At 37.0% G+C, this 72089-nt stretch overlaps 2 protein-coding genes across 5 annotated transcripts; one reads left to right on the forward strand and one right to left on the reverse strand.

Moving 5' to 3' along the window:
• Positions 1 to 23714: 23714 nt before the first annotated feature.
• Positions 23715 to 25954, reverse strand: LOC145821757 (uncharacterized). The gene is made up of 6 exons (XM_082918484.1): positions 25673 to 25954; positions 25290 to 25386; positions 24921 to 25199; positions 24809 to 24814; positions 24064 to 24699; positions 23715 to 23968 (listed from the first exon to the last, which is right to left on the reverse strand). Exons 1-6 carry the CDS (start codon positions 25952 to 25954, stop codon positions 23715 to 23717), a joined length of 1554 nt encoding a protein of 517 aa, XP_082774610.1.
• A 3403-nt stretch (positions 25955 to 29357) lies between these two features.
• LOC114264535 (uncharacterized) lies at positions 29358 to 39719 on the forward strand. 4 transcript variants are annotated; one of them, XM_082871272.1, is made up of 8 exons: positions 29358 to 29513; positions 30424 to 30512; positions 31007 to 31039; positions 31232 to 31347; positions 31910 to 31988; positions 35170 to 35199; positions 39069 to 39193; positions 39401 to 39719. In XM_082871272.1, the coding sequence occupies exons 2-7, from the start codon at positions 30488 to 30490 to the stop codon at positions 39086 to 39088; spliced, it is 303 nt and encodes a 100-aa protein (XP_082727398.1). In that variant the 5' UTR covers positions 29358 to 29513; positions 30424 to 30487; the 3' UTR covers positions 39089 to 39193; positions 39401 to 39719. The 4 variants fall into 4 exon arrangements, with proteins under 4 accessions (XP_082727398.1, XP_082727408.1, XP_082727419.1 ...); XM_082871275.1 differs by having other exon boundaries at positions 29448 to 29815; XM_082871282.1 differs by lacking the exon at positions 35170 to 35199 and having other exon boundaries at positions 29373 to 29513; positions 31910 to 31997.
• The last annotated feature ends 32370 nt before the right edge of the window (positions 39720 to 72089 follow it).

Genomic DNA, 72089 nt, shown 5'->3' on the forward strand with positions numbered 1-72089 from the left:
TTTGGGGTTTGTTCCCCTCGCTTTCCTCTTGGTTTCCGTACCATTTCCACATCCCGGCCTTTCCGGCCATAACCTTCTCCGGAGTTGACTTTTCGGTTGACTCTTCGTATTCTAGCCCGATTTTCCTTCCTCCGGCTATTTTCTCATCATTCTTAACATGGCGGACGACATTCCACGCAGCGGGACTCCCCCGAATCGCGAGATGGATCCCGGGGTTGAGCTTCTACCTTTGAGCGAGCGCCCATTCGACCCGGCGACCTACCGGCCGGCGATCCATGTTCTGCCTCCTGACGGACTCCGCCAGTTCCGGAGCTTCGAGAGGCACGTGCCACCCGAGCTATTGCTGCGCGAGCCTACCTCCCACCTGTCCTTCGGCGTTTCCGAGGTAACTCTTTTTCCTCCACTTTACTTTCTGCAATGTTGGGCACAAAAACTGTCGTAGCTTATTTATGCTCTTTAACTGCTTTAGCTGATATGCCGTATACCGTAGTTGATTGTAAACATACACACAACTGATATCTGCTTGAAACTGACACATGCACATACACTGCACTAGCCCTGAATCACCCAAACACACGGCACACACCATATTCCACTGCAAACACTGGCACCCGATATCTGCTTTGAATCTGTTAAACTTGCACACATGCTATACTGTACTGAACCACCCGAACACGCTGACGCATCACACGTATTTCACTGTAAGCACACCGGCACCCGGTATTTGTTTAAATTTGTCAAATTTGCACGCATGCTACATCTGTATGCTTCTTAAAACTGCATTTTGAATGTTGTCTTGCCATTGTTATTTTCTGTTTACAGGAGGATTCCCATACCATCCGCGGGTATGGGAACACTGGCGCTCAGGAGTGGTACGACGAGCTCCCTGACGCGGTCCGTCGCATAGTGGACCAGGCGGGCTTCGGTGCCTTCTGCCGAGGACTCTCCAGGCTTACCACATGCAGGCCTCTCATCGCCGCTCTGGCGGAGAGGTGGTGGGACACCACCGATTCATTTCACTTCTCCATAGCAGGGGACATGACGATGACCCCTTACGATTTCTCGATGCTTACAGGCATCGGGGTAGGGGGTGATCCGATCCCCTTTGATATCGACATGGATGAGTGGACTGCCGCTCAGGTCCATCTGCTGGGTGAGGCGCCGCCTCTTGCTCGTCCAGGCTTTGTCCGGTATTCCTGGTTTGAGGTGCAGTTTAGGGTCCAGCCCACTCTCGTTGATGCAGAGCCGATGACCCCGGAGGCCGTGGAGAGGTACGCTCGCGGCTTCCTCATGTTCTTGTTCGGGACGACCATCTTCGCCGATCGGGCGAACACCGTGCCTCTCTGCCTTCTCAGCACACTGGTGGACGTCCGAGACATCCTGCATTATGATTGGGGTGGCGCCGCTCTGGCCACCCTCTATGGATACATGAGCTCAGCTTCCCGCGGCAACGGCCAGTTGCTCGGAGGCTATTGGCGGGCTTGGGAGGTACATTTCTTCTCCGCTTTTCATTTCTATTTTTCTATCTTTTCTGTACTCTGTACACTGCACACACTGTAGTCTTCTTTATACTTGCTGTATACTGTACACACGGCACACACATACATTCTGCTTTACACTGACTGCACACTGCTCACACTGTACACCATACACAATATACTGCACAACACACGGCTTTGTCATTTCTGCTTTATTCTGTATTTTGCTTTATCTGATAAATGCACTGGTATTTACCTTGCAGTTGTGGGTTTACGCCTACTTTCCTAGGCTCGCTCCCGTACCAGTCACAGAGACTCCTCTGGTCGTCCCCTTTTCGCGCTGCTTTGACGGGAGGTGCACCCGGAGGCCGCGAGAGACTTTCAGCTTCTTCTGCCGATACTTTGACACCATCACCCCCGCGGAGGTATGTTTTACTTGCAGTTTATTTAAGCTTCGCCTTTCCACTGCATATTTCAAAGACAGTAGATAACAAACTATATTGCATTTTCAGATCACCTGGCAGCCTTGGGCTCCTTTGCCAGCCGTGACTCGGGATCGGTTTGCCGGTGCCGATGAGACCTCGCATTTTCGGATCTTATTGGAGGGCCCGGTCTGTCGGGCTTGGTACCTAGGTGAGCGTTTCTTACGCCAGACCCTAGGGTTACCTGAGCAGATAGTCCCGGTTCACCCTCCCGAGGATATGAGGGAGACCGAGAGGCTCACCACCGAGCAGATGGACGATTACACTATCGGTTGGGAGGAGGCCCGCTTCAGAGGCATCGACGACTACCGAGAGTACGTGCAGACGTACCTGATGCGACCACTGAGCGGCGGCCGTCGAGCGGTGGGAGCTAGGCCCGAAGTGCCAGCAGCGAGGGCAGGAGTGGGAGCTGGAGTGGGAGCTTCGAGGAGGGCCCGAGTCCGTGGCAGGGGCGGAGTTCGGGAGGGACGGGGGACCAGTTGGCCTGTTCTGCCCACTTCACTGACTTTCCGAGGGCAGGGTGGGGCGGCCTATCAGATCCCCTTCGCTCATCCACCGGCTGATCATGAGTTAGTCGGTGTCCCCGACTTACCTCCGGTATGTACTACTGCATTTTTGTACAGTCATTTCATTTCAGTTTATTTGATATTCCACAGAATATTGATGCATCTGATATTTTTGCAGGCTTTTTCTGCGTACACCCGGCAGTCATTGGAGATGAATGCCTCCATGATGGGGATGCTCCAGCGGACTTTTGATCTCCTAGCCCTCTACGGCATTCCGGTATGTTCTTCTGACACTGGCCTCAAACCATTCATACACTGCTTCACATAATCTGATGCACGGCACAACACCTGATACACTGATCTCACAGCATCTGTCACACTGCACTCATTGCATTCTGCACTGTACTCTGCATTCTGGACTGATAAACTGCTCACGGCATCCACACACTGTACTCATACACTGCATTCTGCACTTTTAAACTGCCCACGGCATCTACACACTGTACGCATACACTGCATTCTGTACTGACAAACTGCTCACGATATACTGATGCATTTGCCTTTTGTATACTTTTTCAGCCTCCCTTCCAGATTCCCGGGGTAGGAGGTGCTTCAGCTGGACCTTCCGTCCCTGTCCGAGGGAGAGATGAGGAGGGCAGGGCATTCCCCCACACCAAGGCGGGGCGCACTCATGTCGGGAGTAGCTCGCGAGCTCCAGTCCCGGATGATGATGATGACGAGGAGTCAGAGGCGGAGTCCGAGTCATCAGAGGAGGAGACCGGAGGCGGTTCTAGCTCGGGCTCTGACGACGATGCTGATGATGCTCCTGGACCCTCATCCAGGAAGAGGACCAGGACAGACTGATGGCCCTTGGAGTCGCTTGACATAGATTTTTGTTGTTTCTCTTCTTTCTTGTACTTTTCCTTTTTGATAGTCAGGATACTTTGTACTGCCGCAGGCAGATTTTGTTTTCCTCAAAACTTGTGTACTTGAAAAAAAAAGATTATGAAATGAACAAATTTTTTGCTTAAAGTGGTGTTACATTTGCATATCTCATGTATTGCATCGCATCCCATCATGTTACCCTTCAATGTAAATGGAATTGACCAGTAGTCTGAAAATTGAACACTTGCACTGTAATAATCAGATAACTAAACAGCTAACAGCAAAATAGCCCAAGCAACCCACTGCCTGATTCTGGACATACACAGCCTTTACTTTGTTGGGGATTAATCCGCACACAGCCCATAACGCGGCATTCGGTTCATTTTGCACACAGCAAACTTTAAACAAAACAGCCCAAACTGACAAGACGGAGCTCAAAGACGGAACCGGTTTGAAGCATGCTCAAATATAGAGAATGGCACAGCATTCTGAGTATAAACGATTTTGAAATTAAATAAAGGGTTTTTCAAACCGGGGTATCGAGCCTACAGCTGAACACAGCGGGGAGGACTCAAACAAAAAGGTACACGACCTAAACACGGCGAGACATGCTCGGGAAAGACTCAAGAGAGGTTGAGGTAAACAAAAGACACGACATACAGACGCGTTAACGAAGACGGGGAACCTCTGATCACGAGGAGCCAGTTTCTCTGGGTATTGTTTCCCATCCTTTTCTCATTTGTGATTCTCACATCACTTGGGCACTCAAGCTCAGTTTTTCTCTTAAAACCCTTTTCCTCACTTTTCTCTCAACTCTCACCTCTCTATTCTTCATTCTCTCATTTTTCATCCCTCCCCAAGGTGATTAATGAATGAATAGGGAATTGCGAGTTCATGCCCAACACCGTTAGCTCACGGCTATTTCTTCTAGCGGGTAGAGCGCTCTTCTGGCAAGTACGTCGATGACGGGGGAAAGACAGAACGCCTGACTCAACTGTGCCCCTAGTTCATCACTTTAACCATTCTTTGTTTTTGCTTCTACTAAAACAGTTTTGATCAAAATGAGAGTCGGATTAACATACTTGTTCGATTTTTGATTTGAAAACCGTGCAAGTCAGGCTGTAAGCACTGAAAATTTTCCTTTTCGGGTCCAAGACAATGGTCCAGTTTTGGAAAATGAAATAGTTTTCGAGAAAATAGTCAACCTCAGTAAAAAAAAATTTCAAAAACTATTTTGCAAACAGTCAATGCTCAACGAGCATCGAACTTACCCTTTGAGATGCGCAACCTCGGATCGGAGGCAATGAAAAATTGCCCCTGGCTTGAAAGGGGTGGATGGCAACGGAAAGTTGCCCCTAGTTTGAATGACGTCTCGTGACGGCTCATGGCAACGGAAAGTTGCCCCTTGTTTGGATGGTGCCGCAGCAGTCCGCAAACAGTCTTCATTGGCAATGGTCGAGCTCTTGGACACAGAGATGATGAAGACGGTCACAACAAATATATGGACACAGTCGCCTTGGAAGGTGTTGGTGACTGGACTTTCGGGTGAAGTTGAAACCATTGCATGGACTGAGACGCTATGAAAGCGTTGGGGGCTGGACTTCATGATGAAGTTGCCTACGTATCCCAAACATGGGAATCAAGCCTCACGTAGTTCCGGTTAAGGTACACTCGGGTATTTTAACCTTCACTTTTCAGGCTCTAACTTTTGCCAAGGCGCCCAATGCGGGTTTTCGACCTTGTGAGCTTCTTTTTATTTTCTTTTGTTCATTTCTTTTTCTTTCTTTTTCACATTTTTTCTTTCTTTTCTTTTCTTTTCATTGTTGTATTTTTTGCTTCTTTTTTTTGTATTTTCTCTTGCTCTAACTTTTGCCTGGGTCGCCCTTCCGGGTTTTCGGCCCAGCGAGCCTCTCAAAGGGTAAAAGTGTAACAAGTCCATGCCAAATGGTTTTTGAAGTTGAAGCCTCTCTGTGTCTAGGAGAACGGCTGTTGCAATGATTTGTAGGAGAATCTATCATGGCTGCTCCACGAGCTCCTTCTGGTGAGATCTAATCCTTCTGATTCGGCTTTGGTGCCTCTTGCTCGAGGGCTACTTCAGAACTGGCCACGCGGGCCTCTTCCGACAGTCGACCGTTGAATGTTTCGGATGAGTTCATGGTTCAAAACAAACAGGTCGAATCTTGAGGCTGAGAGCGATCCTAGGCTGCACAATCTCAAGAGCGGTTCCACACAGGTCTTCACAGGGCCATGTAAAACATTTGTTGTTGAAAGTTTTTAAGAAAGCGACGAATCGCTCGTGCCGAAGATAGTGTGGAACCAATCTGGATCAAGCCAGGGTCCTTCCCAGTACTCACGCTGACAAGCATGATTTCGTTCATAAAAAGGCTTAGCACGCCTCTCTTTTTCTCAAAATGATCAAAGTTTTGCAAAACCCGAGGAATTCCTTCCTCTTCGTTTTTATCACCGCAGTGTTCAAAAGGGGTTTTTTTTTAAAAAACTTAGGTTAATGCAATGAGCTTGGCGTGCAGGAGAGCAGGCGAGATGTACCGTCAGCCCATTCAAATCCTCTGGCACAACTAACTCACACTGAAAGCAAGCATGAAAGTAGGGTAGTAACAGCTGTTTCATTCAAATTTGTGGGTATAACTGGCCCCTCGGCAGAAACAGACTCAAAAAACAAACAAAACAGATAATTACAAGACAAAACGGTGTTCGGGACAACAACCCCAGAATCACCTGGTATTCTATACATAGGGGATTGACTCGCTACAACAAGACAGACCCTTAAGCAAAAAGACTGACTCGAGACAAAGAGACAGACTCAAAACAAAAGACTGACTCGATACCCAAGCCAGGATTTACACAGCTAGCGTTCACAGCCACTCAAAAATGCGTGCCAGACGCCACATTCAGAATACATCCAGATGCCGCCCGCAGGTGGTTCACCTTCTGGTTACATACTTGCAGTATCTGTGTCCTCAAAATCCAATAACTGGGTGGTAACGGACTTGGCTGAGGTAAGCGGGAGGATAACCTCGTTGTCAATCAAATCTTGCACCTCATGACGGAGGCGGAAGCAATTGTCGGTAGCATGGCCCGTCTGCTGGTGGTATGCGCAGTACTGAGCAGCATCATGCGTAGCAGGGAGATTCTTCGAGAGAGGCCGAGGCTCCAAGGGTTTAAGGGGCCCCCTCTCGGCAAGGATCCGAAGTGCCTTAGACAAAGGCATGTAGAGAGCATGAAAGGTCCTGCGCCCCCGGGGTAGGTACTTTGAAGTCTGAGCGCTCTTACTAGCCGCACAAGCGAAAGGGTCGGCAGGCGCCACCTTGGCTTTCTGATCTTTCCCGGGTGCAGGGGCGAGAATAGGAGGAGTTGTTCTGGCATGACGGGGCCTATCCCAATTTTCTGACTGGCTTGAACTACCCTCAGGTGGAGTGGGGAAAGCATCCTCCACAGTCTTTGCCATAACTGCGGATATCTGTTGCTTGTGCATTCCCCCGGCTTTCAAAGCCTCGACTACCCACAGCAGTTGTTCAATGGGATCGGCATCTGCCTTCATTTTGTTCTTGCCTCTGGCCTCAGCCTGATCGAGGGTTTGGGTTGATGTTGATATGTCATTGCCATAGTTGGAGGCCATCTCCGGTTGGTTAAGTTCAATCACAATCCACCCCAACAACGGGGGCTCCTGGGGTACAAAGCTCCCGGCATATGGTGCGGCTGGAGATGAAGCTGACATTCCGTAGGCGAGATCTACCACAGACCGCTGGAGATCACCTATCATTCCCATTAACTCAAATGTAGTAGGCTCGCGAGCCTGGTATAGCTGGGGGGTCCAGACCGGGTGCGCAACAGGCGATCTGGGTAGATGTGACACATCAATGCTGGCCTCACTTTGCAGAGTGATCCCTTGATCTAACGCGGCTGTCATAACCACGATCTCTTCTGAATTCTGCGTTGCCATAAGTCCTGCCTCAGCAAGGGGGAGCACTAGCTATTCGGTATCAGCTCTCTGAATTCTCTGAACTGAAAGGAAAAATGAGCAGCGTTTCAGCCCAAAATGGATCAAATACGGGTGTAGCCCAACAACTGCACTCTACTACTGATCACCGTTCCCCAGAAGCACTGTTCCCAAAGCTGAACTGATACCCAACGATAACTGGTTCTCAACAGTTCTGATACTGGTGCCCTCGGGCCCGATACTCGAACTTGCAAACTGGTATGTACGTTCCTGCAGAGATACACTTTAAAAGTACATAGCAAGTAAAGAGAGCCAAAACACGCCTATGTTGGGGTAGGGTTTCCCTGTCCTATTTTGTCAGGAGCTAGGGTTTCACTACGCACACAGCAGTTTTCAAACAACCTATAATCGGGTAAGCAACCTGTCCTATCTTGGAATGGTCACTATGGATCCGAATATGCACTAGGTCGAATGGTCAACAAGGGTGCCCCTGTAAAACCGGGGTTTGTGTTCCCATACTGTCAGAGCCCATAACCAGTCAGCCTCATGGTCATGCCTTGACAAGACAAGCCTCCGGCAAACCGTTCAGGAATGGCAGACGGCAAACACTGTGTTCCTAGGCGCACCAATGCACATGCAATGCAAAGAAACACATAAGCGAAATCAAAATAGGATATCACGAGTTCGAGTCAAGCTCTCTAAAATCCCCAGCAGAGTCGCCAGAAACTGTAGACGCGCCTGCGTGGGGCCCTTGCTGCTACAGTTCGGACTCGATTTGGTTGTCGCGGTTCTTAATCTTGAACCAAAGAGTCTAAATCCGGCAAATCGTTTTGAGAAACAGATTTTGTGAAAAGAAGTGCCAAACATGGACTGCTTTGCCAGATACAAAGTCGCCACCTAAATATTTTTTATGGGGGAATTTAGGAAACCCTGACTCGGTGCCGAAGGCCACATGTCCGTCATCACCGGAGTTGTCTCGGCTCGGGAGCTTGGGTACGATCGGGGAAGGTCAGCTATGAGCACCCCCTTTCGCCCGGTCCAAAGACCGGCCTCTACTAACCATGATATCCGATTTTGAAAACGTTATGTGTTCTTATTCCAGTTATTAGCCTAGAATTACTATATTATGCGCACAGTAAACAAGTATAGACTAGATTGTCTAATTTGGAAACAAGCATTGCATATCCGTTTGTTTTGAAAAGCGCTTTGGAATTTGCTACTCGCAAGTAGGCTAAAACACGGATTTCAACGAGTTTTTTCAACTCAAACAATCCAACCTTCACCCACAGGCATTCAAACAATTATATCACGTAAGCATTTAGCCGCATGGCAAGCATACTATCATGACCACATTCACACGCATGTGATATGCTAAAGCAGGAAAATACTTACATAGTACTCCGTGCCAAAATACTACACTAGTTAGCAAACATGCGTGATCCTAGTTCATGTTAGAGTGGCTAATGCAACGCATGCAAAATGCAATTAGAGTAGGCTCGGCTAACCTAAGCATGGCATGTGAAATGCAGTCAGTTGATGCACGTATTCAATTTGGAAATTGAAATACAAATGCAGTTAGCATGATGTACCGAGCCCGGAGCATGCAATACAAATGCATGAATGCACGCATGCATAGCATTAATGTATGCTAATTTAAACGTGCCCTAATCTACCATCATAAGCGGGTAAATAAAAGGGAAGAAAGAAGCGGGGATTGGAAGACATACACACCACTCACCCACACTTATTACAGGTTTGCCTTCGCTCGGAGGGACCGAATAAATAATACAAATTAACTACGCAAGCTAATTAAATATTACAAATTTCCTAATCAGCTAACAGACTAATTAAGCTAGGAAAAACAGTAAACCGCCTCGGGAGGAGGGCTAGATGAAGCACGTGTTCAATCCTGCTCGGAAATACACCGCCATGCATAGGTTGCCTCTGTTTTCCTTCCTTTACTCCTCTGGAGGTTGTCAAAACCTCAGGACTGCTTCCTTGGACATCGGGGAACACCACCGGCTGAATGGGATTGCCACCGGCAGTAGAATGTGGCCACCGGCACAAAATAAATCCATCGGCATGGAAATGATTGCCGGTCGGCACTAGAAATTGCCGGTCGGCAGAGTGTTCCTGCAGAATCTGCAATTGACAGCAACAGAGGGCAAGGCAAAGCATGGCAGCACAATTCAAAGCATATATGCACCAATCATGTCCCTTATCATGGTAATGACTCAAAAGGGCATGTGTCTCGATTCTCGAACCACCAATCACGCATTTCCATGCATGATGGCCCAAGGAGTCAAATATGCAACTTTCATGTCAAATGAAATGCAAACCAAACAAACAAACCAAGGCCCAATTCCTATCACCAAGTCAAGGAACAAGGCATGCATGCAAGATGCAATGCAACCTAGGCATGCAAGCTAAGGATGCAACATGGCATGGCAAGACACTTATGCAAGCATACAAGCATACATGAGGCAATGCAAATGGATGAAAAGATGGACTTATACATTATTTAGGCAACTCTAAATAGGCCCAAAACAGTAGCCATAGTGCTATAATAAGGGACCAAATACACATGCACACATACACATGTTTAAAGACCAACACTTAGGCACAAATGGGACAACTCTCAAACACATTCAAGAGGGTATAAACATGGACATATAGCATGCAACATAAGGATCGAAAATCATGTTAAAATGGTGCCAAACCAAGCAACAAGTCAAGCTAAACATGCGACAAATAGCCCAAGTGCTCAAAGCAAACCAATGGAGTATTGAATTACACTTAGCAAGACCAAACATGGCATGAACTTATTGACCAAAAACAGAGTTTTAGCACATTAAGACAAGGCCTAAAGATCACTTAGATGGCATCTAAGTAGCTCAAAAACAAAAGCATGCATAATCACCAAAACATGGAGCAAACTACACAAGCTTTCAAAGCATCAAAGAGGTAACTAAAGCAAGCATACAAGCATACTATAAGGTCTGAAATGACATGGTGGATGATTCCAAATCACCAAATCAATGCAAAAATGTCATGCTATACATTCATACACTTAAGGCCAATAAGCCGGAATGCAAAGGGGCTATACTAAGCATGCCAAATTCGACCCAAACAACCATGGACAGACCTAAAACATGGCAAAATATGCACAAAAGCTTCACAAGACTAAGCCTAAAACATGCTCTAACAAGGGCTAACAACCTAAGGCACATTAAGGCAATATCATGGCATTACATGGTAGGTATGCTAAGCATGCATGGTGTACCAAAAACAAGTAAAAACAGAGGCATAATATGACATATTAAGCACAAAAAACAACTAAGACATGGTCAACATGAAGCTTAGCTAGGTGCTCCCTCAAGAGGCCAAAAATGGTCATTTTCAAGGACAACAAGGAGAGGGGGTGGCCCTCTCCTTTTGGAGACTTCAAGGCACCATCTCCACCACTGAAATCCCTCAAGATTTCAGTGGTGAAGAGGCCCAAACACCAAAGTCTCGAAACTTGCTCAAAATGGCTCAAAATAGGGCCTTTCAAGGCCTAAGAGGGGTCAAACACCCTCAAACCACAAAACACTCTTAATAAACAATCAAGAGGGCTAAAAAACAGAACTTTTTTGTATTATACACTAAGCACAAAAACGATTTTAAGACAGGAAAAAACAAGATGCAAAAATGGGGTAAAAAGGGGTAAGGTTCTTACCCTTGAAAACCTCATCACAAATGATGCTCCAATAGCCCTCCTTGGCTTGAATCCAGCTCCAAAACACTAAAATCAGTCCCTTAGAACCTCAGTAACCAAAGGAAGGTGAAACACTAGGTGTTTGTGTGCAATAGTATGGACTAAAACACAATTTAACACACACAAGGGTAAAAAGAGAGATAGAAAGTGTATGGTTTTTAACCCTAGAACTCAAAACCCTAAAAATGGCTGTCTAAGCTCTCCAAAATATCTCAAGTCTCTCTAACCCTTAAAGCCAAGAGACAAAGTTTCTCTTTATAGAGCTTCTTGTCTTGTAAAGCTTACAAGACAAGCTTCTAAAGAGAGAAATCCCTCCATACACGTGTATGGAGGGGAGCCAACTACAGGACAACTGTGCCAAAATATATGAAAAAGCAGATGCACAGTAGTCGGCTGGCCAAAAATGCCATTTTGGCAAAAAAGAGTGCTGACCGACAACAAAGAATGCCGACCGGCAACAAATAGTGCCGACCGGCAATATACATTGCCGATGGCAGCAAAAACCAGCCGGTGACCTCTAGCCACTGCCGGTGGTGTGTGGGGATACCTCACAAGGCATTCCCTACCCCTCCAAGGCAAAACACAAGTGTTTGGTGCAAAACCAGACACTAAACAGTCAAGTTCGGAGATCCTGAGGCAGGGCGCGTAGCCGAGACCTCCGGGAACTTTAAACGAATACAAACATGGATAATCACCGAGTGTTCAAACGGTGACGTCCAAGTCTTGAGGATGGTCAAAAATAGGGTGTCTACAATATAATATGCAAGGCACACCTAAAAAAGCTCCATTTTGAAATAACCAATAGCGGCATATCTTTTTACTTTTAGGTTTACAAGCATTTGTCTAACAACTGTTTCAAATTTTTTTTTATTTATTTTTGTTTCTTTCTTTGTAAGTTGAAAATGGAAAAAGTAAGCGGGACCCACAACGCTTGAGTCTAAGTCCCTGAGGTTGGAGAAATTATTCAATATTTGGTTTCAATTTTTTAAATTTAGTTTTTTAAAAATTAAATTTTTTATTTTTTATATTTTTTGTTTTTAGTAAATATTTTTAAAATTTGCAGCACTTTTTTTACTTTTTTAGATTCATCTTACTTAAATGTATTTTAAAAAGTAAAATATTTGTGAAAAAATATTTTAAAAAATTAATAAATACATAAAAATACAAAAAAATAAATTGAATTTTTGTATTTTTATTTATATTTTTGGTAATGAATTTTTTAAAAAAATCACAGAAATTATATTTTTTTAAATTTATTTATGTTAGGTGTGTCTAAAAATTAAAAAAATTATTAAAAACAAAAAAATATGAAAAATACCCAGTTGTTTCATTTTGCTAATAAATTTGACTACATCTATCTCTCTTAAGCTAATCATTAAATTTTATGTGAATTTGCAGGATTACAGTGCTACAATAGAGTTCTAGTGGGTCTAATTTTTGGTGGCGTCTAATTTAGTTGACCCATGTGCAACATATTGAACCAAAAGCATAGAATAGTATACATATTGAACCAAAAGCATAGTGTAGTATAAATTGGAAGGGTATGGAAAATTTCCTGCATGAATAAGAGTTTTGAAGACATGGACAAAAATGGCTAGAGAAGCATAATTTGTTATTAGAAATTATTCAGAATTAGGCTGAGAGTCGGTCTCCCATGACCTCTGCTGCGATGCTGCGTATATTATATTGTATGCACCTTTCGACAACAAAAAAATGATTGCTTTTTATACGCCTTGCAAATTGTGAGAAGCTGGTTTGGTGCTACTCTAACATATTACACTTGCTGCCGCGTTAAGGAAACATGTTTGTACTCTAACATATTACACTTGCTGCCGCATTAAGGAAACATGTTTGTTTTGGGGAGTAAGTTAAAAATTATTATTTTTATTTTTGTTTAAAAAAAAATATGTAAAAAAAAAAATAGAAAGGAGATGTGATCTAAAAAAATCAAAAAGTCAAAAAACTACTTTTAATTATGTTCTCAAAACAAGCAACAACTCTCTTTTGAAAATTAATATTTTAATTTTTTTTAAAATTCTTTATAAAATATATAAAGCGTGTTTTTTTTTTTTTATAACCAAAATTGTAAAAAAAAATTTAAAAAGTGAAAATTATCATAAAACTAATAAAAATATCTTGAAAGTCATACTTATTTTGTCTTTTTTTATATGAAAAATTAGAGAAACATCCTTTTTAGGGATGTAAAATTGGCTCGCGAGCTCAAGGCTTGGCCGAAGCTCATTCAAGTGGGCCTAGCCTGCAACCTCTGGGCTTGGGCAAAGCATTTCTAGGCTCGGTTTGGTCCAAATCTTGGCTCAACAAGCCCGACCTGAGGCCTAGCCTGATTGATACCCAATGTCACTTGCAAGTTATTTTTGGTGAAGAATTTTTTTTTTTTAAAAAAAAAAGAAAAAGAAAGAAAGTGAAATCAGGTCTAGGCAACCCAAGCCTAAAGCCTGTTATCCCTATGCTTAGGCTTGGACTTGGGCCTAAGCCTAGATTTTTGGGAACTGGTCCGGCTCGGGCTAGGCCAATTTTACATTCTTTTTTTTTTTTAATTATTTAAGATTGATTCTAATTTTACATTCTTAATTCCTCTACATATTTTTGTTAGAGGTTTAGAACACTACAAGTTTGCATAGTAATTAAAACTAAGGTCCCTAGGTTTTTAAATCTTGAAAATCTAACGAGAGCTTCTATTTCCACACACCACTTCCCCTCTTTCCACACACTTAATGATATATTTTTTTTATTACATTTTTGTTCTAAAATAAAATGACTAAAATATCTCTTTCTTCTTCAACCAAAACCCAAACCCTAACCCTAACCCTAACCCTAACTATCCTCACCGCTGGCCGCCACCCCCTCCGGTTGTCCCTTTTCTCAACACAGTCCCTCTCTCCGTCGCCTCCCCCTAGCCCCCATCTTCTCGAATCGAAGCCCCACCCTCACCCCGCCATCTGCAACTCTCTCTCTCTCTCTCTCTCTCTCTCTCTCTCTCTCTGTGTGGATCAAGGATCGCGAAGGGGTGGGAGCTGTGACAGCGATGGTGTTGCGTCACGAAGTAGGGGGTTACGGGGGTGGTGTTGTGTCGCCACCACCCCCTCCACCTGAGAAGACAATTGACGCCAACCCCTTTGCTTGAGAAGACATGTAACGCCCTCAAAATAATACATAAAACCCATTACTTTAAACATGCATTGATATAAAAGAAACCAACCATTTCTATTCATCAGAGTAATTCTTACACTGTATTACATGTTAACAACAAAAGCAAATGCCCTATGGGGTTACAGCTTTCCAAGTCAACACCTGGTTACACAAAAGAAGAGTACTAACTCTATACAAAATAAGCCCTTGGCTTGATATACATGTAACACAAACAAAATAAACAAAAAAAAAGAGTCTTCAACTCTCATCATCATCCAAGCTATGCCCTTGGAGGTGGCATACTACCTGTACCTGAAAATAATGTCCCATAAAGGGTGAGCCAACGCCTAGTAGAGATATGCTAAACACAGTATGAGCAATGACTAAGACATTAGCAATTGATAAATGTTCAATTTCCATAAACCAATTCATAACCCATTTCCATTTTCATGACCACCATGTTCATGTTTCATTTCAATTTCCATTTCTTATCAATTTCACAATTTACATCAATGGCTCAGAACCTGGCCAACTACTTATATGAGACAGTGACTCATATTAAACATTTCCCATTTTTTTACAATAGATAAGCATACTAGTTGTATCAACATCTCAACAGATAAGCACACAAGCTGTATCCACATTTCAACAGATATGCATAATAGCTATATCAACACTTCCAAAGATAAGTATATGAGCTATATCAACACTTTATCTGACAAGCATATGAGCTGTATCAGTGGAGTCCATCCCCTATCTCCTCCCAAACAACATCCGGTTTAGAGGTCCATCCCCTATCTTCCCCTAAACCGTGGAGTACATCCCCTATCTCCTCCCACACACACACAACGTATATACACAAAGGTCATATACATAATCAATCAATACATAACGTTAATGTATTCTACCAACCGGCATACTCTATGACATATCCAATTGATTAGTTTTAGTTTGCCTAATCATCATGCATTGTCTACAACAATCAAAACTACCCTCCACCGGTAGCCCAAGCAATTATTTCTAAATAGATAATAAAAGCTCCAACAGATAAAATATCAATGTTTTCGAAAGTGAGCGATTAATAAATCTAACTCTACTATTCAACCATATAATGAACCAATTTCATTATTTCCAACTCAATTCCATATAACCACCATTTTCTCAAATTAATCATACCAATTAATTTGTACAACCAATTAGGGCTTTCTACCCCATTTCCCAATATTGACCCAATGGTCTATATTTCAATAACCAACAACAATATCATTATTTTGAAACTCAAAATACACATTCTTGAAATCAAAATAACAAAACCCTCTTTCAACATTTTGAAACCCTAAGTCCCAAAATTACCCAACTACAACACTTTATCAAAACAACCAAAAATCTATGTCAAAGACCATAAGAGTGAGTAGGAATCCCTACCTCAAATTCGGAGCTCAAGGAAAGAAGGTGAAGAAACTCAACGTGCTCCAAAACTCAATATTCTCGGATCAATGTGTAGCCCTCGACGATCAACCCAACTTTTACAAAGGTCGAAGGAAAAAGAAACACTCTAACTAGATCAAACCCTAGAGAGAAGGGAGTTTCTAGAGAGAGGAACTCTCAAAATGTCTTTTTAGAAAGTAAGAGAGAGAGAGAGAATGTAAAAAGTGATTTTAAAATGCCCAGCTGCCAACTGATATACGACATTCCCGCTCGAGCGGAGAACACAACGCTCGAGCGTCAAGAACAAAAAATTAGGTCCGCTCGAGCGCAATAAGACCCGCTCGAGCGCCAAGACACAAGAATAAAGTACATCCGCTCGAGCGCGAAAACCAGTCCGCTCGAGCGTAGATTTCCCCCTCCCAGAACTTACACCCAAAGGTACTACCCGCTCAAGCGCCACCGCTCGAGCGTAAAAATCACACCTGCAGAAGTTTTACAGGGACACGAAAAACTAGGAGCGTGCAATCTCCGCTCGAGCGCAAGAAGACCCGCTCGAGCGGACCTCCTAAAAACTGGGCAACAAAGAATTGAAACCAAAGCCTAACCAACCTGTAACAACTCTGCCCAATACATCCTAAAACTCAATCAAGTGGAATTAAAGGATGACAACAAGGTATACCACCACCAACATCACGGAACCGAGTCCGGAATACAACAGAACAGTAAAGGGACAACCAGGATCGCTATAAGACGATTGACGGCATCCTATCCGCTCTTCGTTTACCCAGATACTTTGTCACGTTTTTCAAAGACCTCCCAGACTACTCTTATTTTCACGCGTACCCCTATACTATGTGAATTCCTTTCAATTTTACCCCTGCTGTCTATTTGCATCAAGGAAATGGACATAATGGGTGACGTGGTCCCCTATAATTTCATATAGAGGGAAAATTAGGGCTTTCCCCCCAAAACCTAACCTTCCCTTTTGTTCCCTTCAACTTATAAAAACAGAGATGACTGCAAAAATAGAAGAAAAAACAGAGCATTAATGAAATCAGTGGGAGAGAAAAAATGAGGAACAATCGAAGCTCAAGAAATCAAGGTAGATGGAACGCAAGTGGTGTAGACGAGATGTTTTGCAATGTTTGTGGAAGAAGAAGGCTGATACACACAGCATGGACCGACACAAATGCTGACAGGAGATTTCTTAGTTGCCCTAACCGTGGTTGCAATCACTTTACCTGGATAGACCCACCCATGTGCAATTGGGCAGTGCAAATAATTCCTGGGCTGTTAAAGAAGTTGAATAAGATGGAAGCACAACTGAAGAGAAGGACTAGAACAGAGAGGAAACTATGGATTTGCTTGGTTTTGTCATGGTTGGTTGTAGGAATATGGTTTGTATTGTGAAGTTTGAAGTTGTATGATAGTGTAAGAATGAATGGAGTCTGTATCTTGTTTATGAATCATATGTAGTGGGTGAAGTGTTATTAATAGAAAATATGTTTTTGAGATGAAAATTGTGTGCTTGGTGACTTATTAATGTTGTCTTGATTATTTTGTGTTTGGTGACACTGACATAGACAAAGGAAACATACAGAAGTAGGTACACAATCTGTGACCATAATTGTCACTCCAAATTTAATGAACAATGAACATCACCAATGAACAATGAATATCAACAATTGTGAACATCACCAATGAACATCATGACTTGGAAACAGCAGCAGAAATATAGTAAATTATCATTCAAACGTTGATTAGTTGACACACTTGTCACTCATGTTGTGCAAAACATATACTAAGAAAGGGGCAACCAATACAAAAACCAGGCTTCATAACCAAAAACAACAAAAAAAACCCACAAAACAATCACACTATCTACAAGAAAAAGCCCAAGAACTACACCACAGACTACACCCACACAACAAACACCAACCACACCTCCAACTACAAAAAAAAAAAAAAAACAAACAAACAAACAAACAAACAAACAAAAGAAAGCCAACAAAAAAAAAAAAAAGAAGCTCCTCCAACAAAACAAAAAAAAAAAAGCTCCAAGAAAGCCAATCAAGTCCCGAAACACAAACCAAGGCATCAAAAGGAAAAAAAAAAAGGAATAGTCCCTGCAAAGAGAGTCTAATAGTTTGATTATCGTTCCATTCACAATAGCCCAAAAGACAGAGCTGCAAAAAACCCCTTTTTGGGTCATTATAAATGCTCTCTCCTCAACACAACTGAAGGCCTCTTGGCGCAGATGCTACAATTCCATTTGTAGCAGAAATGACAACACTCTACAACAATAACAAAAAAAAGAGAGCATTTATACTTGGTAAAAAGGAAATGAAACTCAGAAACAGTGATGTGAGGCTCATTTTTGGTATCGACTATGGAGAAGACAACATCACCACCAAATCCTATGCTAGGCCAAAGGATTTTGAGCTCGCATTTTACAAATGAAGATGCAAATCAGTGAAGAGACTGGATGCCAAGTCATTGACCAAAATGTTTCAAGAAACAAAAAATGGAAAATCAACAAATGATCGTTAAGATCTTACAAAGGTCATCACCCTTTACTTGTGCCTGAAACTTCTCATGCCTACAACAGGACATACACACAGTTGGAGTTTCCTCAACTATGTTGACAATCTCAATAACATCAAGAAGTACAATTGGGTTGAGGCAATAAAAGACACACTGATAAATTCAATGACAAATGCAAACAAGAACCCAAGGCATGTCACCAGATGTGTCATGTTACTCTTGGTAAACACACTACTTAACTACTTCACACAAAAATATCAAACATCCAACTATCTCAAACTATCTAACATATTTCAAATTTTTTTTTGTGGTACTGGTACTACGAGCACAGTAAACTCCTCCGACCATTCAACAAAGAAGGTTTCCCAAGGTTTATGAAGTGGAACCTTGGTAAAATGTACTCCAAGTAGAAACACATCAGCCTTGCTGACTTTGAAAAGGTATTCAAACTCTTCTATACTCTCAAAGCACAAATCTATTCAACACTCCTTTCGCAGTCATTACATTAACAATCATATTATGAAATTGTAAAATTTTACAATTTCAAAGCACAAACCTACTTAACACTCCTCTCACTCATGTTATGAAACTGCAAAAGTTTGCAATTTCAACGCACAAATTTATTTAACACTCCTTTCTCATTCATTAGAGTAGCAATTATGTTATAAAACTGTAAAAGTTTATAGTTTCAAAGCATAAATCTATACAACACCCGTTCCATAGTAATTACAGTAACAATAATGTTATGAAACAGTAAAATTTTGCAGTTTTAAAGAAAAAATCTATTTAACACTCCTTTAACATTGATCACAGTAACATTATGTTATGAAACTGTAAAAGTTTGTAGTAGTTTCAAACAACATATTTTCAACACTTTACTCATATTACTCACATTACAAATCATGTTATGAAAATGACAAATTTTCTAGTATTACTGATATATGCCACATTGTGCTAATGCAGGTTGACCAAAGTGCTTTAACCCCAACTAAACAAGAAATACAGTTATTGCATATCAATCAAAGCACATCAACAGACTCTTCAACAAAGAAACATGACCACAGAAAGGACAAGAGGCGAAAAAACAAACAAAAGTAACAAAAAAAAAAAACTTCTAGATAGTGATGAGGAAGACTTTCTCGAAGAAGAACACTAATTAGAATCAGAACAAGAACAACAATAACAACAAAAAGAAGAAAAGAAAGTAAGAACCACAAAAGCAACAAATTAAAGAAGCAGAAAGTGATGAACAAGAAGAAGAGATTGATGAAGAAGAAGAAGAACCAGAAGAAGTTAATGAACAAGAAGACACTGATGAAGAAGAAGAACAAACAGACCAACAAGAAGAAGTCAATGAACAAGAACTGACAGACCAACAAGAACAACAACTTGAAGAAGAAGAACAAGAAAACCAACAAGAAGAAAAAGGGACAAAACAACAAGAAGAAGAACTCCAAGAGAAACTTGACACATTTCATGCACAAGGTAAACTCTTGTCTAATACTGAACCAAACTGCAAAATTTAATTAAACTAACCAAAACAAAATGCAACATTTTTACATGGAAATGTAGGTCTTCAACTCGTCAACAACACACAATCAACTGTTTGTGTCTGGTCTGGCAAAGAAGATGAAAATTGCATATACTTTTCAGATATATGCAGATTGTGCAACAGGGAAGATTAATATAGAAATGTAGGTCTTAAACTGCATAATTTTATAGTTTATGTTCATGTTCAATAACCTATTCCACAAGCCTAACACATTCTCATATATAACATGTTTCAGGTCATTGATGCCTTCGCAGAAATGAAATTGGCACTCCAACCATCAATTAAAGAATTTGAGAAACATGATCTAGCATTTGCAAGAAATCCATACGCAGGAAGATCTTACGTTTTCTCAATACTCATCAATGTAAGCAAAACTATTAACATACCTTTTAATATTATTCAAACTACAAAAATTTTTACTTTCTTAACACGTCTTACTACATACTTTTATAACATATTTCAAACATATAAAAATTACAAACTCCACTACAAAACCAAGATCAGGCACTAAGAGAAAAAATGATGGACAACTATTTTCTAGAAGCAATGAGAAACAGATATATCCATTTCCCAATCAACCACGACAACCATTGGACTATTGTGGTCTTTGACAGTGCTGATGGGATATGGAGGCACTATGACTCTTTGAGGCCAGCAAAAGGATGCCACAACAAGCACTTTGAAATTGCAAAGGAAATTGTAAGTTAAATAAAATTTCTTACTTAGTTCTATTCCTTTCAAAACATCTAAGCACCTCACTATAACTAACAAAAACACCCACTAACTCTTTTGTAGCAACAACATCAACTGAGATGAAATAAAGCATTATTTAGCAATCAAGGAAACATGTTATCATCTCAAGAGTACGAGACAGTAATTGCATCAATTGAGGAATGCCCACAACAAACCCCATACTCGTAAGATACAAACTCAATAACTAATGTTTCAATATGCTAAAATTTTCAGTTTTACCTAACTAATTCACTTCATTTAAAACTTCGCAGGAATGATTGTGTAATCGCCGTCTGCAATGTTATCAACCAATATATCAACTGGCAACTTGTGTAGAAATCACTTCGACCAACTGAGTGGGTCAAATTTCCAGCAGAAATCATCAGTCAATTCCTTAATGATAAGAATCGATCTTGGAACCTCGAGCACTATCAAATGTTGACAAAACATACCAAACCAAAGAAACAATGAACAAACTTCTTTACAGTAGAAATATTCATGTGAACATATTTTTGTACTTTTTTTTTTAACGTATGACAAGTACTTTTTATGCTTTTGGTGATTGATCTTCTTGTGGTTATCGTGGTGGTGATGATTGTTGCCATTGATGGTGTTATTGCTCTTCTTGTTGTTGTTCTTCCTGTGGTTATTATTCTTGTTTGTGTTCTTGTGGTTATTATTGTCGTCATGTTTGTGGTTGCATATAAATTCATACAGGACAAGTTGTTTCTAATAATTCTTAAAACTGTAAAATTATGCAGTTTCATCACTTAAATAAAAATTATGTTACATAATTATGCAGTTTCATTATCGTGAATTCATTTCCACGCATTATAATATGTATTTCCTACATAATTCTTGAAATTGCAAAATTATCTAATTTTGTGACACCCTAAATGTTTAATTAAATACTACATAAATATTTATAGTTATATATAATTATGGTTGTATGTGATGATAGACTATTAAATAAATGAATATATAAATTTAATTTGGCTTGGGTTATCAAATATAGGATTAATTAGGAATTATTATTATTAGGGACAAATTAACACATTATGGATTTATAATACTAGTTGGGTCAAACTACAGATAATAAATAAATAATTAATTTTATAATGATAAAACAAAAAAATAATAATAATAAAATAAGATGTAATTTAATTTAAATTAGGAACATTGAAAAAGCTTAACATTAAAACAAACAAATAAATGAATAAAAAGAAAAGGGAAATGAGAATTTGTTAGCCCAGCAGCAGCTTATGGATTTTGGCCCAAAAGAAAAAGGAAAAAGAGGAAAAAGGCTCAAGTCTAAATATTTATCTCTAACAGATTCAATCTTATCTTAAATCTGTAATTAAGAGCTCACCTTCTAGCCTCATTATAGCCTCCTAAGGAGGGGATACGTGGCACTCCATTGAAGCTCGGCTCACAGTATAAATAGGAGCAAGGTGATGAACTAATGAAGAAACGTAAGAATAAAGGGCCCGTTTGTTTTGGGAGATAGAATGGAGGGGATTGATAGTGAGGGGATTAATAGTGAGGGGATTGTTAGTGAGGGGATTGATAGTGAGGGGATTAATAGTGAGGGGATTGATAGTGAGGGGATTAATAATGAGGAATTGTTAAATTATTTTTATATAAAATAATAAAACAAATAAAAAAATATAAAAAATTAAACATTATATTTAAAAAAAAATTCCCAATATATAAAAAATAAAAAAATTTCTAATCCCCTCACTATTTTCTAATACCATCTCTACCTCCTCCTTACCAATCCCCCTTCCAAGGGTATTAGCAATACCAAGGGACTAATAGTCCCAACCCTTTCTCTGCAAACAAACAGGGACTTTAGTAATACCTTGGTATTACTAGTCCCAATACCCTCCCTATAGCCCAAAACAAACGGGGCCAAAGAGTGGAAGCCGAGAGAGAGAGAGAGACGTAAGTGAGAGTGAGGAGTTGATAGTAGGGAAGTTTTGGTAGTAAGTAAGGCTAAGGGTTATAATTAAGGTGAGTTATATTATACCTTGCTTTACCATCATATGTTTTACGAATGTTTTGAGTTACCATAGCTTATTTTATACAAGTTATATAAATAAAAGTTATATTTATAAATATTTCAGTTACGTGGGTTACTTCTAAACTCTATTTACTTAAAAAAGAAACCCATGGATATGTTTGTTTAAATTTTAATATATATTTGACTATAACCTTATAAACGATTATGTTTTGTAAGTATCACCACGGGAGTCCCACGCCTTGGGGGACTTAAAAAACCACTGGCCCCTGTTTGACCACTTTGTGGTCCTCTGTTTGTCATGGATCCATTGACCTCTGTTCTGACTGTCACTTCTGTGACCTCTATTCTGTTCTGTTTTATACCGTGGTTATGATTATTTATTTACATGATTTCTGTATTCTGCCACTTTAAATAAATTGTCATTTTAAATTAAAATATGCAAATATTTTAACCTAACTAATTATCCATGGTTGTTTTGTATTTCCCTACTCTCTTGGCCTAATATTTCTCACTCTGCTGTGTGCTTATAGCTGTTACCCTTTCAGGTGACGAGATGTAAGGGAAATCCATAACCCTACAAAATGGAACCTACATATGAACTGATGATGAATCACTATTTTACCTTTCTCTTTTTTATATTTTTGCTTTCTTTTGTCTCTATTCGGGGCTGGTCACTGAATAAGAAAATAACGAAAGCCTTAGAAATGTATTTCTTTTTTTAAATTGTAAAATGTAGTAAAATTTCTGTTTAATTATTTTTATTTTCGCTTGCGCAACTTAATTTGCTTCGAATAAGAATAAGTTAGTAAGTCACGATTCCAACTCTAAGCCCCTGGGGTTGGGTCGTGACAAATTTCATGACTAAAACAAATAGATGAACTGCATTTCAAATTTGTAAATAAAACTGCAAAATTATACAATTTTGTCACTATGAAACATTAAATAAATACATTATGTAGTAAAACTGCAAGATTATACAGTTTCAATAAGAAGTTTTCAAAAACCTTCTCAGCATTCCAAAAAATAAAACCAACCAACTCCACAAACCAAAAAAAAAAGAAAAAAACTATTACAAAACAACTTCAATAACTAAAGAACACATCCAAAAATAAAAAAGAATGCAACCAACTTTATTCATTACTTTCATAATACCAAGTATCACATTTTATTATCATAATTCCTCAACTTCAAATATAAATCCAAAGAATAGACTATGGCCTCAAATAGCAGCCTTGCACGTCTTTTTATTGTGATTCTCATATTTCAAGCACCTCCCACACTTGATTTGCTTTACATTCTCACCCCTAGAAGGTATCTGTTTCTTTTTGTTCTGCCCGAGTTGCTTCTTCGTTATAAGAGGTTTGATAATCGAACTATCAGCACCACCAAAGTTTGATAATCGAACTATCGGCGCCATCAAAGTCAAATCTCTTACTTGAAGGCACTGGATAAATAGATTCCTTGTACGACTTTCTAAAACAATTCACATGAAAAAAAAGGATCAATGAAATCACACACATCTCTACTACTACTATGTAAAGCATGCGCAGCATGACAACATGAAAAACCATTCAATTGCCATTCATGACAAGAACAAGTCCGTCTACCAATATCAACATAAAAAGAAATAGAAGAATGAATCTCAAGTACAGTATTACTAGCAACAATCACATCCCATGACTTAGCTAGCTTCAAAAAGTTCACCAACTTTTTTTCCATAACTGGACACAATTTGGTAGTCCATCTTTTAGATTCAGCTCTCCTATTAGACAATTGAGTCATGATTTGAACCCTAATCATATCAACCATACAAGTAATAGGCAACTCACGGGTCCCACCAATCCAATTATTATAAGACTCAGCAGCATTAGATGACATATCACCATGTCGTTTCTCTCTAAAAAATGAATTTGCCCACTTATCATTTTGCAAACTATCCAACATACTATCAACTCTACAATTCCTAGTAATATGCCTCAATTTCTCCATATAATGTTGGAAAGAAGCAATAGTTGATGCATAAGAACATTTAACTAATATTTTCATCAAAGTCAGCTTATAGTTAGTACAAAGTCCCACCAATTTGTCAATCAAATTTCTCTTCAAATGGTTCAAGCAATATGCATGATGTGCATTGGAAAAAACCACTGAAAGAGCGTCTAGCAATCCATGTTGACGGTTGGACACAAAGGTCAATCTCTGGCCTGAACCAATAGCTTTTAACAACTGACTTAAAAATCACATCCAATTATCTTGATTTTCAGCATCAACAATCACAAAAGCCAAAGGAAACAGACCTAAAAACAAAATAACATGAAACTGCAAAAATTAGCAGACTCACAATACAATAACAAAAACTAAAATCCACCAACTACCAAAACACACTAACAAACCAAAACTATACTAACTACAAATAAATATATACCTTGATTACCATCCTTTGATGTTGCTACAAACAAATGCCCCTTATAACGCCCTTTCAAGAATGTACTATCAACAAATAACAACGAACGACAAAATTGAAATCCATACAAACATCCATGAAATGCCATAAAAAACCTCCGAAAACACCCACTACTTTCATTCACATCTAATTCAAACACACTTCGGGGATTCGTTCTCATACTCGTCTCAAGGTACCATCGAAGTTGGTCAAAAGAAGATGAAAAATCATCAAACAACCCACCTCTTGCCTTATCAACTCCTAACCATGCAATTTAATCAGAAACATCTATATCATATTGTTTCTTCAACTTTTTTTTAACTTCGACAGGACGATTCAATGGATTATTACTAATATCATCATGCACAATATCAGAGACAAGCCTAGAACCAACCATTTTGCTACAAGATCTACGAGCAACAACCTCACAAGTATGCACATTATCCAACTTCATAATAAAAAAATACCGGAATTCATCAACACCCTTCCATGCACAAACCATTTACAACTCATAGCCGACTTCATCATACATTCAACAGTTACTCTCATTGCATCATTCTTCAAATAATTCACTACAAAACCATACTTAATTGCATACTTAGCCAATGCAATGTGGAACGTCGACACTCTACTGTCAAATTCTTGACCAACACTGTGTATAATCCCCTTCCAACTAGCAGGCAACAAACCACCAAAATCATCACAATCGTTAATCAAAGACTCTCACAAATTACAAAATCAATCCTAGAAGAATTATTATCAACCTTCACAATTCTCTTATCACCCACAACAACATCAACAACATGAGAACCACTAGAAGCTACCATTGACATCATATCCCCCAAATCATCATCACATTCAACAATACAATTCGAATATCGAGGAATAGAGGAAAACAAAAAAAAGTTACCAACACTCAGCTTCTTGAATTTCGCACATATTTTCTCAATAGCTTCATGATAACTACATCTCTCACTAATCTTAATAGCAGCACAAGACTTATTGTATTTACACATTAACATGAAAACACCCCTTCATATTACAAATCACAAACCAACAAACAATTGATCATAGAGTCCAAACTACAAAATTATACAATTACAACATATCAGTATCAAAACTTCAGAATTCACAATTCCAAACTACAAATTCAAAACACATTACACTATACAACAAACTAAATAAAAAAAATCAAAATCATTACACTATATCACATACAAAAATCACAAAATCAATGTCAAACAAACAAAATTTATCACAAAACAAAGAACTATAACAACATTGACGAACACGAACCAGAGATCACGCGAATTTGCTTATCTATATATATACATACATATATGTATCGAGAGAGAGAGAGAGAGAGAGAGACAGACAGAGAGACAGACACAGACACAGACACAGACACACACACACACACTAAGTGCGTACGCAGAGATTGCATATACACAAAAATTCAGATCGCACAAAGAGATCGACCTCACAGAGTCGAGATCGCAGACAACCTCACATAGGCGAGATCCACAATCTAAAATTTGATTTTTCACATATATATATATATATCTCAAATCAAAGGGTAATACAGTCATTTAAAAAATAAGAAATAAAAAATGGGACCTTCGGTTATAAAACTTTAAAAATTGTGGATCTATTGGTCTATCAAAAATATATTGGGATTAGAAGGACATAGGACTACATAGTAAGGCCTGATTTGGCAAATACTAAAAAATACAAAAAGTTACTAAAAAAATAAAAAAAGTTATCACTATTCACACAAAAAAAAAAGATAAAAAACCCCTTTACACAGGCCAAGTACAAGCCACTGTCAGTATTGAAGTGATGGTAAGTTATGGTCACACGGGTGCACAAAAAAAATTGCACATGATGGTGTTGTTCGGCCCGTGGGGCTTATCACGGGTCCCATTTTGATAATCTGAACCGTTGTGTAGAACTCGTCGAGTACTATATGCTTGTAAAAAAATCCCGTTGATTGGATATCGATAACTATATGATCAAAACAGTTTCATAAAAAAAAAAAATAGACGGTGAAGAAATTAACAGTTGACAAAAAAACTAATTTGAGTAGATAGCTATCGATATCCGACTAACATGATTTTTTATAGGCATATAATACTCGATGATTTCTACACATTGAACGGTTCCGATTATCAAAACGAGACCTGTGGTGGCCCCCACGAGCCGAACAACACATCTAGTCTGATCTCGGATCGTAGGCAATCTGTTCCTATACTTGTTTCCTACCCACCGTCTGGCTTCCTGGATAATCCAAGTTAGGAGGCAATTCATTATAGTAAGGGTAAAATGATAATTTTGCTATTTTATATAATATTTTAATACACATTTTTTTTTATAAAAAATTAAAAAATTATCTTAAACAAACATATTTTTTTCTTTTATTTTTTAATCCAAAAACTTCAAAAATACACTTATTTAGGAGAGATTCAAAGAATCCCTAATTTTCCTATAGCCTATAAAATGAGCCCAAAATGAGCCCATTATTAGGGCCATTTTCCAAAATAAGCCAAATTTATAATTCAATTTCCAAACTAAGCTTAGTTTTGAAAGAATTTCCAAAATAAGCTAAATCGTGGGTCACAACCACGATTTCAACATATATGCGCCTGTCTCGCGTGAAATCTGGGAAGTCTTAAAAGCGTGGTTACAAAACGCGATTTTGATTAAGAAATCGGGGTTACAAAAGGCGCTTTTAATTAAATTTTTTTTCTTTTGAAATCGCTGTTCTGAATCACGCTTTTATTCAAATATTTTTTTTTTCTGAACTCGCTGTTCTGAACCACGCTTTTTAACCAAAATTTGTTTCTGCTGAAATCGTGGTTCCTAACCACGCTTTTTGGCCAAACACATGCACTCACACAAACACTCTCACTCTCTCACTTTGACACTGACACAAACACCAACAACCACTCACACACACAGTCACACTCAATATATATATATATAAATTTTAATGTATATTTATAATTTAATATATATATAAATTTTATTTCATAAAATTGAAATCAATATTAAATATATATAATAATTTATAATAACAAATATATATATATATTTAATTATTATAAATTATATATATATATTAAATTTATAATTTTTATATATATTAAATTATAAATATATAATTTAAATATATTTAATTAAATATAATTTAATATATTTAATTATAAATTATAAATGTATTTAATTAAATTATAAATTATAAATTATATAATATATATATTTAATTAAATTATAAATTATAAATTATAAATTATAAATTATTTAATTTAATATATATTTAATTATAAATTATAAATATATTTAATTAAATTATAAATATATAATTTACTTATAAATATAATTTAATATATTTAATTATTATAAATTATAATTTAAATTTATAAATTATTAAATTTATAATTTATAATTTATATATATATATATTAAATTTATAATTTATATTAAATTATATTAAATTAATAATTTATATATATATTAAATTAAATTATAAATATATAATTTATAATAATTATATATATATATATTTGTTATTATAAATTATTATATATATTTAATATTGATTTCAATTTTATGAAATAAAATTTATATATTAGTTTATGAGTAGTGATAAGAAAGCTAATAGAGATTACCAGACTATTTTAAAACAAGCAGAAGATTTTCATAATAACCCGGAAAGAATTAGTAGTTATCAAGGAATAAATCAATCAGATAAAATATCAGTAAGACAAAATAATATAGAAATTTTATTTTTAATTTATAATTTATATTAAATTATATTAAATTTATAATAATTAAATATATATATATATATATATTTGTTATTATAAATTATTATATATATTTAATATTGATTTCAATTTTATGAAATAAAATATATATATATATATATTAAATTATAAATATACATTAAAATTTATATATATATATTGAGTGTGACTGTGTGTGAGTGGTTGTTGGTGTTTGTGTCAGAGTCAAAGTGAGAGAGTGGGAGTGTTTGTGTGAGTGCATGTGTTTGGCTAAAAAGCGTGGTTAGGAATCACGATTTCAGCAGAAATAAATTTTGGTCAAAAAGCGTGGTTCAGAGCAGCGAGTTTAGAAGAAATTTTTTTTTTGGATAAAAGCGTGATTCAGAACAGCGATTTTAGAAGAAATTTTTTTTAATTAAAAGTGCCTTTTGTAATCCCGATTTTTTAATCAAAATCGCGTTTTGTAACCACGCTTTTAAGACTTTCCAGATTTCACGCGAGGCAGGCACATATATGTTGAAATCGTAATTGTGAACCACGATTTAACTTATTTTGAGAATTCTTTCAAAACTAGTCTTAGTTTAAGAATTGAATTGTAAATTTGACTTATTTTGGGAAATGACCCCATTATTATAGTGTAACAAACCCAATATAATAATGGGATATTTTTGGGGAATATAAAATGAGCCGTATATGTATAGCAGCAACGCGAGACATACAATGCAAGGCGTAATTTGAAGAAAATCGATTGAAAGAAAGAACATCTTCAATTCAACCCTACGCTCCTCATGTACATCTCTTCTTCTTCTTCTTCTTCTTCTTCTTCTTCTTCTTCACGTCGCTGTTTTTTTTTTGGGGTTTTTTTGTTTTCAGGCTAGGGCTGATAACTTTTTTCTTCGTGTTCAGTTTTTTTGTTTTCCCGGTTTTTCCCCTTTAGGTTTGAGATCCAGGCCAATCTTCTCCGCCTCTTCTTACCAATAGAATTACAATTTCTGTATTTTTTTGTTGGTCTTATTTTTCTTGTTAATGATTAATTTTGGCCCTCTACTGAAGAATGAGTTATGGTTGTGATTTACAATGCTTATGAATCAGGTTGTCTATTTCTCTGAGAGTCGTTGTTATGGAATTAGCATTTTAAATCAATTCTATTAACTGAGAAAGAATGTGCTGTGCTGTTGTAGACTAGTAGTTTGTTATAATTTCAAATGTTTAATCCTTCAATTATTTGCCTTCATTCAATTATCAATTTCTTTCCTTCCTGTCAACCTTGTTTGTGTGCTCTTTGCTTTGGCCAATCTCACGCCACCTGGACTGGGTACGGTTGTTCTTCGCATATTCTCCTAATTGTCAAATAAGGGGATTTGGCTAGAAACTGTCAAAAAAAAAAAAAAAAAAAAAATGGATACGGATTTAGGGACACCACGTATTGCTTAATGTTTGCATTAGCGATCATGGCAAACAAATGAATCTCCTCATACCGACATTTATAATTCACAAATCTTCTAGTTTGTTTAGGTCAATTTGTGAATGTTTATCTGATTAATTTTGTTTTTTCAAAGATAGTTTTAATTAATTTATTTTTTATTATTCAATTGCATTCTCTCTGAATTTTGATAGTATTCATTAATCATATAAAAATTGTTATACATATTTTATTTCTTCTAGAATCTTACGATTCTTTATTTGATGATCCTATCTAGGCTGGTAGAATCCCAAAACAACAATTCAATTTTTTACAACCTTGCTTCCTGTTGATAAGGAGTCATGGTTCGTTTTTTTCGTGGTGGAGGTCAGTATCTATTTCCTTTTGCCATCTCTCTGTTTTTTTCTATCTCGCTTTAAACATAATTTAATTATATTTTTTTTGCCTATTTCGATCTGTTTGTGCTTTTTGTTATCTGAAACCATTTGCTCAAAATGGTAGAGGTTTTTTTAAAAATTTCAGTGTCTTTTTGATCTTCTCACAAAAGGTACATGGCCTCTGTGTACAACTTGCAGCATGTTGGAAACCAAAAATTAAAAACAAATGTTGTTAGTTACTTTTTATGCTTGATTTATCACTAGTTTTACTTTCATCATTGACATTTCTTTCTCAGTTTGTGTTTGTGGATATATTTTAATAAAGGTTCTTTGTTGAACTTCTAAGTTTTTTACAACCTCAACCTACGTTGCAAATTGATGTTTTTATGCTTTAGTTTAACTAATTCATGTTATAGGTTAATTGTTTTTGATATTGTCTTTCCATGTTTTTCTTCTCAAATTTTTTGTTCTTGTCTTTTGCAGGAAAATCTTCTTCAGCTTCTTCTGGTTCAAAGAGTTTAGTGTGAACCATTTTTCTCATACTAAACGAAGTTGCTTGATCACTCCTAGTGACTTCCCTGCTTTTCATTTCTAAGGGAAGTAGCGATCGGCTTTCAGCAACTTCTCTAGCTTTGTTCCGTTTTATTTTACGGTTATAATATCTTGTTTACGTGTTTACCTTTATCCTTTTGTTCTTTGTCTTCGTAGTTACTAGAAAAGTTGCAGCCATATTGAGTTTATCAGCTCTAAGCAAGAACTTGGAAAATTTTCCAGGAACGGCGGAGCTATATCCATGTGACAATGTAGACAAAGAATATGAAGAGGTACAATTTTTCACAGTTCAATGTCATTCGGAATGGTTATTGGTGACATAGTAGTTGTTGGCTCTTTTCTTAGTTGAAGATGTGATGGTGCAGCCCTTGATTGGTTAGATGGCAATTATTGGATTTGGAAGCCAATGTTGAAGTCCACGGGTCCAAAGTCTTTTTGGTCCCATAATTGTACTTGGCAGTTTATTATTATTTTTTACTTGGATTTAATTGAATAAAGTTAGCCAGGAATATTAATTGGTTAGATTTCCTAATTAGAATATAAGACTTTGGTTATATAAATATTAGGGTTTTGACATTGTAATATTCAGTTTTAAGAATACTATTTGAGAGTAAAACGCTGTGGCCGACTTTGAGTTCTTCTCCCTTTCTCTGCCCCGTCCTACACCAGGATGAGTCATAGGTTTATGGCTTAAATCCAAAGATTTAATTTTCCTAATGCAAAGATTTTAGTTTTATCTAAAAGAGTGTTTGGAGAGCTTTTATGTTTTCCTTTTCAATTTTCTTTTTAAGTACAGTGGTTGTACTAATATTTTTTCCTTTCTCTATTATGCAGTGCAAGAGCACAACTCTAACCAGTTATGATGCCAAACACTGTGAAAAAATTCGCGAAACGAAGGCATCTTGTCTTGAACGTAAGTGGGGTTTGTATGCATATCTATAAACTTTCTTGTTTCCTGTGAGGTGCCACTTTTGCCATTAAATATTAAAGAATAAAATGATGATTTCTTGGTGCTCTGCATTTTAATTATGCAAGAAACTCTATACTCTATTTCGTACAAACCAAGAGTTCCATACCAATTCTAAAAGGAAAACTAAGAAGGTTCAATTGTTGTATAGGATTGTATTTTAAGGTGTCTTTATCTATTGTAATATGACTTTTGATCCATTAAAATGCAAAATACCATGTTCTAAGGTTTTGTTTTTTGGGGGATTGTTCGTGGGAGTAGCACGTGTTGACAAAAATCATGTTCGTATTCGGCTGATCACTATTTTTTTGGGATGTCATTAGATGGTTGTAGGCCTTCCAATTTACTGTATTTATTGGATTCATTTTATTTTTGATTTTCTTGGGAGGCAATGTAGTTAATAAACTTGTTTGCTTTGAGTTCTTGTACAATGTAGACTGCTTTTGCTTTGAAATTATAGTTACTATTGCTTATCAAAAAAGCGGCTTGCATAAATTTCAATTATGAACTTTATTAAGGTTTCTCATGGGGCGGTGATGGATTAGTGGTAAAAAGAATCTCAGGATTAGGACTGGTGAAAGTTGGATCTTAAGGTTTAGAAAACATGTAATGCAAGCTATTTGGGTTGTGATTAAAGAAGTTTACTTTCTAAAGAGAGATAAAGAAACAAAGAGGAGACAACATGGTGTATTTTTGATGAATGGATACAACAGTGTGTAATATTAAGAAGGGAGAAAGTAAAAATGAGAAACCTATGGTGGGCTGAAATGATTAGGTTTGGAAACTAGACATGAATCCCAATTTATAAAGCTGTGATTAATGCTAACTTGTCAGGTGGTTTTCTGGTAATTCAATAGAGAATGCATGCTGAAAAATGTGGGCCAATTATTATTGATTCATAGTGTATGGGAATTTTGTATCCGGATTTAGGTTGAAACTTATTTGGTACTTAACCAAATCAACCAAGCCAAACCTTTTGTCCCAATCAATTGGGGTCGGCTACGTGGGCCATATGCTTAAGTAAATTCATATCCTTCTTCACCATTGTATCACATGTCAATCTAGGTCTCTCACTCCCCATAGCATTTCCACTAGCAATAATCCTATTGCACTATCTTAGTGTTGCGTCTATCAACTTCGTTGTACATATCCAAACTATCTTAGTTTATTCATTTCTAACATTATCAGCTCCAATCATTGGAGCTAATAATGTTAGTAATTTGTAATTTTGTTATAAACAAAACATCTTGAATTGAAAGAAAACTGCTGGCTTCGGGGTGGGGGGAGAGGTGTGCTACAATAATTACATAAAAATAACTATATTTGTGGAGACATCATGTAGGCATGCAAGCTTTGGCCTTTTAAACCATTGATAAGGTGGGTTAACGTTTCTTATGAGTTATAAAGGTTATTGATGGTCCTGTTTTATTCGATCAATATGGTTTGATCAGTCGGAAGTGAGACTTCTTGATGGTGTTTCTCCAATAGGAAATCTTCAGTTGCTTCAAGAACAGGAAAGATGGCTCGAGCTTGGTGATTTGGTTAGTGAAAAGTTGCAAAGGGGTGTTGATGGTTATGCATGAAGGCTTTATGAAGGATGATCATGATCAAGAGGATTTTTGTGATGATGGCGGGGGTATTCAATCAATTCATGGGGAAGACATTGATGAAGGATATTTTGGTGGTTGTCAAGCATTGGCGAAATTTGGGGATTGTGGTGAATCTGATGACTTCTTAGATGAGTCTTTGGATGGCGATGATCACAACAAAAACTCGATCTCAGCGTTGCAAGAGTCCAACTTTGATATAGTGATTTTATTCAACAATGCTTTTGATCAAGAACAAGGGGAAAATCATTCATAAGGATTGATACAAAAAGGAAATGAGGGAACAAATGGTAATGGTGTTTTCACCGTTGAAATGGATCTTAGTGTATGCAAATCAAATGGGTATGATCATATGAGTACTTGGCTTTGAAAGGGCATTATTGCTTTCCATTTTTGATACTGAATCTCTAACACCTTCCAATCCTCTGAGAGATGCTTGCATCGGGGCTTGAGGTGATATACTTTTTCCTTGTAAGGATCTTATACTAGTTGATGGCTGCAATTCTAATGCTGCCGTTAGTTACTTTGGACTTATGGAAGGGGAATCTGGTAACCATGACGAGGAGGGAGGAAGGATTTAGGAGAGAGTGGGGTTTACCAGTGTTTGCAGCCCGAACAATCCTAGGTTAATAGCTTTCTTCTAGGAGGAGTTAGTTGCTCTTTATGTGTTGCGTTCTCCCAGTTGGTGTCTGTGGTGACTTTAAGTTTATTAATATTACGGTAGTTTCAAAGAAGATTAGTGGGGATAAGTTACTTGAAGGATGAAGGATTTTGATATGTTCATTAGGAATTGTGATCTCAGTCTATCGCCAAACTTGTCTTTAAGGCGGCTGCAGGGGTGCACTTGTCATCACAGGTCCATAACCATTCTCCTACCAACTTCCTTGAGGATACCTGTACATTTAAAGTAAGTTGGTTAATATATATTTTTTGTGCGTGTGTGTGTTTTGTGTTAGTGGTACAAGAGAGTGGTGGTCGAGATTATGACAGGAAGAAGTCAACTTAGCCTGTTGGATAGGATCTTCATGATCACCTTGTAACTAAAGTTACAAAGATTGATTGGCCTCAAATCTGAAAGAGTCTTTAAGTTTTTAGGAAAGCAAAGATGAGTCACTGTAGCATATTCTATTAATGACTTATCCAACAGCCAGTTATCTGTCCAAAAGTGAGTTTAAGTTCCATCTCCAATAAGCCAACGAGAAATCTTAGTTAGAAGCTTATCATTGGAAATTCTTGCAGACTGACGCTTGCAATAATTTTGACAAGGAGTGGCCAGCAAGAGGCTTTTGTTTAATATATATATTGGTTTGGGTTGACTGAGTTTTTTTTTTTTTTTTTTTTTTGGTTTGGAAAAGCTTGTTTGTATTAATGTTAACACCGTATGCTGTAATTGGATTTCTCATGCTCTAAGTCATCAACATTTGTTTGATGGCACAAGTAGCTTAATTTTACCTCGTTGATCTTTATAGATGTCATATTTCAGTTAGTTACGGTTCCCCCCCCCCCCCCCCCAATCTTAGGTGCTCAAAGATGGGAACAACATCTAAAGGGTAAGTTTGACATTTTGATTTCTTGCTACTGCTTATTTCATTTTCTAATTAAAGCTTTCAAACTTCTATAGTGGTGTTGATTTATGTTTATTCATTTTATTTTTATTTAGAAAATGTTTTGAAAGTTATAAATACACCCCTTGAGGTTCTAGAAAATAAATACTGCCCCTCGATGTTTCAAATCACATGACAATTCTTTGTTAGTCAACCTTTAGGTCAACTAGCAAAAGTAGATGATGTTAGTAATTTTATTTTTCGACATACCTAAACACTTTGCTCCTTTCTCTCTCTGGCTTTCCTATTCTCTTCCTTTCTCCCTCTCTTCCTCCCTCAACCACACCCTATTAGGAAAAGAAATGACTTTTTCATTTTATTTTCATTATTATATAAATTCATATACAACTCTGTTAATGATTGCAAATTGCAAACACCAGCAAGGCTACATCCTTGTGAGACAATGTATCGAACTTTTGGCAAGTATCTTCCAAGCCCCTTCAAACATTTTAAAATTCTTGTAAAATATGTAATATTTGCTCTTGGTTTTATAACTTGTAAACAGTTGGCCCCTCAAAAATCTCAATTTGCTTTAGTTAGGGTTATGATGCAATACACGTGGTGTATACCATATGCTAATTATGGTCTAAATTGGTGTTGGTTACGAGTCATCATGGTTTTTAGTCATAGGCCATTGTCTTAGTGAGGCTAACAAATTATTAAATAAAAATTGGTTAAGTCTAATTATTATGTTTGATTATGTGTAAAAGTGATTTTAGTTACGACTTATTGTAGTGACTTTGGTTATGACCAAATTGGTATTCGATGACTCAAGTTGGTGTTAGCTACGACCAGTATGGCTATAATCGTTGTGATAAAGTATTTAGTATATGTTATTATTATTATTTTTTTATTTTGTACATACTTTTTGTTTCATAAATGTCAAGTATTTATTGTTTGATTTATTTTTATTTTTTTTGCGAATTTAATAATAATGTTCAATTCTTATTCTTTTAAGTATTTTTTTTGATAAATAAGCAAACTTTATTGAAAAAACATGAAGATGATGCAAATAATACAAAACCAACTAAAAGACTAGCCAGCAAAACACATATAAGAGCAACACAAAACAGCTCCACAAGAGCATCAAAACAACTACTGAATCAAATCCTCTACGAAGTCAACAAAGATAGCACATTCGAATCAATTGATAACGATATCCAGCTATGCAGCACAGTGAACAAACGTTGTTCCAACGATGCCACCGAACGCATCTCTCTCATAAAAACCCGTCTATTTCGCTCCAACTAAATCAACCACATCAAACAATGTCCAGCCAACTTCTATGCTTTCCAATGCCGCCTCCCAAACCTACCCCCAGCCAACTTTGTAAAACCGCCAACACCGACCCTGGTTGAACCCAAACCAAACCAAACCAAAAATAACAACAATAAACATCCAAAGACGTGAAGCAACTGGGCAACATACAAGCAAATGATCCACTGTTTCCGCAACCCCTCAACACATGCAACACCAGTTCACTAAAATATGGCCACGGTGAATCAGATTATCAAACAATGATGTCTACACAAAGAAAGCAACCTTGGACAGACAACCTGCCACCCAAACACTCTTCCACGGGAATGGCACCCCAGCCCCTCCCGTAAGCATATGATAGAAGGAATACACCGAAAAAACCCCTTTGGTCTTCGGGCCATCCTAACTCAAACAATCCTCTCCAACCCTCCCAAACCGAAGGCCATACAAAAAGCCCAACAAATCCAGCAGCTGGTCCAGCTCCCAATCCTACACATCACGATGCAATCCGACATTCCACACCACCTCCAACCCTTGCACTTGTACACAGGAGGCCACCGTTGCCTCCCGATCAACCGCAATGCGAAAAATCAATGAGAACCTCACCTCCAAAGCCAACTCTCCACACCATTGATCCCTCCCAAATCGAACTCGATCCCCCATCCCTACTTTAAAACAAACCCTCTTCCAAAATTCCTCCCGACCTAACCAAATCCCTTTCCACAAACTCTGCCCGTGTGATTGCTTCACCTCCCCTGTACTCCAATCCCCCCCTTGCTAACCCATATTTAGCCTCCATCACTTTCTCCACAACTGCTCCCTTTCTACCCCAAACCGCCACAACCATTTTCCTAGAAGAGCCAAATTAAACAATACTAAACTTTGGTAAGAATTTAATAGAATAAATTTCGTAGTCAATTTTTTGTTGTATATATAATTTGGCCCCCCTAAACGAGATTTTCGGGTCTACCACTGACTGAAGTGTGTTCTTGGTGTGCATCTTTAACCTCATTGCCAAAATGCACTCACTTCTTGCTCAAACCCACACCAAACTAGTCACCAACAACACAATGTGTTCACCACTGAACTAGTCACCAAGAAGCGTGTTTTGTCTAACACCGAGACGCTTTGGATACTCCTAAAAGTGTGTCTGACACTTGTTTTAATTAAAAATTAAATTTATAATATCAGACATTTAACCAACACAATGCAAACACTTTTGGTGACGTTTATTGCATTGCTTATTCAAGTCCTACGTGATGAACCCCTTTATATAACAGTGTTCTGCATTCGTTATTATGTAATTCTCATGTGAATGATATCTTGATATTCAAACTCTGAAATGTATTGTTTTTTTTTTATTGTAATTATAGTTATGTTATATTTTTTTAATTCTTTGAATAAATTATTTGTATATATGACCAGTGTTTTAAAAGGTTCTATGCGCACCGAGGTGATAAGGTCTTCTATAGCCTAAGTGTGAGGTGCGAGGCGAGGCGTGCGCCTCACCAAGGTGAGGCACAGTAGTAGAAGAAAAGCAAAATTATTAAATTGGCAAATTTTTCAACATAACAAATATATATAGAATTCCAAAAATAACAAAGCAAGCTTCACCATTACAAATGATTGATAAGCATAACATTCAATCTTCTAAAAATTAGAAATATAATATCCAACAAAAGATATAAAGTATTACATTCTTATGCACCAAAAACCTAAACTTTTAAGATCATCCACATAAAGTTCAAAACAACTAAGCTTCTAGTTTGCAGTTCAAACAAGAAATAAAAAGCACTTAATCAATAGTTGGAATAAAAAAATAAGTAAAGCCCATGAAGGCCACGCTTCACGCCTCGAAAAAAAAATCCGTGCCTGCACCTCGCCTTGACTAGTTTGAAGCGCAAGGGTGCGCCTCATTGTGCCTCGCGCTTATGCGCGCCTTTTAAAACACTGCATATGGCACATAATAAATTTGTAAAAAATATAAAATTTTAACGTTTTTCAAAAATGTCGCGTTCTACATTTTTTAAAAATTGGAATGTTGGCACATCTGTGTCTGTGCTATTTAGGTTCCAACAACTTCATCTCATGAGAAAATAGTATGTGTTCAGCCAATTGTGGATGGTGGTATGATAAAGTGGGAGAAAATGAAAAGGAACAAAGGGGGATTGAGGACAAGTTGAGAGAGAAGCCAGTGTAGAGGGCAATTGTTCCAGCTTTTCTTGTCCATGGCTGCAAAAGGGTATCGGTTGAGCATGCGAAGGGGTGGGGGTGGCAAAGGAGAGTGGATGAGGGTGGACATGGGTTTGCATAATGGAGGAAGGAGGTGTAGGTATTAGGGTAAATTTATTTAGGTATTGGAGGGTGATTAGGTAATTTACATTATCTATTAATTCTATTAATTTAAGAGACAATCGTTGACAGGGGATATTTGAAATTTGTCAAATTATGAGAAAATTTGTACTTTTGATAGACCTCAGTGGTATATTTGTAATTTAACCCAAAACAATTTGTTATATACATGGTTGAATTGTGTTGGATCTTGCTTTTTAATGCAGAATATAAGGAATCTCTCTAGAAAAAGGCAACTGCTGCAGGTTTTGACCGTCCTATAGATTACTTGTGGCATGAAAGGGAAAAGGACCCTCAATACTGCAGAATATCTTATGAGATTTACAAGAAGGTAAATTGTGTTTATTTTAGGAGCTTGTACATATTTGTTCATGTGATATAAATAACCGTTTCTTGCTTTTTCTACTTGAGAATGAATAACATGGACTAATTATTTAAATTATCGATTGTGTTTTTACTAAACAAGTTGTTAGTGTTACATAATCACGAGGTTGTCCAGAGTTATAACATTTGTTTTTCCTTTTCTTTAATCATGCAGTGCCTTAGCGAGAACGAGAAAGAAACGATGTGTAAATACATGCGCAACAATTGTCCCCAATTTAAATAGGCTACTAAATGTTGTGATGTTGTTCACAACTACTTGATGAATGTCTGAACCACACTGAAATCTATAAATTATGCATCTGATCGTAGACTATTGTATCTATGGATGGAGTAATTATCCAGTTCAACCAATGCTTCATTTTAAGTAGTTTTGCTAGTTAAGAGTTTGGTGTGATATGTTAATATTTATATTATTTGTGTGATATATATCTAAAGGAGCTGGAATGAGCCAAAATTTTCTTGCTCTGGCTAAATTAGGGTGTGCAAGTGAGAGATGTCTGCAATTATATTTCATGTCTTGTGAAATGCTTTGTAATTTAAAATATCGTGTTATGGTTCAGCAGACAGATATATGTTGCTTGCAATAAGCTTCCGGTTAGATGAGGTTGGACAAGTTTGTGTATGTAAAAATATGTTGCATGCCTAACAGCCTAACCCTGTAATCTTCAGAATTCATCCTGGATATGTTACACGCTTGGTGGCAGAGCTCAATTAATTTTTACAATGTTGAATAGTCAACTATGCACAACCATATATGCATTTTTATTTTTATATTATTTGTTTTGTTGGGAGGGTTTAGGAAATTTTGTTAGAGAAAGAAAAGTGGTGATGGTTGGAGAGATGGTGACTCACAAGGGAGGCTGTGATGGAGGGGATGCACTGGAATAGTAGAGAAAGAAATGGAGGCGGTGGGAAAGGGGTGGAGGAAGTGGGTGAGGGAGGTGAAAGTGTGGTGATGTGGGGGTGGCAATGCAAATTCTAAATACACTCAAAATCTCTATATGCTCATAATATGGATTGTAAATTTATAATTTTTATATTTGTTGGCGGTGGGACAAAGGTGAAAGTGAAGGCGGTGTGGTGATGGCGACGAAGATAGTGATTGTGGTTGTGGTGGTGTTGGTGTGATGGTGGAGGTGTTAGTAGTGGAAAAATGTGATTATAATAGTAAAATTTTAATTCGAAAAATATTTTTATTCTATTGATCATAAAAAATATTTTTCATCGATATTTATTTTACATTGTACTAAATATTAAAAAATGTAAAATATATTTTTTGTCCATAGAAAGGATTTTTTACCCTTAATCAGTCCAATCCATTCTCTTCAACTACAACCTCTTATGATTGAAATGATTGTAATGCATTTTAACATGTCTAAGGAGTCAAAAAGCACCAATCTAATGATTGAAAATAAATGTAGTGCTTAAAACAATTTCAGCAATATCATATAAAAAAAGGTGTTGAGTTAATATAACGAAGAGGGTTAGCAATATAATATGAGTAATGCTATATGTATTAATTAGTGTATTAAGCCCTTATTGGAATTTTTTCTCTTTTTAGTTAGAAAAAAAATACATTTTAAACTTTTGAATAAGTTTTATTTGTTGATACTTTTTAAGAACAAATTTTAATTTTAATTTATATGCACTTTTATATTTTTATGTGCAACTATTATATGAAGTTTCATAATTTCTTATTTATTAATATTGTAACCAATTATTCATACATATTTACACAAAACTAATTTTAAAACACAATCTGATAAAATTAAGAGTCTTGCTAATGATGGTTCATTATACGTTCGTTAAAAATCAAATAATATATAAAAAAAATTAGAAATTCATACATTAAGGTATTTTTATACATTTGTTCTATATACAAATATCAACATTTTTTAAACCAAACCAAACCAAGCCTTAAGTCCCATCAAATGGGATCGGTTACATGAATCCTTCTTCTCCACGCGGCCCTATCAAAGGCCATTTCATTAGTCAAATTAAGTAGATTCATATCTCTATTTATAACGCTAGTCAACGTTAATCTAGGCCTATCCCGTCTCCTAACACTTCCATCTACCGTTACAGCATCGCATCTCTTCACTACTGCCTCTGTTGGTCTCCGTTGAATATGACCAAACCATCTCAAACGTTTCTCTCTCAACTTATCTTCTGTCGGTGGTACTCCTACCCATTCTCGAATACACTCATTCCTAATCCTGTCTTGTCTAGTCTTACCACACATCCACCTTAGCATCCTCATCTCAGCCACACTCATCTTATCTACATGTTGTTTCTTGGTTGCCTAACACTCCGTCCCATACAACATAGCTGGTCTAATAGCCGTTCTATAAAACTTACCTTTTAGTCTAGTGGGTATTCATTTATCGCACAATACCTCAGACGCACTTCTCCACTTACACCATCCCGCCTTAATCCTATGGGTCACATCTGCATCAATCTCTCCTGCTGTTGTGATAATCAACCCTAAATAACGAAAATGTTCACTCTTAGGCAGTTCTTGGTTCTCAATCTTCATTTCTCCTCTGCTTTCATTGTTACTGTTACTAAATTTACACTCCATGTACTCTGTCTTAGTTCTGCTTATCCGGAATCCTTTAGATTCAAGAGCTTTTCTCCAAATCTCCAACTTTGTGTTAACTCCTTCTCTAGTCTCATCCACTAACACAATATCGTTTGCAAAAAGCATACACCATGGCACGTCATCCTAAATATTTATCATCAACTCGTCCATAACTAAAGCAAAAAGATAAGGACTTAAGGTAGATCCTTAGTGTAACCTTACAGTGATAGGAAATTCATTTGTCTCTCTAGCTGGCGATCTAATAGTGGTCACCACCCCTTCATACATGTCCCTAATCACGTCAATGTATCCTTTTGTCACCCCTTTCTTCTCTAACACCTACCATATTATATCTCGGGGAACTTTGTCCTATGCTTTCTTAAGGTCGATAAACACCATATGAATGTCTCTTTTCTTTTCTTTATACTTTTCTATTACTCTCCTCAAAAGACAGATCGCTTCCATTGTTGACCTACCAGGCATAAACCCAAATTGATTCTCTGACACCTCTGTTATGTCTCGCAATCGGCGTTCCATCACCCTCTCCCACACTTTCATTATATCACACATTAGCTTGATTCCTCTATAGTTGTTACAATTCTGGACATCACCTTTATTCTTATAGATTGGTACTAAAATACTCTTCCTCCACTCATCTGGCATGTTCCTAGTCAACAAAATTTTGCTAAACAAGCTAGTCAACCAAGCAACTTCCTTTTTACCCAAACACTTCCAAGCTTCAATAGGGATATCATCGGGTCCTAAAGCCTTATTTGATTTCATCTTCTTAAGTGTAATCTCCACTTCAAAGTTCCTAATCCTGCGATAGAACCTATAGTCTTGGTTTATCGTATTACTGGATATTTCTTCCCCTATTGTCGTACTTCCATGTTCCTCATTTAACAGTTTCTCAAAATAATTCTTTCAACTTTCCTTAATCTCATCATCCTTCACCAATACCTTAGAATCCTCACTCTTGATGCACTTTACTTGATTAAAATCTCTTGTTTTCCTCTCCCGTAGCTTAGCAAGTTTGTATACCCCCTTCTCTCCCTCCTTACTATCTAGTCTAGTGTATAGGTCATCATGAGCTTTCAACTTAGTCTCTCTCACTACTTTCTTGACCTCCTTATTAGCCAATCTATAGCTCTTAAGGTTTTCCTTAGTTCTATCATTCTGCCACTTTTTAAAGTACTCTTTTTTTGCCATAACTACTGCTTGAACCTCTTCCCTCCACCACCAAGTTTCCCTAGAGCTGGGTCCCATTCCTTTCGACTCTCCAAGCACTTCCCTTGAGATTCTCCTCATACAATTGGTCATCGAATTCCACATAGTGTTAGCATCACCTTCTAAGTCCCAAGTACCTTCCTTATCCATTCGATTCTTAAATATTTCTAGTTTATCCCCCTTTAGGTCCCACCATCTCATCCTACGACGCCCACCATCCTTCCTAGCTTGGTATTGCCCTATAAAACATAAATCTAGTACCAAAATCCTATGTTGAGAGACCAGACTCTCTCCAGGAATCACCTTACAATCATTGCATTTTAGGCAGTCTACTTTTCTCACTAAGAAGTAATCTATTTGGCTCTTAACTAATCCACTCTTGAAGGTTATCAAATGCTCCTCCCTCTTCTTATACATAGTATTGGCCACCACCAGGTTAGAAGCCAACGCAAAATCTAAGATTCTCTCTCCAACCTCATTTCTGTCACCAAAACCGTATCCACTATGCACCCTTTCATAACCTAGTTTATCTATGCCCATTAAAATCTCCACCTATAACCAGGTTCTCTCCTACGGGTATCTCCTGTAAGATCTCATCCATTTGCTCCCAAAAATCCCTCTTAGTCTGATCATCTAACCCTACTTGAGGGGCGTAAGCGCTAATAATGTTCACTATATTCCCTCAAATAACTAGTTTAACTAGCATAATCCTATCTCCTTTCCTAGTGACCGCCACCACACTTTCCACAAGACCCTTGGCAATTATGATTCCTACCCCATTCCTGCATCTATCCTTACCACTATATTAAAGTTTAAAACCAGTATCCTCAATTTCCCTAGCTTTCTCTCCCGTCCACTTAGTTTCTTGTATGCAAGCTATACTAACTCTCCTCCTAATCATAACATCTACCAATTCCATCGTCCGACCAGTTAAGGTTCCTATGTTCCAAGTGGCTACCCTAAACCTATAGTCTTGGACTAGTTTCTTTACCCGCGCTCGTCCAGAAAAATACGGAAACCTTTGCCCATTTTTCACCGCACCCAGGCGTCGATGCGGCGCCCCTTGCTCACTTTTCGAAACACCCAAAGGCAGGCGCAACGCGTCACTTGTGTTTGGAAAGATAGTTGAATTTTTTTGTAGTTAGATATGATGTTTGTGAGAGAAAAAGTAAAATGATTATAGATTTGGTGTGATATTTTGTCTTATTAAATATTTTAACCAATTTTATCTTTTTTGTTATTGTTGTTATTGTAGATTTTAGCCCAAAAAGTTGAAAAAAAAAAAAAAAAACCTTTGCCAATGAAACTATGCCTTTTTGCTAGAAACTTTCAAATGTTGCTACGTGTCCATGTAACAATCTGTCATGTGTCTTCTCCAAGTTATGTGTCCTTTTATTTTATTTATTTATTTTTTGGCAGTAGCTCATTCTCTTTCCGTGGTTGATTTGCAACTTTTCGTCTTCACATGAATTAAGCTATTGCACTCTTCATTTTCATATTAATTAAACTATTACATCTTTATTAACTTTGCATCTATTCATCTTGCTCTTATATGTAATTTTCTTATTTGATTGTTTACAAGTCTTGATTTCCAAGTTGTCATATTAATAGTTGCTTTTTAAATTGTATAAATTTTTAAAAAGAAGTCTACTGTCTTATTACAAAGTGTCACAGGATTTTTTTTTGACACACAATTTACTGCCTGACACTAAGTTGTAGTATTAAAGTCTCAGATAACAATACTACCAGTATGAGTGTCAAGGGTCCAAGTTGGATAGGTAATGTCATGAATTTGTTTCTGATTAAATTTTATGTGACATGGTTCCAAATTTTATTTTAGTCCAAATTTCACCCATGGTACCACCCGTCCTTCCCCGCCACCCCAATCACCAAACCCATCCCACAACCATTTATTTCTCTCCAAAATCTTTGCGTCTCACTCTAAAAATATATCTTCAGTTCACCCACAAAGAGAATTCATTGACTGATTACATGTCGAAGGCCCAAAATTATCAACATGAATATACTGTTATGTGCGGCTGTAGCAGAGCTGGTGTTCTTGTTCTTTTGTTTACCTATTTTTGCTAGGAAGGAAAGATAAAGAAAGACAGAGTTGCTGGGAAAGAGTTAGGAACAGGGAAATGAAAAAGAAAATGGGTTTGCTTCGTGGGAAACCTAATCCTCCAATATCACACAAGTGTGGAATAAAATTCTGGATGATTATTTCCAACTGAGATCAGTACAATAAATAGGAATAAAGTGAACTAATCTGCTAAAGTTCAACAGCCAATATCACACTAAAATAGGAACAAACCCACTATCTCACTAAACTTGGAACAACCCAACAAAATAGGAACAACCTAACAGAAAATCTGATAAACATGAATATGAAATTTAAATTCTCCTAATGTCAAGTAAAGACTTATTCAACTAATTTATTGCAACTAAAGTCTTGCTCGCAAACAGAACTCAGCTAAATTTTCCCATGTGGCGTCGGAAGGTGACAATCCTTGCCAATGAACCAAAACTTCTTCTCTGTTTTTCTTCTTTCATTGATTGAGGATAGCTTTCTGCAAAGGGACAATTGTATTACTCTCTTCAGGAATGATGGGAAGAGAATCCAAAGTTTCTACATTCATCCTCACCTTCTTTTTCAGTAAAGAGACACGGGACACCAGATGAAGCCTTGAGTTTTCTGGTAGTTTGAGCTTGTATGCCACTGGTCTAATTTTATCAAGAATTTCAAAGGGTCCATAATATTTGGGTGATAGCTTGAGATTTCTTCGAAGGACTAAGGACACTTGCCTATATGGTTGCAACTTGAGATATACAAAATCTCCAACATTGAAATTTCTGTCAGTTCTGTGAGCATCATAGAACTCCTTCATTCGTTGTTGAGCCTCATTCAATCGGTCTCGTAACTCCTTGATAACTGGCTCTCTATCTCGCAACTCTTGATTCACAGCCTCTATTTGTGAAGTGCCTGGAACATATGATAGAATTGTGGGTGGAGGTTTGCCAAACACGATCTTATAAGGGGTTCGCTTGGTAGAAGAATGTGTGCTGGTGTTGTAACAGTACTCATCCCAAGGAATCCTGCGAACCCACTCTTTCGGCCTATGACTTATGAAACAACGAAGATACATCTCGACTGTTCGATTGACCACTTCGGTTTGCCCGTTAGTTTGCGAGTGATAAGAAGAACTAAAGTTGAAGTTGGTTCCCTGCAAGTTAAAAAGCTCTCTCCAAAAATGCTAGTGAAAGTGGCATCTCTATCACATACGATGCTTTTAGGCATGCCATACAATTTAAAGATTTGTTGAAAAAAAACCTGAGCTATTGAGGCAGTAGAGTATGGATGAGAGAGAGGAATAAACTGTGCAAATTTGGAGAGCCAATCAACTACCACAAAAATAACACACTTCCCCTTTGAGTTAGGCAAACCTTCCACAAAGTCCATTGATATATTTGTCCACACTTGTGTAGGAATTGGAAGTGGTTGTAAGAATCCAGCAGGCTTGAGATTCTCTCCTTTGTGCCTATGGCAAGTTTCACAACTTGTGATATACTCTCATAGAAAATTTCTCATGCCTTGCCAATAAAAAACAGACATTATTCTTTGCAAAGTATTGTGATACCCTTCATGAGTACTAGAATGCGTCTCCTTAACAATAAGAGGAATCAAAGTAGAATCAGCTGCTAAATAAATCTTATTCTTGAAGTAAAGGATACCTTCTTGGTAGTCCCATAGCCAAATAGCTTCTTGTTGGCATGGCTTAACTAATCGTTGCAAGCTAGGGTGGTTACCGACCTCTTTTTTATTGACTCCATCCATGTAGGGATCGGCGCCGACAAAGCAAGTAATTGGCCTGCCTCGTCTGTACGTAAGAGTGCATCAGCCACACAATTCTCATTCCCCTTTTTATATTCGATGGTGAAGTCAAACCCCATCAATTTCACCAACCACTTCTCTTGTACTACAGTGGTGATCTTTTGTTCCCATAAATGCTTGAGACTACGCTGATCTGTTCGAACAATAAATTTCCTTTCCTATAAATATGGCCTCCACTTTTGCACTGCAAGAATTAGTGCCAACATCTCTTTTTCATAGGTAGATGAAAGTAAATTTTTACCTTGCAAAGCACAGCTGAAAAATGCAATGGGTCTCTTGTTTTGCAGGAGAACCCCTCTAATACCAGATCCCGATGCATCATATTCGACTGTAAATGGATGGTTGAAATCTAGAAGGGCCAACGCAGGCACTCGGGTCATTGCTTGCTTTAGTTCTTTGAAGGATTTTTTTTGTCAAGAAATTCCATTCAAAACACTCTTTTTTTAACATCTAAGTTAGGGGTCTAGCAATCCTGCCAGTGTTCAATAAACTTCCTGTAATACCCAGTCAATCCAAGGAAACCCCTTAATGCCTTAACCGTTTTTGGCTTAGGCCATTATAGCAACAATTTTTTCAGAGTTCGCCGCAACACCTTTAGTGGTTATTACATGGCCCAAGTATTTGACTTCCTGTTGAGCAAATGTGCATTTCTCTTTTTTCACAAATAACTGGTTAGTTTTCAAAATATTTAAAGTAATATCAAGATGCTTCATGTGCTCATCCCATGATTTACTATAAATTAAAATATTATCAAAAAATACAAGGATGAACTTATGGAGGTAGATCTTGAATATCTCATTCATCAAGGATTGATAGGTAGAGGGGCCGTTGGTTAGGCCAAAGGGCATTACGAGGAACTCATAATGTCCTTGATGTGTTCGAAATGCTATCTTAGTGATGTCTTCAGGATACACCCTTATTTGGTGTTAATCAGATCTTAGATCCAATTTGGTAAAAAATTTTGCCCCATGGAGTTCATTTAACAATTCATCGATAATTGGTATAGGGAATTTATCTTTAATGGTAATCTGGTTCAAGCCTCTATAATCAACATAGAGCCTCCAACAATACTGGGGAAGAGTAAAGACTTTGACTTAGTCAGATCACCCCAGAGTTTAGCATATTAGCCATCAATTTTTCAATCTCATTTTTTTTTTATTTATAATGAGGGTATCTATATGGTCTCATGCTAACTGCTTCACTTCCTTGCTTCAAAGGAATTTTGTGGTCATGGGTCCTAGGAGGAGGCAATCCATGAGGCTCCTTGAACACATCTTGATAAAAGCTCAAAATTTGCTGCAACTTTAGTGTATTTAATTCCAAATCCAATTGTGTTGAGAGATTACCTTGTGTGGTCTGCATTGAGAGAAAACAAATCTGCAACAGAGCTCCTGTCTTCTTTTTTCTAAATTCTTTGGTGATTTCCTTCTCACTCACGACCTTGTTTTTTGGAGCAGCTAAGCCAGTAAAAACCACCACTTTTCCCTCATGACAAAACTTCATTTGCAGCTTAGAGAAATCCTAGATAATAAGTCCCAACGTACTCAACCATTGGGCACCAAGAACAACATCACACCCTTTTAATGAAAGCAATAAGTAATCTGCTGTAATACGATCTCCTTGAATAATTGTGCAAATTTCCTTACAACAGCCAGAGCTACTATTCTTTTCTCCGTTAGGAATGACAACTTCAAATCTTCCCGCTGAGTTAGGTGAAACACCAAGCTTACGGGCAACCTTACTATTCAAAAAATTATGAGTACTTCCTGAATCAATCAAAAGTGTTATTTGGTGTTGGCCGATCCGACCTCGCACCTTCATGGTTTGTGGAGCTCGTGCGCCATAGATTGCATGAAGTGAAATTCCTAGAGTTTCTTTATTTTCCTTAAGTTCTATCACCTCCATGTCTACATCATCATCCTCCTCGTTTGACCAACTCCTTTCAATGAGAAATAATTTTTTACACTGATGTCCTGGGCTGAACTTTTCTTTACAATTGAAACATAAACCTTTGCTTCTTCTGTCCTGGAGTTTAGCGGGACTAAGTATTTTAATAGGCAAGGGACTTGAGTTAGGAATTGAAGAACGATTACGAATTGTTTTATGCACCTCCAGTTGAACAATCCGACGATTGGAGTACCAACGCGCCTCATATAGCCTTGCTAGTTGTAATAACCCCACTCCGTGATTAGTTACTAATTTGTGATTAAGAATGCTAATTAAGTGGTTAAGTGAAATTTTGTGATAATTGTGCATTTTGTGTGTGTCATGTACTTCTATCTGTCTGATGTAAGAATATTTGTCTGAGATTCTACTTTGATATAAAAATTAAAGGCATTATCGACATCCGAACACGAAATTAACTAGGCCAACGTGTTATTTAGAATTTTTAGAACCTTATGGTAAGTTTAATTAGATTTTGATTCAGAACCAAATTATTAGAATAAATTAATTAGAAATGATTAGAATTAACTAACCTAAGCTAGATTAATTATCTTAAGCTAATAAAGCCTATAAATATGCTAGATACGAGCTTGGCTCATTATTTTGAGCTCAAAACAACTTAGAAAGCTCTAGAGAAAATGAGACAATTAGAGTTAGAGAAAGAATAGGCTCAAATTGGTGAGATTACTTGGAAGATTGCAAGATTTGCTCAAGAATTGGCTAGAATTGAGGATTCTAGGTAAGAATTCAACCCTTAAACTTTGTAATCAAGACATCAAATATAAGAATTCAAGTGAATTAAGAAGTTAAGCATATGATTTGAGCCAAGAATGTTGAAATTAAAGACAAGCCATGCATGCATGCACGCATAATTCATCAAGTTTTGAGTTTGATTTTCAAGAATTCACACATGCAAGAGTTCATTTTTGCCAAGTCTTGAGAGCTCACCATGATCTAACACTCAAACACTTCATTTGTTTATGTTTTAGAAGCAAAGAGTTCAAAATTTTACATGGATGTGTTATATAGAAAGTTTAAAGCTTAGTTTTGAAGAATTGATATGGTGTTGAGCTTTGATTTTGAAGAATTGACTTTGAATTTATGTTTTTGAAAGAGTCTCTAAGTATTTTCCTAAGTTTTGGCTCAAATATACAAGTTTGAAGCTTTGAAATGATGTTTTGAACCTTGAATGCAATTCTGGAAATTCCAAAAATTGGTCACATCGCTCGAGCGACCAACTCTTCACTCGTGCGCACATCACGAGCTTCTAGTATTTTTGCAGAGTTTGGTACCCTTTATTTTGAACCCTGGATCGAGCAACCAGAAAGTTAGCTCGAGCCTAAAATCATAGCATCTAGTACTTTTGCAGACCTTGCAAATCGCTCGAGCGACCAAAGCTTCACTCGAGTGAATTGCTCTATTTTTTGAAATTTTACAAGGCATTCCTAAGTACATATATCCATTCTCATTCTATTTTAGGCATTCCTAAGGCATGGTTTAAACCATAATAATAAGGAAATGAATTAGAAGCACACTAAGAAAGAAATGTGATAAGTTAAGAATTGTTCGGAATGTGTGTTACAATCTGTATCTTTTATGTATCTATGTAGGTCACGCGCCTTTGTCCGTCTGATCTGTCTCTGGAGCTTTTTGTGAGTAACAACTCTGTAAAACTATGTTTAATTACAAGTATTTTCTAAATTATAAATTATACTCTATTTCTGAAATGTTATTTTCTGAAATGAATGAATGATTGTCTATTTTCTAAACTGTACTCGGGGTATCCTTAGCAGCTGTTATTTGATATCTGCTATCTGTGATTTGTTACTTGGTACCAGGGATTTATGTGGGTTCCAATCATCGAACTATCTGTTTAACCTTAATGGTTACCTATCTGGATTATACATAATCATCTGTCTAATCTGAACAAGTATAAATGACCTTCTGCTCTATATATGGATCTAAATGACCATTTGCTCTGTGTATGGGTCTACATGACCATCTGATTTATTAGGTTATCGATGTACCCACATATGAATTTCTTTTTTATCAGCAAAAAGAAGACTTATTGATGGAAATCGAAAATGACATCAATAAAGAGGAGCTTGGAGCTAAAACAAGCTCCAACCTCCTAGTTGGTGAGAAACCAACGAGCAAACAAAACAGAGAAAAAAACTAGAAAAACTAGATAGCTTTGGCACTAAAGCACCAAAACCAGAATAGAAAACACAGCACTCAATAAGGCACCAATAAGATCAGGCCCTGCACCAACCCATTTGAAGCACCAAAACAGAACAGATGAAGCAGATTTGCCTTGAGCTACATATGATTAATGCTAAGTCTGATTATGAATCTGAATTTGCTAAAATTTGAACTCGGATTTCTGAATCTGTATGGGACATCATTCAATAAAACCTTTACTTTATTGTTATTCACTGGGCTCTAGCTCACTGTTTAAATATGTATATAGGTGATCAAGTGCATGACTAGGCTTAAAAGCAACTGCCTGGACTCAGTTTTTGTTAGCCAACCATCGTGCCTTACATGGAGGTTCCTGATAATGTGGTGGTCAAGCTTTTGAATAAAAAAATCTAAGTCTTTGTTTTCTTTTGCTGTGTTTAAGCAAGTTTTTTTATTTATTTATTTTGTAAATAAGGCTAAGTCCCTTTTGACTTATCTGTTTTATGTGATGATGTAAAGATGATGTCATATATAAATAAGAAAATTTTCTATCTCATATAAGTCTGCACAACTCAATGGACGATATATATTTTATATTTGCTTCCACCAACCCCTATTCATATGATTCTGTTTAAAAGGCCTTCGGTTTCTTAGGATTACTGGCCGGTCACTTTACTAATCCCTTGGAGCGGGGGTTAGGTTGTTACACTAATCCAATGGTAGCAGAGAGTGTGGCAGGTTGACTAGCTTGGACATTAACCTTGGTACTTTCTTTCAGCTCACTTATGAAATAACCAACTTGATGCGATGGTGTCAACCTCCCTACCCAAACCAACAACTTCCCAAACTGGGTTTGGTATTCTCTTGCCGAACAAGTTTGTTGTAGCTTTGTTAAATCACCAAAGAAGTCTTGAAACTGGGTAGGCCCGTGTCTGTTAAGTAGATCTTGTTTGAAGTCTTCCTACTATATGATCAGAGTCTCTTCCTTTAACAATTGGTACCAAAGTTAGGCATCATCTTGAAGGTTGAAGGATGCTAGTGGCACTCTATTAGCTGCAGGTGTTTGATGAAAATCGAAAAATTGTTTAGGGGCAAACCCAAATCGTTGGATTCTCGATTCCATTGAAACGTGGAAAATCAAGCTTCACTGTCTTTGGCAAATATTGAGGGGCGGAGTTGCTACATACTTTGTGGTTGGTTCTTCCACTTCCAAGGGTTCGTCCTCCAACACTTTGATTTTGGTTGTGAGAACTTTCTCCAAGGTCATGAACTTGGTTGGTTGTGATGTGGTCCAACCTAGTATTCATGGCTGAGAACACTTTTGTATCTCTTTCATTATTCTTTCCTGCCCAGTCACTAAAGAGTTAACATCAGTCTCCAATTGCCCCAATCACAGCTCCTCCATACCTGGCTCTAATACCAAGCTGTTATGTGCAGCTGTAGTAGAGCTGGTGTTCTTGTTCTTCTGTTTACCTATTTTTGCTAGGAAGGAAAGACAAAGAAAAATAGAGCTGTTGGGAGAGAGTTAGGAACAGGTAGGGGTGTAAAAATGGCCCGAGGTGGGCCCGAACCCAGCCCAATACCTTGGGCCTGGGCCTGGGCCTTCCATTTGAAACCCGAACCGATCCAAAAAAAATTCGGGCCCTGCGGGCGGCCCACTGGGCCCAGCCCATAGGGTCCTCTTTCTGCCAAAGGTCAAATTTCAAAAATAAATAAATAATAATAATAAAAAGCAACTTATAACGGTTAAATAATTAAAAAAATAATAAAAAAATAAAAATAAAAACTTGATCTTGCAAAAATAATAATAAAAAATAAAGTGGCAAGTTGCAAGTTGCAACTACTTGTAATGAAAATGAAAAAGAAAAAGAAAAAGAAAAAGAAAAAATATAAATAAATAAATTGCCAAAAGGTGACCTGCTGCCTAGTGCCCCGCCCTACCTCCTGCCAGTGCCTGCTCTTCCTTTGTATCATGTGTCACATCACTCTGTATGCCACATGAAGTTAAGTTGCAAATTGTAATTAAAAAAAAAAAAAATGTCTATACCAATATCACACTAAAATAGGAAGAAACCCACTATCTCACTAAACTTGGAACAACCCAACAAAATAGGAACAACCTAATAGAAAATCTGATAAACATGAATATGAAATTTAAATTCTCCTAATATCAAGTAAAGATTTATTCAACTAATTTATTGCAACTAAAGTCCTGCTCCAATGGAAACATAACATATACATATTGCTTTATAATTTTGATTGTCATCCCCATAAGATTTTTATTTTATTTTATTTTTTGAAGTTTAAATTGATGAGTTGATATATAGAAAACTCAAGAGGAAAATAAAAATAAAAGAGGAAGAGCGTAATTGTAATGTTTGGGTCTGAATTTGATGGAAGACCATCAAAGATATGGTCTGCCACTGGTCAAATTTAGTTACTTATCTAAGTCAATTAAAAGAATTAAAGAGGCCTGTATAGCTAACTTAAGTAGTGGCTGTCTGGGTGGGAAGCTCCACCGGTGGCTACCCTAACGGTGGTGAATTTTTGTACAATCTTGGTGACTGATATTGTTTACAGGGAGAGAAGATGAGGGGGAGATGATGGTGTTGAGGATTGCTTCTGCCAAACCCAGCCATTATTTCCCCATCCAGCAGAGTTGTAGATTCAATCACAGAGGTGGTGGTGGTTCTAAACACAGAGGATGTGATGGAGGAAGAAACAAATTAAATGACATTTTTGCCCTTATAACAAGGTGACAAATAGACAATATTACACTTAAAATTTGCTACATGTGCACATGACATAATTTGGACGGTAAATGTGACTGAATTTAATGCTTATCGTTAATTGGCACAACAATCAAAATTAAACGGTAAATTTGTTTAAATTGAAATTAGTGAAAACTCGTGCTATTCAGGGGATGTGAAAAAATTAATAAAATATATTTATATGAAATAATATAAATAGTTAGATTTTTTATATGTAAATTATGAAAATAAAAAAAATTAAAATTTACAATTTAAGTTTTATAATTTTATCACAATTTATATATCAATTTTTAATTTGTCACAAATTTAATAATGTAACTTTCAACCCCCTTCCTAAAGTTGTAAATTTGGGCGAGTTGAACCCAAACAACTCGAGTCAAGCCTGTAAATTTTTAAAAATTGTGCAACATAATTTTTAATTCGGTGAAAACCTATGTAAAATTCGAATAAATTTGAATGGACTTGGATAGAGATACCATAACGTAATCAATTGAAACAAAATTATATAAAATTATTTGCTAATTTATTTTTGTAAAAATAAATGAGATTAATTAAAATTTTAATATTGCTGAACAAAAGCAAATACATTTTTTAGAAAGGGATTATCGAATAAGTTGATATTAAAAAATTATATTTTATAATGGCATAAAATAATTTAAATATGATTTTTCAAAAATTATTTTTAATATAAAAATTACAATAAAATATTTAAATATTATAAAATTAAATTTCTACAAAATAAAAGTATCTATATAAAAAAAAAATAAGAAGAAAATTCAGAATGGTATTCTCATTTGATCTGAAAATAATTATAGATGACCGATAAATTATCACCTATAACCCCCATTTTTTTTGAATAAAAAAAGATATTTCACAAACCATCACTTTTATTAGAAAAATAACATTTATTTCTATTTGTTTTAACAAAACTCACTTTTTAGCAATTTGAGCTATTTTTTTTTTTATTTTTAATTTTAGTTTGTTTAATTGACAATTGAGAGTAAAAAAAAAAAAAAAAACAGAATCTACCATATTTCGTAAGTGCTAAAAAAATGTAGATGAACAATAAGAAAAATATTTAAGACCTACAATTGTATCCACAATGATGTGGTATCATATGTGTTAACTCTTAATTTGCTATATACTCAATGACATGGGGCCCAACTCTTTTGTCACTTCATTGTGGATGAAACTGTGAGCCTATAGCATTATTGGAACAATAAATTATCATATATAACTTTCATTTTTTTATTACATAAAAAAATAAGTTTCACCAACTATCACTTTTAATAGAAAAAAAATGTTTATTTCTATTTGATTTTAGAAAAAGTCACTTATTAACTATTTAAACTAAAAAAATTTATTTTTTATTTTAATATGTTTAATTGACAATTGAGATAAAAAAAAATTAATCAATGTGTTTTTTGTTTTTTGTATTTTTTTTTGTTTTTAGTGAATATTTTTAAAACGTTAAGCAATTTTTTTACTTTTTGAGATGCACCTTATTTAGATGTATCTAAAAATTAAAATATTTGTGAAAAATATTTTTTAAAATTAATAAATACACAAAAATCCAAAAAAATACCGAATTTTTGTTTTTTGTTTTGTATTTTTGGCATTTTGCGAATTTTTTGAAGATTTTTTCATAAATATTATATTTTTTAAGTATATTTATGTTAGGTATGTCTAAATTTTTTTTTAAAAAAAATGCTGAAAATATTTAAAAAATTCAGTGAAAACGACAAAGTAGAATTTTCTGAAAAGTGAATTTTGGAAATCAAAACCAAACAGAGTAAATAGAATCCATTATGTTTGACAATTGTTAAACAATGAATAATCATCAAAAGACGGGCTATTTATCTCTGTCCATCTATCTATCTAACTGTCATGACCCAAACCCCTCCCTATAGGTTTAGCATCATGACCAGCTAGTAATCCTAAGATTACCGAAGGGCTCTGAAGTGGATTTACAATATAAGAGGCTAGTGGAAACAAATACAAATATACAATGTCCATAGAGCTATGCAGACTTATATGATACATAAAGTTTTAAACTTTATATACTCATATTATCACGTCATTCTTACGTCATCACATATATACAGATAAAACAAAAAGGGACTTAGCCCTAATTATAGAATAAACAAAAACAAAAGAAAATAAAACTTAGGACTTGTTCACAAAATTCTTTCACAAAAGACTTCCGAAACCTTCTCGGGAGGCGCACTGGTTGGTTGACACAAACAGATACCAGACTGGGAGTCCTAAGCCTGGTCACGCGCCTGATCACCTTCATACATGATATAAACAATGAGCTGGAGCCCAGTGAATAATAACAGAGTAAAGGTTTTATTGAATGATGTCCATAACAAATTCAGAAATTAGAATTCAGATCTGAAACAGATTCATATACATGTTCAGATTTGTAAACAGTTATACGTGGTACATCCATTAGCTAACAAAACATATTGGTCATATATGACCCACGTGCACGTGTAGAGTAGATGGTCATTAATACCCTTATACAAATCAGATAAATGATTATGCATAAGCTTAACAGATAGTTCTATGATTGGAACCCATGTGAATCCTTGCTACCAGGTAATATATAACAGATAACAGATTTCAAATAATAGATGTTAAGGATGTCACGATTACATTTTCATAAATTGGACAATCATTCATTCTAATCAAAAAATAACATTTCAGAAAACAGAATATAGCATTTCAGTCAGAAAAATACTTATAATCAACATATCTTTACAAAGTTGTTACTTACAGATAGCTCCAGATACAGATCAGACGAATCAGAAAAACAGTAGCGCGTGACCTACACAAACACATAACAGATACGCATTGAAACACACGTTCTGAACACGTTTAACTCTTTACATTTCTTTCTTAGTGTGTTTCTAATGCATTTCCTCATTATTATAGCCTATACCATGGCTTAAAAATGCCTAAAATGAAATAGGAATGCAACTATGCACTTCGAAACACTTAGCAAAATTTCAAAAAACAAGGCAGTTCGCTCGAGCAAAGCTTTGGTAACTCAAGCGGACCCCTCAGTCTGTAAAAGTATTGGATGCTCTCATTTTAGGCTCGAGCCAACTTCTCGGTTGCTTGAGCCAAGATCCAAAACAGATGGTGGTCGCTCCAGTGGTCTTTTGGTCGCTCGAGTCAACCATCAAACTCTACAAAAGTACTGAGAGCATGCAAAGTGCACTCAAGCGAAGAGTTGGTTGCTCGAGCTAAGTGACCAAAATCTGGAATTTCCAGATTTGTAATTCAAGTTCAAAACTCAATTTCATTGTACCAAAACTTGATCTTTTGGGCCAAAACTAGAGAAAACACTTAGAAACTTAGATAAAATCATGAATTAAAGATCAATTTGCAAAATCAAGGCCTAAAACCAAATTAGTTCTTCAAAACCAAGCTTGAAACTTTATATATAATATATGTATGTAATGATATGAATTCCTTTCTTCCAAAACATGAACAATTAAGATAAAATGGTATGAAACATGATGAATTCTCAAAACAAAACTAGGATAATTACATGCATGTAAGAATTCTTGGAAATTAACATCAAGATGTGATGAAATATGCATGAATGCAAGATTGACTTCTATTTCATCATCCTTAATCAATTCATGTGTGTAATCTCTAGTTCCTCTTGAATTCACATGTAAGTTAGCTTAATGTCACAAAATGAGGGTTGAACTCTTACCTAGAGTCCTCAATTCCTTGAATTCTAGCAATTCCTTGAATAATTCCTCTAGTTCTATTCAATTCTCTAGTAATTTCTCATTTTCTCTCATTGATCTCAATCCTTTCCTAACTCACTCTCCCTCTTACGTTTTTTAGGCTCAAAGGATGAAGTGTAGAGTGTATATGGAATGTTCTTGATGCAACATTAGCCTTATATAGGCTTACTTAGCATTTACTAATTAAGAGTGATTAAAACTAAGCTAATTAAATTTAATAATTAATTTATTATAATTATTTGGATCCAAATCAAAATTTAATTAAACTTACCATAAATTTCTAAAAATCCCAAATAATACATTGACCTAGTCAATTTTGTGTTCGGATGCTGATAAGGCCTCCAATTTTCGTATCAAAATGAAATTTTGAATAGATAATCCTACGATAGACAGATATGAATACAATTAACATGCAAATCACATAATTAACACATAATTTCATTTAAATACTTAATTAACATTCTTAATTTCGGATTAACGACTTATTATAGATCAGGATTGTCGCAATCTTTCTCCCCTTAAAGAGTTTGGTCCTCCATGCTTTAAATTACCTTCATTCGTGAAGAACATAGGGTCCAATGGAAACGAATTCGGATATCATTTCATCATATCTTCTTCTGTTTCCCAAGTCGCATATGTCCCTTCATGTTGTTGCTAATCGACCTTCACTAATGAGATCTCCTTGTTTCTCAATCGTTTGATCCGACAGTTAACAATTTGGATTGGCCACTCCTCGTAAGTAAAGTCATATTTCAAAAGCACATGGGTTGGTTCAATCATGTGCAAAGGATCTCTTAGATAATCTTGGAGCATTGAAACATGGAAGACATTGTGCATATGCTCCATAATTGAAGGTAAGACCACTTGATACGTTACTGGATTTATCTTTTCTATAATTTCATATGGGCCAACATACCGCGGTGCCAATTTGCCCTTTGCTCCAAACTGTGTTTGTCTCTCCATCGGAGTCACTTTGATAAACACTTGGTCGCATACTTCATATTCTTTATCTCTTCTCCTGACATCCGCATAACTTTTTTAACGGCTCTGTGCGGTTTTCAATCTTTGCTATGTCAACTATACTTTATCAGTTGTTTCTTGCATAAGTTCGGGACCTAATAACAATCTATTACCTACTTCAGCCCAACATATTGGCGATCATTATTTTCTTCCATACAGAGCTTCAAAAGGTGCCATGCCAATACTCGAGTGATAACTGTTGTTCTACACAAATTCGTCCAAAGGTAGGTAAGTCTCCAAATTTCCTTGGAAATGCAACACACACATTCTCAACATGTCTTCCAACGTCTGAATGGTTCTTTCTAATTGGCCATTTGTCTATGGATAATATGCACTACTAAGTCTCAGCTTAGTTCCCAAGGCTTGTTGCAAGCTTTGCCAGAATCTTGAGGTGAATTTTGAATCCCTGTCAGAAATTATCGATATAGACACTCCATGTAGTCTCACAATCTCATCAATATAGATATTAGCCAATTTGTTCGCATTATAGAAAGTTTTAACAGGTAAAAAGTGAGTAGATTTAGTCAAACGATCAACAATGATCCAGATAGAATCCATACCTCTAGAGAAGCGAGGTAGTCTGACAATGAAGTCCATCGTGACATGCTCTCATTTCCATTCCGGTATTGGAAGCAGCTGAAGTAATCTAGTAGGTCGTTGATGTTCGACTTTCACTTGTTGGCAATGCAAACATTTAGCTACAAAATCGGCAATACACTTTTTTATTTCAGGCCACCAAAAGTTCGGTTTCAGATCTTGGTACATCTTCGTGTTTTCCGGATGCATAACAAATTTGAAATTATGAGCATCAGTCATGATACATTTTCTCAGTTCAGAATTGTCTGGCATACAGAGTCTACCCTGAAATTTCAACACATTATTGTCAAATACAAATCTGGGCCTTGGCTTGGATTCAATTTCTTTAACAATCTTATTCAAGAAGTCATCCGCTTGCTGCTTTTCTTTAGATTCTTCGATTATTGCTGGCTATGTAAAGATGACAGCTAAAACTCCACCCTATTCATGCAAGACAATCTCAATTTCATTTCTTTCCAAATCATATAACAACTCTTTTTGTTCGGTGAGCAAACATACCAAGTTTCTAATGGATTTTTTGCTCAAAGCATCTGCAACTGTATTGGCTTTCTCTGGACGGTATAGAATTTGCAAATCATAGTCCTTTATCAGTTCCAGCCACCTCTTTTGTCTCATGTTCAGTTCTTTTTGGGTAAAGAAATATTTCAGGCTTTCATGGTCCGTATATACCTCACAAGTCGTTCCATACTAGTAATGGTGCCAAATTTTTAGAGCAAACATCACGGCTGCAGGTTCTAAATCATGGGTTGGATAGTTCTTCTCATGAGGTCAAAGTTATCAAGAAGCATAAGCTTTTACCTTTCTATTTTGCATTAACACACACCCCAAGTCTTTGTACAAAACATCACTGTAAATTGTGAACCCGTTGGTGCTTGAAGGCAAAGTCAGAATTGGTGTAGTTATTAGTTTGGTCTTTAACTCTTGGGAGGTTGATTCTCTCTGATCATTCCAATCAAATGGCACCCTTTTCTGTGTTAACAAAGTGAGTGGCAAAGCAAGTTTAGAGAAGTCTTTCACAAACCTTCAATAGTAACCAGCAAGTCCCAAAAAGCTTCGAACTTTTGTTACTGTAGTCGGTCTTGGCCAATTCATAATAGTTTCAATTTTCTGTGGGTCAACAGTAAGCCATCCTTCTTGATTACATGCTCCAGAAAAGTTACAATATTAAGCCATAATTCACATTTGGATAGTTTTGCATATAATTTCTTTTCCCTCAAAGTCTGTAACACAATCTTCAAATGATTCCCATGTTCTTCCCTACTTTTAGAATAAATCAAAATATCATCTATAAACATAACAACAAATTCATCAAGAAATGGTTTAAAGACTTTATTCATTAGATCCATTAAGGTGGCTGGTGCATTTGTTACCCCAAACGACATTACCAGAAATTCATAGTGCCCATATCTGGTTTGGAAGGTAGTTTTCTCTATATGTTCAGCCTTAATTTTCAGTTGATGGTACCTAGATCTAAGGTCTATTTTTGAAAATACTTGGGCCCCCTAAAGTTGGTCAAACAAATCATCTATCCGAGGCAATGGGTATTTGTTTTTCACAGTCACTTTATTTAACTCACAGTAGTCTATACATAGCCTCAGAGTCCCATATTTTTTTTTTTGACGAACAAGACTGGAGCACCCCAAGGTGAAGTGCTTGGACGGATAAATTTCTTATCTAATAATTCTTGAAGTTGAACTTTCAATTCTTTCAATTCAGTTATGGACATTCTATATGGGGTTTTAGAAATTGGTTGTGTTCCTGGTACTACTTCAATGGTGAATTCAATTTTCCTATTAATCAAGTATCCGGGTAGTTCATTTGGAAAAACATCAGAAAATTCACAGGTTATAGGAATATTCTTCATATTAACACTATCTGTAGTCATAGTTATGTAACAACCCCAATCCATAATTAACTGTTAAGCCATGATTAAGTATGCCTAATAAGTATTAAGATGATATCCTGAGTTAATTACGTGGGCATTACATTATTTGTGCATATATCTGTCTATCGTTGGAATATCTGTTCATGTTTTTGTTTTGTTCTGTGAATTGAAGGCCTTATCGGCATTTGATCATGAATTTGACTTGAATTAGGTGTTAGTTGGAATTTTTGGAGTATTATGGTAGGTTTAATTGAAATTCGATTCGGAACCAAATAATTAGATTAATTAATGCTCATTTGCTTAGTTAAACCAAGACTAATTAAATCAATTTAATGGGCCTATATAAGGCCACTCCCCACACCATTAATGCACTTTGCACACTCAACCCCTCATCTTTAAAGACAAAAACGTGTGAGAGTGAGAGGCAAGGAAATTTGAGCTCAATTGGAGGATATGTGCTAGAGACTTGGAGAAATTAGAAGGAACTTGGAAGACTATACTACTATACTTGAGAATTGAGACTTATAGGTAAGGAATTCCACCTTTAAATTTGTAGTAAACTCATTTAATTTGTGAATTCAAAGGAAAATGAAGGATTAGTGTATGAATTGAGCTAAATAAGTAGAAAAGAAGAGCATTCCATTACATGCATGTACATTTCATGGATGTTGATGTTGGTTTTGAAAGAATTTTCTCATGCATGTCATAATTTTATCTTGGTTCTAAGAATTTAGCACATCTCTTACCTATTGATCTTAATTGATAATGTTTTGAAAGGTTTTAGTTCAAGACATTACATGCATGCTTTGCTTCTTAAGTTTTAAGTTGAATTTTGAGCAATTGGCAAGCTCTTGGGCCATGATTTCATGAAATGATCCTAAATTCATCATAGTTTACAAGTTTACAAGTGTTTTCTTAAGTTTTGGGGCCCAAGAGTTGAGTTTTGATGTATTGAATTCGAGTTTGGAAGCTTGGAGGTGAATATGGAAATTCCAGAATTTGACCTCTCCGCTAGAGCGACAAAACCTGCACTCGAGTGACCACTTTGTGATCTTGCATTTCTGCTCGAGCGACCAGAAGTTCGCTTGAGTGTGAAATGGAAGCTCCCAGAAGTTTCATGTTTTTGCAGACTACTTGAGCGACAAGAAATGCACTCAGGTGAGGACTTGAGTCTCATGCTTGAGTGAGCGTCGAGCGAAAAAAGAAAGCAACTAGTACTTTTGCAGAGTTTACAGACCTCTTGAGCGACAGAAGTTGCGCTCGAGCAACCACTCATATTTTGCATGACCGCTCGAGCGAAGGAAGTTCCGCTCGAGCGAGCACTCACATTTTGCATGTCCGCTCGAGCGAAACCCCTGTTTTTAGCAAGTTCTATTAAATGTTTTCAAGTGTATTTTTGCATCCTCATTATATCCTAGGCATTCCTAGGCCAAGATTAAGGCATAGTAATAAGGTTAAGATGTAGAAACACACTAAGAATGAAACGAATGAGTTAAGTGCCTTTCGAGCACATGTTTCAGGTGTGTTTCCATTATCTGTTTGGGTAGGTCATGCGCCATAAGCTATTTGCTCTGTCTGCTCTGATCTGCTAGAGGAACCATCTGTGAGAAATAACTCTGTAAAGGTATGTTTAACTTTAATTATTTTTTGATGATATGAAATGATCAAATGCTATGTTTTGTATGAATGAATGATTGTCCAAGTTTTTGAAATGTATTCGTGGCATCCTTAGCATTATATGATATGCGTCCCTTTATGGGTCATCGGAATGCCTTTATGGCCGTCCCTTTATGGGTCATCGGAATGCCTTTATGGCTGTTTCTTTATGGGTCATCTAAAACATCTCTGTGTGCAAGTGTCATCAGAATGCCTTCATGGCCGTCCCTTCATGGGTCATCGGATTTGCTAACGCTAATGGATGTGCTACGTACTTTAATGTGAAACATATGAACTTTGAATGCGTATATGAATCTATTTCTGCTTTGACATCTAATCATGTACAAGACTCTGTTTCTATATGGACATCATTCAGTAAAAATCTTTACTCTGTTATTATTCACTGGGCTTCCGCTCATTATTTATTATTATGTATGTAGGTGAGCAGGCGCACGACCAGGCTTAGGATGATACTTGATGAGTTTTGAGCCTGTCAGCCACCTTTCTGTGCCTCCCGAGGAGGTTTTGGATTAAGTCAAGTCTTGTGGCCATGTTTTGTGAATATTTAAGACTTTGTTTCTTTTTGGTTTACGAACAAATTTCTGTTTATCTGTACATGAGGTGACGTGTAACTGCTATATCTTTATGACGTCAAATGTATGCTTATAAAGTTTAAAATTTTCGGTATGTATGTTTGTACAGCTCAATAGATATTATATTTTATATATTTGCTTCAGCGAGCCCCTTAGATATATGTTATTTTGTTCAGAGGCCTTTAGTAATCCAAGGATTACTGGTCGGTTACGACACTAAACCTATAGGGACGGGTTTGGGTCGTTACAGAGTAGTGTCAGAGCATGAGTTATACTACACACACGAGTCCATATGAGCTATAAGAATTAGGGACATTTAATCTGCATGTGTGAGTGTGTTAATCTCTATGAATGCGAAAACTGAAACCGAATGTGAACATATGAAGTTGAAAAGCATGAACTGAAACTGGATATCCCAAACATGGTGAAAAGAATTATTGGCCTATGTTTATTATTGCTTTGTTTACCTATAGCAACATGGAGAATGAACAGAATGAATCTTCTGAGACCCGAATGAACAGAATGGAACAAATGCTTGCGGCTTTGACTGGAGCCATGACGCAACAACCGAGGCAACAACTGTTACCTCCCCACTTCTAGTGCCAATCGAGATGGAAAACACTGATATCATTGCACTAACACAGAAGTTCAATAAAATGAAGCCGTCAATCTTTTTGGGTGGAATTGGACTGTTGAAAGCCAAAATATGGTTGCTAGAGACCGAAAAGATATTTGAAGTATTTCCGTGCTCGGAAATGCAAAAAGTTCTTTTGGCCACTTATAATCTGAAAGAAGAAGCTAGACGATGGTGGATGCTTATCTGAGATGGTAGTGGAACTATGACATGGAGTCAGTTTAAAGTAATATTCTATGAGAAATATTTTCCCCAATGCTTTAGAGACTGTAATGTGTTAGAATTTCAAGAACTCAAGCAAGACAAGATGTCCATAGCCGAGTATGAGGCTAAGTTTTCTGAGTTGGCCAGGTTTGCTCCTCATATGCTTGACACAGATTACAAAAAGGCTCAAAAATTTGAAGGGGGATTAGATCTGGACGTATTTGATCGAGTAAGCGTTCTAAAGTTGCCTACATATGTGGAAGTACTTGATAGAGCATTGATGGTAGAGGCCCTTCAGGCAGCAAAAAAAAAAGCTCTAAATCCAACAACTAAATAGAGGGGTAAGAGATTGGGATCTAATTTTAAAAGCGTTGGTCATTCTCAAAGAAGCAAAATATGGGATCTTACAGTAGCGCAAGCCAAAGTAGTGGATCTGCATCGACTTGCCCAGAATATGGTAGGAAACATAAGGGGGTTTGTTATCGAGCAATGGGTGCCTGTTTCAGGAGTGGTAAAACTGACCATATGATGAGATATTGTCCTATTAGGCTCGAAAATACCAATTGTCTAGCAGCAAGTTCTGCTGGATCCGCTTCTGCATCAAGAACGAATACGAAAGCTAACACCGGGAAGGAAACATTAAGGCAGGGTCGAGTATTTGCACTTGTGCTTGGTGATGTGCAGAACATCGAATCTGTGGTGTCAGGTATAATCTCTATTTGTGCTCAAAATGCTTAGGTGTTGATCGATTCTGGTTCCACACATTTATTTGTATCACATGTTTTTTCTCAAAAGTTAACTAGACCGTTAGAACCTATGAACTGTTTGCTATCTATGTCTACACCGTCTGGAGGTTCTATGATATGTGCTTATGTTTATCCGGCATGTGATATTATGATTAGTGATATGACATTGTATGTTGATTTGTTGCCCTTGAGCATTGATCATTTTGATTGTATTTTGGGTATGGATTGGTTGACTAAATACTATGCCACCATTGACTGTGTGAGTAAATCTGTTGTGTTTAGACCACCTGGTATGCCTAAGTTTGTTTTTACTGGAAATGGGGTAGTTCTTCCGCCATACTTGATTTCATTTATGAAAGCCAAGAAATTGTTAAGAAAAGGTTGTTGAGGCTACTTGTGTTGTGTGTTGACTGTGTCTTCGGGTTGTGTTGGTGTGGAAAATATTCCCGTGGTCTGTGAATTTCCTAATGTATTTCCTAATGACCTACCTGGGGAGTTAATTAATAGGGAAATTGAGTTCACCATTGATGTAGTACCCAAGATGCAATCAATTTCTAAAACCCCATACAGAATGTCCACTTCTGAATTGAAAGAATTGAAAACTCAACTTCAGCAACTATTAGACGAGAAGTTTATCCGCCCGAGCACTTTACCTTGGGGTGCACCAGTGTTATTTGTCAAAAAGAAAGACGAGTCTTTAAGGCTAGGTATTGATTACCATGCATTGAACAAAGTAACTGTCAAGAACAAGTACCCACTACCCTGAATAGATGACCTATGTGATCAACTTCAAGGAGCACAAGTGTTCACTAAGATAGACCTTAGATCCGGATAGCACCAGCTAAAAGTGAAAGCAGAAGACACTGAGAAAACCGCTTTCCGAACTAGATACGGGCATTATGAATTTTTAGTCATGCCTTTTGGGGTAACTAATGCACCTGTAGCATTCGTGGACTTAATGAATAGAGTGTTCAAACAATTCCTTGATGAGTTTATTGTTGTGTTCATCGATGATATATTGATTTACTCCAAAAGCAGGGGAGAGCATTAGAATTATTCGAGAACTGCGTTACAAACTCTGAGAGAAAGGAAATTGTATGCAAAATTGTCCAAATGTAAATTCTGGCTTGACAATGTAGCATTTTTGAGGTATGTAATCAACAAGGAGGGTATCTCTGTTGACCCAATAAAAATCGAAGCTATTGTGGACTGGCCTAGACCAACCAATGTGCCAGAAGTTCAAAGTTTTCTGGGACTTGCTAGCTACCACAGAAGATTTGTGGAATATTTCTCGAAACTTGCTATGCCAATGACACAATTGACACAGAAAAATGTGCCATTTAACTGGAGCGATCAACGGGAGTTAACCTTCCAAGAATTGAAAACTAGATTGGTAACTGCACCAATTCTGACCTTGCCTAACGGAACTGATGGCTTTCAGATTTACCGTGATACATCCTACAAAGGTTTAGGTTGTGTACTAATGCAAAATGGTAAGGTGATTGCTTATGCTTCTCGGCAACTCCGACCATATGAAAAGAACTATCTGACATATGACCTTGAACTAGCAGTTGTGGTCTTTGCCTTGAAAATTTGGCGACACTATTTGTATGGTGTAACTTGTGAGGTGTATACCGATCACAAGAGTTTAAAATACTTCTTCACCCAAAAAGAACTAAATATGAGATAGAGGCGATGGCTTGAACTGATCAAGGATTTTGACTTGCAGATCTTATATCACCCAGGAAAGGGAAATATAGTTACAGATGCTTTGAGCCGAAAATCCATTGGCAATTTGTCATGTTTGCTCACTGGTCAGAAAGAGTTGTTATGTGAACTGGAGAAGAATGAGATTGAGATTGTGATGCATGAATAGGGCGGGATATTAGCTGTCATTTCCACTCAACCTGCAATCATTGAAGAAATCAAAGAAAAGCAATTTAAAGATGAGTTCTTGAAAAAGATTATAGATGAACTTGACTCAAAACCAAGATCAGGATTTATGTTTGAGAGCAATGTATTGAAGTTTCAGAATCGACTTTGTGTGCCAGATTGTCTGGATTTGAGGAAGCGAGTTGTGGATGAAGCTCACAATTCCAAATTTGTTATGCATTCGAGAAATACCAAGATGTACCATGATTTGAAACAAAACTTCTAGTGGCCTAGAATGAAGAAAAGTATTGTTGACTTTGTAGTAAGATGTTTGCATTGCCAACAAGTTAAAGCTGAACATCAACGACCCACTGGATTACTTCAGCCGCTTCCAATATCAGAATGGAAATGGGAGCACATTATGATGGACTTTATCGTCGGTATACCTCGCTCTTCTTAAGGTATGGATTCTATCTGGGTCATAGTTGATCGTTTGACTAAATCTGTCCATTTTCTGTCCGTTAAAACTATTTATAATGCGGACAAGTTGGCTAACATTTATATAAATGAGATTGTGAGGCTACATGGTGTGCCATTATCCATTATATCTGACAGAGACTCTAAGTTCACGTCAAGATTCTGGCAGAGTTTACAATAAGCTTTGGGAACTGAACTGCGACTGAGAAATGCCTATCACCCACAGACAGACGGCCAAACTGAAGGAACAAATCAAACATTGGAAGATATGTTATGGATGTGTGTATTGGACTTCTAGGGGAATTGTGAGACTTACTTACCAGTGGCCAAGTTTGTGTATAACAACAGCTACCATTCAAGTATCAGAGTGGCTCCTTATGAAGCTTTGTATGGTAGGAAGTGCCGATCTTCGATATGTTAGGTTGAGGTAGGTGATAGACCTTTGTTAGGATCAGAACTTGTGCTAGAAAAGACTGAAATAGTGAAATTGATACAACGTTTGGAAACTGCATAGAGCCGGCAAAAGAGTTATGCTAATGTCCGAAGAAGAGATAGAGACTATCAAGTCGGTGATCACGTGTTTATCAAAGTAACTCTGATAAAGAGCCAAACGCGGTTTGGAGTGAAAGGCAAATTGGCATTGAGATATGTTGGGCCGTAGGAGATCCTTGAGAAAATTAACCCGGTGACGTATCAGATAGCCTTACCACCAGTTATGGAACATATGCACAATGTTTTCATGTCTCCATGCTCCGGGAATATTTGTGGGATCCACACCATGTTATTTAGCCAACACATGTGCTTTTGAAGGATGACTACACTTATAAAGAATGGCCTATTCAGATTGTGAATCGCCGGATCAAAAGATTGAGAAACAAAGAAATACCGTTGGTAAAAGTTGATTGGCAAAATCATGGAGGAACTTATGCAACTTGGGAGACAGAAGAAGATATGATGAAAAGATACCCTAACTTGTTTCCTTTAGATACGATATTCTACCAAAATGAAGGTAATTTAAGTTCGGAGGACCAAACTCTTTAAGAGGAGAAGACTGTAACAACCCCGATCCATAATAACTGTTAAGCTATGATTAAGTATGCCTAATAAGTAATTAAGATGATATCACGAGTTAATTACGTGCACATTACATTATTTGTGAATATATCTGTCTATCGTTGGAATATCTATTCATGTTTCTATTTTGTTCTATGAATTAAAGGCCTTATCGGCATCCGATCATGAATCTGACTTGAATTAGTTGTTAGTTGGAATTTTTGAAGTATTATGGTAGGTTTAATTGAAATTCGATTCGGAACCAAATAATTAGATTAATTAATGCTCATTTGCTTAGTTAAGCCAAGACTAATTAAATCAATTTAATAGGCCTATATAAGGCCACTTCCCACACCATTCACGCACTTTGCACACTTAACCCCTCATCTTTAAAGACAAAAACATGTGAGAGTGAGAGGGGAGGAAATTTGAGCTCAATTGGAGAATAGGTGCTAGAGACTTGGAGGAATTGGAAGGAACTTGGAAGACTATACTACTATACTTGAGAATTGAGACTTGTAGGTAAGGAATTCCACCTTCAAATTTGTAGTAAACTCATTTAATTTGTGAATTCAAAGGAAAATGAAAGATTAGTGTATGAATTGAGCTAAAAAAGTAGAAAGGAAGAGCATTCCATTACACGCATGTACATTTCATGGATGTTGATGTTGGTTTTGAAAGAATTTTCTCATGCATGTCATAATTTTATCTTGGTTCTAAGAATTTAGCACATTTCCTACCTATTGATCTTAATTGATCATGTTTTGAAAGGTTTTAGTTCAAGACATTACATGCATGATTTGCTTCTTAAGTTTCAAGTTGAATTTTGAGCAATTGGCAAGCTCTTGGGCCATGATTTCATGAAATGATCCTGAATTCATCATAGTATACAAGTTTACAAGTGTTTTCTTAAGTTTTGGGGCCCAAGAGTTGAGTTTTGATGTATTGAATTCGAGTTTGGAAGCTTGGAGGTGAATATGGAAATTCCAGAATTTGACCTCTCCATTTGAGCGACAAAACGTGCACTCGAGCGACCACTCTGTGATCTTGCATTTTCACTTGAGCAACCAGAAGTTCGCTTGAGCGTGAAATGCAAGCTCCCAGAAGTTTCATGTATTTGCAGACTGCTCAAGCGACAAGAAATGCGCTTGAGCGAGGACCTGAGTCTCACGCTCGAGCGAGCGTCAAGCGAAAAAAGTAAGCAACCAGTACTTTTGCAGAGTTTATAGACCGCTTGAGTGACAGAAGTTGTGCTCGAGCGACCACTCATATTTTGCATGACTACTCGAGCGAAGGAAGTTATGCTCGAGCAAGCACTCACATTTTTTATGTCTGCTCAAGCGAAGAAAGTTGAGCACGAGCGAGACCCCTGTTTTCAGCAAGTTCTGTTAAATGTTTTCAAGTGTATTTTTGTATCCTCATTACACCCTAGGCATTCCTAGGCCAAGATTAAGGCATAGTAATAAGGTTAAGATGCAGAAACATACTAAAAACGAAACGAATGAGTTAAGTGCCTTTCAAGCATGTGTTTCAGTGTGTTTCTATTATCTGCTTGTGTAGGTCACGTGTCATAAGCTATTTGGTCTGTCTGCTCTGATTTGCTAGAGGAACCATCTGTGAACAATAACTTTGTAAAGTTATGTTTAACTTTAATTATTTTCTGATGATATGAAATGATCAAATGCTATGTTTTGTATGAATGAATGATTGTCCAAGTTTTTGAAATGTATTTGTGGCATCCTTAGCATTATATGATATGTGTCCCTTTATGGGTCATCGGAATGCCTTTGTGGTCGTCCCTTTATGGCCGTCTCTTTATGGGTCATCGAAAACGTCTCTATGCACATGAGTCTTCGGAATGCCTTCATGGCCATCCCTTCATAGGTCATCGGATTCGTTAACGAAAATGGATATGCCACGTACTATAATGTGAAACATATGAACTTTGAATACGAATATGACTACATATAAGAATTTGTTTCTGCTTTGACATTTAATCATGTACAAGACTCTATTTTTGTATGGACATCATTTAGTAAAAATCTTACTCTATTATTATTCACTGGGCTTCCACTCACTATTTATTATTGTGTATGTAGGTGAGCAAGCACTCGACTAGGCTTAAGATGATGCCTGAAGAGTTTTGAGTCTGTTAGCCACCCTTTTGTGCCTGCCAAGGAGGTTCCGAATTAAGTCAAGTCTTGTGGCCATGTTTTGTGAATATTTAAGACTTTGTTTCTTTTTGGTTTACAAACAAATTTATGTTTATCTGTACATGAGGTGATGTGTAACTGCTGTATCTTTATGACGTCACATGTATGCTTATAAAGTTTAAAATTTTCAGTTCCATGTATGTCTGCACAGCTCAATGGACATTGTACTTTATATATTTGCTTTAGCTAGCCCCTTATATATATGCTATTCTATTCAAAGGCCTTTGGTAATCCAAGGATTACTGGCCGGTTAAGACGCTAAACCTATAGGGGCGGGTTTGGGTCATGACAAGTTAACACACAACACAAAAATCCCTTGCATCCCTTCCTAAGTAGTTTGGTTGCTTTCATAGAAGAAATCAAGTATGGGGGAGGAACTACACCATTCCCAGCAAACACAAATTCAGGTAACACCGATGGCCGAAACACTACAGATTTGGTAACACAATCAGTAGTGGCATGATATTTTGTCAACCAGTCCATACCTAATACACAATCAAAATGATCAATATCCAAAGGCATCAAATCAATATACAACAGCATGTCCCAAATCACAATGTCACAAGCAGGATACACATATGCACACATCATAAAACCCCTAGAAGGCGTAGATACAAATAACAAATAGTTCATAGGTTCTAAGGGTCTAGTTAGTTTCTGAGAGAAAGCATGCAACACAAACAAGTGTGTAGACCCAGAGTCTATCAGTATATATGCATTTTGAGTACAGATAGGGAGTATACCTGACACAATTGATTTGGTGTTCTGTATATCACCCAGCACCAGTGTAAACACTCTACCATGCCTCAGAGTTTTCTTTCCAGTATTGGTTCTTGCATTTGATCTTGGTGCAGAATCAGATCCGGCTGAACTTACTGCAGGGTGGTTGGTATTTTGAGAGAAAAGTGGACAGTCTTTCACCATATGGCCAGTTTTACCACATCGGAAATAGGCACCCATTGTTCGGTAACACACCTTTATATTTCCTTCCACATTCCGGATACAGGTAGGTACAAAACTAGTTTTCTGACTTGAACTGCTCATAGACCCTGTGTTTTGCTTCTTGTTCATTGAAAATGAGTGGCCCTTTCTAAAATTAAACCCAGATCTTTTACCTCTTCATTCATTTGTCAGAGCTTTGGCTTGTTTTAGAGCCTCTAAGTTGGCTTCAGACATGAAGGCTCTATCTAATACATTTACGTACTTGGTTAGCTTTAAGACACCAACTTGGTCAAGCACATAAAGATTAAGTCCACCTTCGAATTTCCTGGCCTTCTTATGATCCGTGTCAACCATATGAGGCTCAAACCGGGCTAATCTATGAACTAAGATTCATATTCAGCTACAAACATGTTGTCTTGTTTCAATTGCTCAAACTCTGACACTTTACGGTCTCGAAAACATTGAGAGAAATATTTTTCATAGAATATCTCCTTGAATTGAATTCACGTCATAGTCCCATTACTGTCTCGAATCAACATCCACTAACGCCTAGCTTTTTTTTTTTTTTCTTCAAAGTGTAGATGGCTA

This window comes from Camellia sinensis, chromosome 1, assembly GCF_055761805.1.
Source record: "Camellia sinensis isolate YWXY chromosome 1, ASM5576180v1, whole genome shotgun sequence".
NCBI classification, from domain to species: domain Eukaryota; kingdom Viridiplantae; phylum Streptophyta; class Magnoliopsida; order Ericales; family Theaceae; genus Camellia; species Camellia sinensis.

What these genes read in the sequence shown, in the direction of transcription:
- LOC145821757 (XM_082918484.1), bottom strand. Translation starts at nt 25,954, where the DNA reads ATGTGTAAATACAATAAGTCTTGTGCTGCTATTAAGATTAGTGAGAGA. An exon ending in ATTCTTCTAGGATTGATTTT is followed by an intron (nt 25,387 to 25,672) that starts GTAATTTGTGAG and finishes TTTATTATGAAG; the next exon opens with TTGGATAATGTGCATACTTG. An exon ending in TCATGAATGGCAATTGAATG is followed by an intron (nt 23,969 to 24,063) that starts GTTTTTCATGTT and finishes GAATTGTTTTAG; the next exon opens with AAAGTCGTACAAGGAATCTA.
- LOC114264535 (XM_082871272.1), top strand. Translation starts at nt 30,488, where the DNA reads ATGGTTCGTTTTTTTCGTGGTGGAG. An exon ending in TCGTTTTTTTCGTGGTGGAG is followed by an intron (nt 30,513 to 31,006) that starts GTCAGTATCTAT and finishes TGTCTTTTGCAG; the next exon opens with GAAAATCTTCTTCAGCTTCT. An exon ending in AGCTTCTTCTGGTTCAAAGA is followed by an intron (nt 31,040 to 31,231) that starts GTTTAGTGTGAA and finishes TTGTCTTCGTAG; the next exon opens with TTACTAGAAAAGTTGCAGCC.